The sequence below is a fragment of the Helianthus annuus genome, chromosome 11, assembly GCF_002127325.2.
Source record: "Helianthus annuus cultivar XRQ/B chromosome 11, HanXRQr2.0-SUNRISE, whole genome shotgun sequence".
NCBI lineage: Eukaryota > Viridiplantae > Streptophyta > Magnoliopsida > Asterales > Asteraceae > Helianthus > Helianthus annuus.
This window is the reverse complement of record NC_035443.2, coordinates 7,856,333-7,928,421: the sequence shown is the minus strand read 5'-3', so window position 1 is coordinate 7,928,421 and position 72,089 is coordinate 7,856,333. Positions and strand designations below refer to the sequence as shown.

Genomic DNA, 72,089 nt, shown 5'->3' with positions numbered 1-72,089 from the left:
AATTCGGACCCAAAATGGTCATTTTCGCGAATTCAGCATCTGATAGGGGTTCGCGGCCCGCTTGGGCCTGTCCAGGCGGGTCGCCTGGCCTGCTGGTCAGCCAAACAATTTCCATACTTGGCAGCTTTGGTCCCTGTCCTTGCACGTGATGTTTTGGCTAGTTATTTTGACTCGTAAACCCCCAAACTTGGTTTCTAAGAACCTTGGGACATTTATCAACATGGTAATGTCCTCGGATAACTTTGCGCTCAACCGAAAAGCCATGAAATTCGACGTTGACGCTTTTAACCCCTCAAGTACGGTTTTGGCCATAACTTTCTCATACGATAACGAAACTTCACGAAATTTTTACCACATATTCTAGTGAGTATATTTTAGCATTACAAAGCTTCGGGTCTGCCAAAAGTTCACTCAGAGGTATAAATTCAACATGTTGACACTTTTGGCCCCTATAGTTTGTAATTCCTCACTTTTGTGCATTTTCCGCTTCGTATGATCCATGATCCATCCGTTTAAGGTTATAAACATTATGTAGGGTTATCATAGAGTCTATTTATCCATTGTTGACACTTTGGACCCTTACGTTCCATAGTTTTCACCGTTTGTCAACTTTAGTCCCTCTAAAGTCTGTTTTCACATACCGGAACCTTATGACACGGGTCAATACATTATTGGACGGAAATTTTCGAGGTGTTACATCCTCACCCCCTTAAAAGAAATCTCGACCTCGAGATTTACTGAAACAAATGAGGATATTTCTCTTGCATCGTGGATTCCACTTCCCACGTATATTCGGGACCTCTACGGGCATCCTATTTGACCTTTACAATAGGTATATACTTCCGTCGAAGCTTCTTTACCTGTCGATCCTCGATCGACAATGGTTTTTTCCACGAACTTCAAACTCTCATCTATGTGTATATCCGCATGCGGTATAACCAGTGATTCGTCAGCGAAACACTTCTTCAAATTACAGATGTGGAACACATTATGAATAGCGCTAAGTTCTTCAGGCAAGTTTAACTTATAAGCAACTGACCTGACACGTTCGATAATCTCGAAGGTCCTATATATCTCGGGCTTAGCTTGCCTTTCTTTCCAAATCGCATCACACCCTTCCAGGGCGATACTTTAAGCAATACTTTATCACCTACATCGAAGTGAAAATCTTTGCGCTTAGGATCCGCATAACTTTTCTGCCTATCCCTGGCAGCTTTCAAACGATCGCGTATCTGCACGATCTTGTCCGTCGTCTCAAAAACGATATCTGGTCCTGACAACTGGACATCTCCAACTTCTGCCCAACAAATGGGCGATCTACACTTTCTACCGTATAAGGCCTCAAAAGGCGCAGCCTTTATGCTGGAATGGTAGCTATTGTTGTAGGAGAATTCAATCAGTGGTAGGTTCTTATCCCAACTACCACCCATATCGATCGCACATGCACGAAGCATGTCTTCCAAGGTTTGAATAGTACACTCACTCTGACCATCAGGCTGAGGATGATAAGCCGTACTAAAATTCAAACGAGTGCCCAACGATTGTTGGAAACTCTTCCAAAAATGCGATGTATATCTAGTATCTCTATCGGAGATAATAGATACAGGTATACCATGCAACGCTACAATCTTATCGACGTATAATTGAGCTAACATATCGGAGCTATACGTCTCCTTGATGGGTAGAAAATGAGCTGACTTAGTCAGTCTATCTACTATGAGCCATATGGTATCATTTCCCTTTTTCGTCTTCGGCAACTTGGTGATGAAATCCATTGTCACCATTTCCCGTTTCCACTTGGGAATTTCAGGTTGTTGAAGCAAACCTGACGGCTTCTGATGCTCAGCCTTGACTTGCGCACAAGTCAAACATTTAGCTACATGCTCAGCTACAGACTTTTTCAAACCAATCCACCAGTAGTTTGCTTTCAAATCCTGGTACATCTTATCAGCTCCAGGATGAACGGAATATTTAGAGCTGTGGGCTTCCTGGAGGATAACATCCCGAAGTCCTCCATAAACTGGAACCCATATTCGTCCGTTTAGTCGTAGCATTCCATCTTTGTCGTAGGATAACTGCTCCTCAGTTACTCCTAACTTCTCTGCAGGATAGTTAGCTTCCAACACAGCTTCCTTCTGTGCAGCTAACACCCTTTCGTTCAAATTATTCCTTATTTCAATGCGCTTGGCATTGATTCTGATCGGTTTCACCCTTTCCTTTCTGCTTAAGGCATCGGCAACTACATTTGCCTTGCCTGGATGGTATCTTATCTCACAGTCATAATCATTTAGAGTTTCCATCCATCGCCTTTGTCGCATGTTCAATTCCTTCTGATTGAACAAGTGTTGAAGACTCTTGTGATCCGAATAAATTATACACTTGGTTCCGTACAAGTAATGTCTCCATAGCTTCAAAGCAAACACAACAGCACCCAATTCCAAATCGTGTGTGGTGTAGTTCTTCTCATGCACCTTGAGCTGGCGAGAAGCGTAGGCAATGACTTTGCTTCTCTGCATGAGCACACAGCCCATACCAGTGTGCGATGCATCGCAATACACTATGAAATCTTCTATGCCATCGGGCAATGTCAACACTGGCGCGTTGCTCAACTTCTTCTTCGGGATGTCGAAGGATTCCTGCTGCTTAGGGCCCCAATCAAACTTAATCTTCTTACGAGTCAACGAAGTTAGGGGCGCAGCAATCCTTGAAAAGTTTTCAATGAATCGTCTATAGTATCCTGCCAATCCAAGGAAACTGCGAATCTCGGTAGGAGTCTTCGGCTCCTGCCAGTTCATGACTGCTTCTACTTTAGCGGGATCTACTTGGATACCACGCTCGCTTACCACATGTCCAAGAAACTGGACTTCTCGAAGCCAAAATTCACACTTCGAAAATTTGGCATAAAGTTTCTCCTGTTGCAGAAGTTTGAGAATACAACGAAGGTGTTTCTCATGGTCAGCTTGGCTCTTCGAGTAGATAAGGATGTCGTCAATAAAGATGATAACGAATTTATCTAGATAGGGCTTGCAGACACGATTCATGAGATCCATGAATGCGGCTGGTGCGTTAGTGAGCCCAAACGGCATCACTAGGAACTCGTAATGTCCATAACGAGTCCTAAACGCTGTCTTGTGCACATCTTCGTCTTTGACCTTTAGCTGATGATAACCTGACCTCAGGTCGATCTTGGAGAAATAACTTGCTCCTTGCAACTGATCGAACAGATCGTCGATCCTGGGTAACGGGTACCTATTCTTGATAGTGACCTTGTTAAGCTCACGGTAATCGATGCACAGACGCATCGATCCATCCTTCTTTTTAACGAACAAGATTGGTGCTCCCCAAGGGGACGAGCTAGGTCTAATAAAACCTTTAGCTAACAAATCATCCAACTGTGTCCTCAACTCCTTCATCTCCGTTGGTGCCAATCTGTATGGTGCTCTTGCTACAGGCGCAGCGCCTGGAATGATGTCTATCCGAAACTCCACTTGCCTATCTGGTGGCAAACCGGGTAGTTCTTCAGGGAATACTTCAGGGTATTCTGAGATAACAGGGATATCTTCAATCTTCGGCTTCGGCTCATCAATGGTAACTTGTGCCATATAAATGACACATCCCTTCTGCATGCATCTGGATGCCTTGAGCATGGACACTTGCTCAGGCAATCCATGCTGGGTATCTCCTTGAATAGTGAGTGACTCACCAGACGGAGTCTTCACTACTACTTGCTTTCTGTTGCACACAATCTGGGCTTGGTTTTGCGCTAACCAATCCATGCCTATCACTATATCGAATCCAGCTAGCTTAAAGGGAAGCAAGGATAATGGGAAAAAATGATTCCTAATGGATATAACACATCCATCTAGAACAGTCGAGGCGGTTTCTATGGTTCCATCGGCTAATTCCACCTCATATTTCACACTAAAGGTTTTAACAGGAAGGTTTAACAATTTACAAAACTTATCATCTACAAATGACTTATCAGCTCCTGAATCAAATAGAACTCTAGCAAAAACATCATTTACAAGAAAAGTACCTGTAATGACGTTGTCGTCTAGAACTGCTTCCTTGGCGTCCATTCTGAAGACTCTCGCATTAGTCTTCTTTCCGTCGTCAGCTTTCTTCGCATTCTTTGGGCAATTTGGCCGGATGTGCCCTTTCTCATTGCAACCAAAACAAGTTACGTCCTTAATCTTCTTGCAATCTAAGGCTTTATGGTCTGTGGACTTGCAGATTCCACATCGTTTTTCGTGAGACTGGGATTTCGCTTCCAAACGACATTTCCCTAAATGGTGTCTCTTGCAGGTCTTGCATCTGGGTTTTTCACCCGATTGATGATCTCCCTTCTTAAGTCCCGACCCTTTCTTATGGTCGTTGTTCCCTCTGTGTCGTTTCTCCGATCTTCGTGAGGTGTCATCCTCACGTTTCCTCTTGTTTTCCTCTGAGCTCTTCATAGCTCTCAATCTGACTACATCTTGAGTGAGGGAGAGGGATAGATCAGCTACGGATCTGAATGTCGTAGGCCTTGATGCCTTAACGCTCGCTTTGATCTCTGGTGCCAGACCCCCAATAAATCGAGCAATCCTTCGCGGCTCCGGGGTCACCAAATACAGCACTAATCGAGATAAGGTGTTGAACGTGGTGAGATATGCCTGACAATCGAGGTTCTTCATTACCAGGGATACGAAATCCGACTCAATCCTTTCGACCTCGTGTTGCGGGCAGAAATTCTCTTTGATTAGGGCTACAAACTGATCCCATGTCAAGCTGTACAGAGCGGCCTTACCGGCAGCTTGTAGAAGAGACTTCCACCATGCTAGAGCATCTCCCTTGAATGACTGGGACACGTACTTCACAACGTCCCTATCAGCACACCCGCTGATGTCAACAACTGTATCCATCTCATCAATCCATGTCATGCAGTCAACTGCTCCTTTTTCCCCAGTAAAATCCCTGGGTTTGCATGAAACGAAATACTTGTACGTACAGGACTTGCTGTGCGTATCATGCTTCAGCTTGATTTCTTGCTTAGGAATACTGCTGTGGTTGGAGGAGTGATTATCCCCCTCATCCTTCTTCGGCTCATTCTTCTTAGAAGGTGGCTTACTATGAGCCTTTGAACGAGTCTTGGGCTTGACGTGCGATACGGTTCGGGTTCTACTCCGAGTCCCGCTAGATTCCCTGAATTGCCTATCCATAGCTTTGGCAACAGCGTTTTCAACCAGTGCTTGCAGTTCCGCACCAGTGACGTGAATCTTTGTATCATCTGGGTGTTCTCCAGAATGACTGTTGGTCTCCTTCGATTTGGCCATGTAGCTTTAAGCTACATAAAAGGACAAGGTCTTATTTAGAAACCTAACAGTATTATCGTTCTAGACGATTTATTAACCATGATATTAAGAATCATAATAGTTAATTTATTTAATTTCATTCAGGGCTTTTATTAGCAACTATATTATGGAATGAAATATATATATTGGCACAATAGGCCTAGTCACTTCGGACAACTTCTAAATTATAAATTTAGATTTTTATAGGATTAGCATTGTATAATTAAACAAATAATACTTTATTTGGCAGGGAGTCATAGACCACAACTGCCTTTATGACGTAGAGCAACCTGTCACACCCCGATCTCCACGTGTCACCGGTGGGCCCGGTGTGGGGTACAGTGACGTGGTTGGCATCGTCATAGACAAACAACACAATATAATAATGCACAGCGGAAGCAGAAATAGATTCATTTCAACTTTATTTAAAATGTAATAATAAACATCACAAGTAGTTGAAACGGATCCACAGGCGGATCAATAAAATAAGATAAATTGTTCAACAGTTTATTTGTCGTCCGAGCTTGCGAGACTATAGTGGACGCTCTTAGGGAAACAGCCAGCCTAGTTCGTATAGTACCTGCACTTAACCTTTTGGGAAAAATACGTCAGTTTACACTGGTAAATACAAATCAACTGACTCATTTTGAAAATGATTGAAAATTTATTTAAATGCACAAGGCATAAATATTTTTATTAACTTGGGATAATTATGCAATATAAACTTGTGAACGAATTACATGCTACTCGTACATTTGGTGGCCCGGGATCTGCTGTCCGGGCTAAAGATTAAATGACACACCACATTAAAGAGTTATACACGTCGGGTGTACGCCTACACCCCGTGCTCTGGTCGTGGCCATCTCGTAAGATAATGCCAAGGATATCCGGGACACGGTCAATAACCCCCCAAACCCTTAAAGTAAAACAAAACTGTTTAAACGAGTCGAACAAACTATTCAAGACTGTACACCCCAAGGGCGCAGGATTTGTGCGCTCGATCAAGCGGTATTCTATATACCGTACCCCAAGCCCGTATAGGGAAAATAAGTCAAAATGTATTTACCTGAGCAAGTATGAATCACAATTGGTAAGTGTGGATAGCTTTTACTGGACCTCCTAATCTGGAACAAAGGTTTATAATAACCTATTAGATTCCTAACGGGTCTTTTATTTAAGCCTAAGCTTTGACCGGTTAGTTTTAAGGACGATACGGTACAAGCGCACGATTAAGCGAAAGACCGGATAGAATGTGATTTAGACCCGACAAGTTTGAATACTTGTATAATATGGGTATACTAAATACATTCTGGATTTTGAGATAAAAATGATAACGTTTGACCCGTTTCGGTCAATTTACGCAAACTAGTTACGTAAACCGCACCGAACGCTAAAAGGGCGTTACGGGTAGCCAAAAGAGTCAAATGCAAGTTCCCTGAGATAATATGCTTTAAATATGATATAATATCAGTAAGTTAGGTTCTATTATGCCCCGAATGATTTTAAACTCAATTTACACCTCGTAAGGGCATTTTGGTCATTTAAAAGATTATAAAAGAGTCAAATTGGAAATCTGAGTTACGGGTCTGATTTATACAGTAAATATACTTCATTTGATATATTATAACAGTAGAGTATGACCCGTATACAAAACTTATCATTTAAAATCAAACTATGCACCGTAGGGGTATTTTAGTAATTTCACAAGGGCTAAAAATGCCAAAACTGGAAGTTTGAGTTAAAACATTTATATTTACTGTTATCATTATGAAAATATACTAAATACATCAGTAGGTATGAGTCTTATATGTTTAAAATGAGTATAACGCTTACTATGCGCTAAAAACGCTAAAAATGCGATTTAGAGCCGTTTCCGGGTTTTTAAAGAAAAGCTGAGATTTTTATATTTCCAGAATGCTCAAAATAATTTATTTAACATATAAAATCAGTAGAAAAAGGTTTCGGGTCAAAAGGATGTATAAAACTCATTTTATGGCTTAAACGGTCAAAACCGTCATTAACCGAATCGACTTAGCGACGTATGATCCGATCAGCCAAAAATTAAATAAAAATCATCAAAAATCCCAAAATATTATATAGCATCAGTGGGTAAAAAGTTTTATATCAAAACGTGGCCTGAAATAGGTTATACGCTAAATGCGCCGTTTATGTAACTTTAAGATATAGTTTTACGATATCGGCCATAACTCAAAATCTGGACCACCAACTGATCTCAAATTTTCGGTGCAAGTTTATATATTAGAAATAAAGATTTCTACTCTTTCACTTTTCCAAAAATCACGTTTTATATCAAAAAGGGCAAAATAGTCAACTTTAAGCATAAATCGGAAACATGCAAATGAATCGGCTAAGTATAGACTCGAGATATAAAAATTCCAGAAAGTTTAACCAAAATAAAAGTGGTTCAAAATATGCTCTAATACAGATCTCAAACATGCATGCACGGATCCGAATTGATAGTCTACGAAAAAGTCGTTTTACAAGACTTTCGGTTCCGATTCGTATTTATACTAAAGATTGTCGAGTTTATTATGATAAAACACATTCTTACATATATTATAAGTTATTTTTGATGATCAAACTGATTGCATGTCATCTATATTACCATTTATGCTATATTTCACAAAAACAATTTCTGTTGACTTTTTAAGAACATCTTTGACTCGACAATTAGCATGCTTAGAGTGGGAATCAGAGAATACCCTTTTGAGGGTTTGTTTCCCACATAAATACCAACATATCAGTGGTTTCAATTTGAGAAATGACAGAGCCAAACTCGTTTAATCGAAAAGTCAAATTATAAGAACAACGGTTTGACTTTTAGCAATTAATCTATGCTAGGACGAATTATAACTGATATGAAGGCTTACAAAGGTCCTAATGAAGCTTAGCTAACACTTGGAGTCTGCCTTGATGATCAGAAAGCTCCTGGAGAAGTCTTGAGAGTTCTTGCAAGTTTATGGTTTTCTTTGTTACTAACACAGGTGCTCATGAATGGACAAATGATCTGAATTTAAGAGGAAATCAGATGATATAGAGAGCTCACATTAGCCTAGGCATGCAAGCACTCTTATTGGAGCAAAAGGGAGGTGTTAGCAGCTGTATTGCACTTCAAATTCGGACCCAAAATGGTCATTTTCGCGAATTCAGCATCTGATAGGGGTTCGCGGCCCGCTTGGGCCTGTCCAGGCGGGTCGCCTGGCCTGCTGGTCAGCCAAACAATTTCCATACTTGGCAGCTTTGGTCCCTGTCCTTGCACGTGATGTTTTGGCTAGTTATTTTGACTCGTAAACCCCCAAACTTGGTTTCTAAGAACCTTGGGACATTTATCAACATGGTAATGTCCTCGGATAACTTTGCGCTCAACCGAAAAGCCATGAAATTCGACGTTGACGCTTTTAACCCCTCAAGTACGGTTTTGGCCATAACTTTCTCATACGATAACGAAACTTCACGAAATTTTTACCACATATTCTAGTGAGTATATTTTAGCATTACAAAGCTTCGGGTCTGCCAAAAGTTCACTCAGAGGTATAAATTCAACATGTTGACACTTTTGGCCCCTATAGTTTGTAATTCCTCACTTTTGTGCATTTTCCGCTTCGTATGATCCATGATCCCTCCGTTTAAGGTTATAAACATTATGTAGGGTTATCATAGAGTTTATTTATCCATTGTTGACACTTTGGACCCTTACGTTCCATAGTTTTCACCGTTTGTCAACTTTAGTCCCTCTAAAGTTTGTTTTCACATACCGGAACCTTATGACACGGGTCAATACATTATTGGACGGAAATTTTCGAGGTGTTACAGCTTGCAGCCTTGAAGCGTTTTACCTCCGAGTTGGCTGAAAGGTCTTTACCCTTTTTCAAAACGCTCAAGGGCTGCTCTGATAAGAAGGACTTCAAATGGACCGAGGAGGCTGAAGAAGCCTTCAACCAGATGAAACAACATCTAGCTTCCTTGCCAGACATTGCAACCCCCTAAACGGAAGAATTAATCTCAGTATACCTTTCAGTTGCTGAAGAGGCCATAAGCGCGGTTCTCACCATTGAGCGAGACAAGGTTTAGGTACCAGTTTATTTCTTCAGCAAAACTCTAAAATTGGCTGAAACCAAATATCCTCCCTTGAAAAACTTGCCCTAGCCCTAGGTCAAACAGCTATAAGGCTTCGGAGGTATTTCCAAGCACACCCTATACAAGTGGTCACTGACCAACCCATTAGGAGTGTGCTTGAAAAACCAGAAAATTCGGGACGACTAGCCAAATGGGCAGTGGAACTAGGTGAAAATAACATCACCTATGTCCCAAGAAAAGCTATAAAAGCCCAAGTCTTGGCCGATTTCATTGTAGAAGTCCCAAAGCCAACAATCACTGAAGTGAACACCGCTGCCACTGAACCTTCAAACCTTGAAGCCTGGAAGCTTTTCACCGATGGGGCTTCAAGCATTGAAGGGTCAGGGGCAGGGCTCATTTTGATCAACCCAGAAGGGATGAAATTCACGTATGCTCTCCGTTTTGATTTTCAGACCACCAATAATGAAGCTGAATACGAGGCACTAATCGCCGGCTTAAGACTAGCCAAAGAAATGAATGTCCAAAAGCTTGAAGTGTTCACAGATTCATTGCTGGTCTCAAGTCAAGTAAACGATAGCTATGTTGCAAAAGAACCGAACATGAAAAGATACAGAGAGAAATCCAAAGAGCTGATGAAAACCTTCCAAGAATGCAACATCAAGCAAATTCCCAGGTCCCAAAACAAAAAGGCGGATGCCTTGAGTAAGCTTGCATCTCTCACTTTTGCCCACCTTACCAAGAAGGTGTTGGTAGAAGTGCTAAAGGCCCCGTCAATCGATGAATTGGAAGTTCAAGACGTAGTCACCGAGGAAGAACCAAATTGGATGACTCCAATCAAGAAATTTCTTAAAAATGGTGAATTGCCAAGAGATCAAATAGAAGCCGAAAGGGTCAAGATCAAAGCAAGGCAATATGTTGCTACAAGGTGAAACCCTTTACAAAAAGGGTTATCTTGCACCTCTGCTAAGATGTGTTGGTCCTGAGCAAAGTCAGTATTTGATCAAAGAAATTCACGAAGGTATATGCGGAGCTCATTTTGGTGCCAGGTCGGTGGTTGCAAAACTCATGAACCTCGGGTATTTTTGGCCCTCGATGCATCGGGATACCAGTGAGCAGTTGAGAAAATTTGATGCCTGCCAGATTCATACACCAATCCCAAAAAGTCCTAAGCATGACCTTGTCCCAATAACCTCAGCATGGCCATTCTATAAATGGGGGATGGATATTGTCGGTCCATTTCCCCCAAGTAAAGGCGGAGTAAAGTTCTTACTGGTGGCCATAGATTATTTCACCAAGTGGCCGGAGGTTAAACCTCTTGCAAAGATCACGGGCAAGCAGGTCATCGACTTTGTTTGGGAGAACATTATTTGCCGTTATGGATTGCCGGGAGTAGTTGTCACTGACAATGGAAAGCAATTTGCTGAGAAGCCTTTCAGCGTTTAGTGCCAAGAATACAGGATCAACCAGGTTTTCAGCTCAGTGGCTTACCCACAATCAAACGGTCAGGTTGAAAGGACGAATCGAAGCATAGTGGAAGGTATCAAAACAAGATTGGGAAGGTATGAAAGTAACTGGCTCGAAGAATTGCCAAGTGTTTTATGGGCAATCCGGACAACCGAAAAAACAAGCCATAAAAGAACACCTTATAGCCTAGTATTTGGGTCTGAGGCTGTAATTCCTGCTGAAATAGGAGTTGTAACACAACGGATCGTCAACATAGATCCCGAAACAAACCAAAAAGAGACTATGTTGAACTTACAACTCCTAGAGGAAGCACGAGACCAAGCTGCAATCCAAGAAGCCAAATACAAGCAACAAATGGAAGCCTACTACAACAAGAGAGTCAAGAATGAACGTTTCAAGCCAGGAGACCTGGTCCTTAGAAACAATGAAGCTAGCAAAAAAGAGAATCAAGGAAAGCTTGGCCCAAAATGGGAAGGCCCATACACCATCCTTGAAGCACATAAGGGTGGATCTTACAAGCTAGCAGACCCATAAGGTAAAAGGCTTCCAAGGCACTGGAATGGAAAAACCTTGAAAAGGTTCCATGTCTAAACGAGAAAGATTGGTTTGTATTTCACAATGTTGCATTTCAAGAGTTGAACTATGAAAACCTTTTGTAAAAATGTCTCTTGAATTAATGAAGTTGTTTTATCAAATTTGTCTTTCTATCCTAAAGTCAGGTTGAGAACCTAGCAAAAAACTCCATGGCAAGGGCCATGTAAGGGGTTGAGCTCCCAGGCCATATCGCTCAATAGGTTCAAGGGTTGAATGGACCTATATAAGGGGTGAGTTCCAAGATCAATACAACTCCATGAGACTTATCATCAAAAACAAAGCGGTCTCATAGACAGGTTTGAACACCCTACACCAAATGTTCCTTAAGCCTTAGAAAAATTGCAAACAAACAGGCTTACGAAATCAAATAGAATGATAAAAAGGATAGGTGTTATGTCTTCTTGTTAAAAATACCAAGGCTAAGTGTCTGCAGCACCGAACCCTTTAAGGTATATAAAACATAAAGACAACGCCAAACTTAACAAAGACAAAGATACAAGAAAAAGGAAATAAATCAAAGAGCAATGCAACAACTTGAACAAAAAGTTACAAAAACCTAAAAATACAAACCAAGTCAAGTTATAAAACTAAGAAGCCTTCAAGGCTTCAAACCACATATATGACAACTCGAAACCTTAAAGGCTTCAACCTACCTACAGATAGCCAAAAAGCTTAAAAGCTTAAAACCAACCAAGCTGCCTTAACAAAATAGGCACACGTATAAAAACACAACACAAAGAAAATAGCTAAACATAATGTCATAACAAAGAAAGCCCTGAAAGACTTTCAACCATTCAAACACAAGTTAAAACAAGTCCTAGTGACTTGCAAGCTTAGATATTGTTCAAACGGCCATACAGGCCTAAAAGCACAACCACATAACAGGAACCTTAAGGGTTCCTGCAAACCTAATATTGTTCAAAGTTAAGGTTACAAACCACAAATTGTTTTAAAGCGCTAAGAAAGCTACGAATATCATGCATCAGTAGAAGGCTTAGAAGCACCAGAACTGTTACCTTTGGCCTTCTTAGTCTTCTTAACCTTCTTAGCCTTTGAGCCTTCACCACCAACAGCCGAACCATCCAGGCTTGCATCCTTGGGAGCATTAAGTTCTCTAGAAAAGGTATCTTCACTATCTCCCGAATAGGAACGTTTCCTTGAAAGGGAGTTGAGTACTTCAACACACAACTTTTCATTGAGACCATTAGGCTTTAATCCCTTCAAGATAGAAAGGGGCTTACCATAGCAAGAAGCAACCTGGCTTACATAAGGGTATGTTAGCCTTTCCATCTGCTCTACGGAACCCTTGAAGACATCGGAAGCCTCGAGATGGTACAAAGGAGATTTTTCCAAGGGATGGCCAGATTCATGAAGCTTATAACCTGCAATAAGACCCTGATGTTTACCCAAATTGAGCAGCTTAGTGTAAACCTCACCTAGAGCAGAATTGAACTCTTTGGAGTGAAGAAGATAGGTCACAACTTGGTGAAAGCCTTGCTCAATAAGCCACTAATTGTCTCCAGTAGCTTGGGCAACCAAAGTCTTTAAGCTCTCTTTTTCCTCATCAAAGGCCTTTTGTTGAACAACTAAGGCCTCCCTGTCAGATTTTAGCTTCAATTTATCGGCTTCAAAACTCTTTTTGAGATCACTCATCTCAATTTCATGTCTTCTTATCAGCTCACCCTCCTTCTTAACCCAAGCAAGTTCCTTTTCAGAAAAGCTATCAATCTCTTTCTTCATGGCAGCTATCGAAGCTTTCATCCTTTCCTTCTTCTTGGAGGCTTCCTCATATTCCTGCATACCTTTGGCAAAACGAGTAACACCTTCAGCCAACAGTGCCGAAAGGTTGCAGGAACTCAACATCATCTCGGAAATAAGATGATCAACCTCCATCTCAGATATGGCGCTTCGAACACCGGGAGGAGCAAAATGAGCTAAGGCCTCAGCACAAACAGCCGGGTCTTTGAAAGCATCACCATCCTTGACCCCCCAGTTAGGAACATAAACCTCCTGACCCTCCGAACCTTCGAAGCTCTCAACACTCTTGACTGATGAACCATGAATAACAGGAGTATTACCTTTCTTAATTAACTTTTTCTTCTTGCTTGAAACAATTAACTCTTTCTCCTTACCCTTGCTGACATCCACAGCTTGATCTGCTAATACTTCAATATCATCACTAACATCAATAGGCTCTGAACCAGTGACTGATCAACACCCTTTAGATGACGTTGTGAACGACGAGTGGAACCCTTGGAAGCAGTAGCCTTAGTAAAACCTTTAACATTCGGGACATTCACATACCCAGAACCCTCGAACCTATAATCAGAACCCCTAACAACTGCATCCTCACCAGGGGTAGCACCAACATCATCAAAAGCAATATCGGAAGTGTCATCGCTTTTTATAAAGTCAAGAGCAGACATAACTGCAAAATAAACAAAAAACATATAAGCAAGCAAAGAAACAAGAACACAAGCACATGAGGAAAATAAATGCATACCCTTCCCATCTCTCATGAGCACCGGGTCTCGATCACGTTTTTCCCACAATTTACTAAGACCCAATAATACCAATAAATGCTCAGGAAAGGGACGAAGCCTTGAAGAACACTCCCTAAGAATTTCTAAAAATCGAGTATTTATTTCAGACGCAGAAGGCTCAGGTTCGTTCAAAACGGCATCTGGGTGTCTCCAAACAAGTTTGAAGGGAACGATCTCCTCAGACACCCAGAAAAACCGATCTTTCCAGACCCCAAGTGTAGAAACCATGGACGAAATCAAACAGGTATCAATTTGAGTGGTCTCGAAAGTAAACCAGTCCCCATTCTTGGCAAGCCGGAAGAAACGACGAAACGACAACAGAGTCGGATCATACCCGGAAGCCCGACACAAAATTTCAAAATGCAAAACCCTAGCCATTCCAGGAGGGTGAATTTGACCAAAAGATATGCGATAATATTCCAAAATATTTTAGACAAAGTTTGAAAACAAATGACGAAGATTCGAGAACTCAAAATGTCAACAATATAAAGCGATCGAACCAGGAGGACACTGATCGATAGACTTATCACAAGCCGGTGCAACCGGTTTAAACTTTGTCCCTATTCCCCACTTCATACAAAACAAATCGACTTCCTCTTGAGTCATTGGGGAAACGATTTTGCCAAATCCTTACGAGCACCCATGATATGAATAATTAAAAACAAAGTAAGCAAAGCGAAACTGACCTGATTTGAAAAAGATGAAAACTTGAGAGAAAAAAGGAGCAAATAATGTTCTTCTAGTTAAATATCAGTTAATGAGATAAGAAGAAAATATAATTAGGCAGGGGAAATTAAAACCGCCGCCTGAAAGACTGCCACAAGTCTTGTCAAACTGTTTTGTCAAAATTTAAAAATCACAAAACCGTTTCCAACCCTTCAAGCCTTGAACCCTTAAAGCCTCTAGGCAGTAAAACACATGTATAAAAGTCAGAAGTCTTTGAGCTCATTCCCCAAAAACCTCTGACTTGGGGGGCTGATGACGGGGGTAGCCCAAAACCAAAATAAATGACCTCAATACATGAATGCCCAAAAGGCAAAATGGTTCAAAGGTTAAAAACCTGAGGAACTGAAATAAAGTAACACGGAACAGTAAGCAGTCATGTCCCTGGATTACTTCACCAACTCACCAGCCGCAAAAGTAACGCAGGTCCTCAGAACACACTCTTTTATCCGCGGGGCAAAAGGCTTCAGCCCCCGAAAGGGTAAGTCCCTCACTGCAAGCATGGTCACTAGTCAAATGCCTTCCTGTTTGGGAGATGTCATCTCCTATAAATTAAACACTTCATTTACTAAGCAGACATTCCTGACCAACCCTGATTACTAAGATCTCTGATCATTCATACTGAGTTCTTGCTTCATGCAAGTTACTCCCTTTCACGTCTAACACACACATTCCTTTTGCTAGTTCATCCGAATCTGAACATACTTCAGAGGAGGATCTTTAGCAAACAACAAAAATAAACTAGTGAACCTCTCTCCACGTCTTGCAAACGTGGAGAGACCCCACGACCTGCGTTAGGCAAAGTTGAACTCTTCAACCCTTTTACCTAACCAGGTAAGTTACTACACTTGGTCTATTATTTGTTGCATCAACAATACCGTACATAAATTTTGAAATTACGAGAGAGATTCAACCGATGAAATTGGTGTTTGCTTAACTACACACGTTGCTATATTCAATAACTCCATTATTCGGTGTTAGACCGCTGTCAAAGAGGGGATGTTAAAAACCATGTTAAGTTTTACAAATACGTCGTTTATATTTTAGTTAAAAAACTAACAAATATAAAAGCCTCTGTCCCCTTGTTGATATGGAAACCATAATTCAATAAAACATGATAAAAATATGCCTGATAGTGGTATCGTTTATTTGTTGACTGCCAAAAGTACAAGTCGTTGGCGATTCATAAATGAAAATTAAGATATTAATTAATATTGATATAAAAACTATTGAATTAATCAATTATACACACACCCCACCACCACTATATCAATTTTTTTTAAAAGCTAACTTCATACACCACCATTATAGATACACTACACTATTGAAAAAAAAAAAAAAAAACAAATCCAAATTTTTAATCAATGGTTATTTTATAATTTTTGTGTACTAGTGTCTCCATGTATAGGTTATATGCATAGAAAACTATCAAACATATTTATTCATCAATATTTAAATTTTAGAGTGAATTTCAAGTTTTATCCTTTATCTTTAGGCCACTTTGCAAGTTTTGTCCTTTATGTTTAAATTTGACGAGTTTTGTCCTTTACGTTTAAAAATCAAGCACGTTTTACCCTTTATGTTTAAAAATCAAACACGTTTTGTCCTTTATGTTTAAAAAATCAAGCACGTTTTGTCCTTAAAAATCAAGCATAAATGACAAAACGTGCTTGATTTTTAAACATAAAGGACAAAACTCGTCAAATTTAAACATAAAGGACAAAACTTGCAAAGTGGCCTAAAGATAAAGGACAAAACTTGAAATTCACTCTAAATTTTATATTATTTACGATACATACATGTATCAAAGGGTATATGCGCCCACACCATAATTCATGCACAATATTTATTTATTTACTGTACATACATTTATCAAATTGAGTAATAGTGTGAGGCAGCTGCCCTCACACTCCCTTATTGGACCAATAAGTTTATTATTTTATATCTAATTTAAAATTATGTTTTTGCTCTTTTTAAAATTACCATTTTGCCCTCAGCTCAAAATCAAATTACGCTTTGTCTTCATCTCCAAATTACGATTTTGCCCTCAATTCAAAATTACGATTTTGGCTGGCACTCTCCTATTGGACCAACCAGTTTATTATTTTATATCCATCACGTTTTTGTCCCTCTTTAAAACTATGGTTTTGCCCCAGCTCAAAATAAAATCACGCTTTTGTGCCCAGCTCAAAATTACGATTTTCCCTTCAAAATAAAATTGTGGTTTTCCCGCAGTTCAGAATTATCTTTTCGTCCCCAGTTCAAAATAAAATTTTGTTTTTGCCCCTAGCTAAAAATTATGATTTTGCTCTCTGTTCAAAAATATGATTTTTTTCCCATTTTAAAAATTATGATTTCGCCCTCAGTTCAAAATTACGTTTTTTTCCACATTTCAAAATAAAATTAAATTTTTGCCCCCAACTCAAAATTACGATTTTGCGCTCCTTTCAAAATAAAATTGTGGTTTTGCCTCCAGCTTAAAATTATGATTGTGCCCTTAGTTCAAATTTATATTACGCTGTTACCCCAAGTTCAAAATTATGAATTTGCCCCTGTGAAAATTTACAATTTTACCCCTGGTTCAAATTTAGAGTACTGTCATCACTTTAGCTTTTGACAAATTACGATTTAACCCAGTCAAAAAATACAACTTTCCCTCAGTTAAAAATTACAATATTGCCATTGTTTTAGTTTTTTTTTAGCAAAACTATAAAAGTGTTTTGTTTTAATTGGTTGACTCGATTTAATTGTTTTTCGTGTCAATGAGCTGCCTAACACTCGCTCATTATTCAGCCATCACCCTGCAACGCGAGCGGGGCATCAACTAGTTTACGCAACATATTAAGTGTCGTATATAAATAGTTACACAATACCTATAAACAATTAAGCAACCTAGATTAAACCAATATTTATTAAATTTTAATAAAATGTATTCAACAAAAACATACTCAAGTTAATGGTAGTTAAATTCTTGATTTTATAGTATAACTTTTGTAAAAAAATGATAATAAAACATATAAAAGTTATTTGAGTTTATTGAAACAACTAGTTTTATACCTCACGCGCGTTGCGGCGCGTTAAACCAGTTTTTTCTTGATGCTCTAAACCGAATCATTCTCAATTTGATATCATAACACGATCTAGGAAAAAAATTATATCGAGATGTAGATAAAAATATACTTATCGAAAAAATCGAAAAAAAAACAACTGGTAGTTAACCACGAAATTCGCCATGGAGACATCAACATGGTTCACAGATTTTTACTATTGCCTGAACCTAAACTATTGTTACTTCCTTCAAGCAATCATGCAGTGCAGCAGTGAAATATAAATTAAGCTGCCAACATATTTGTACCCAACGACATCAAACTGTCCAATCATGCTAACTTTAGCACCACCAATAATACCTTCCATTAAATCTTAGGGCAAGTTCTTGCAATGGTACCAAGATTGTTCACCAACTTTGAAAAAGGTAATGCCATGGCAACATTAATGTCGTTGCTTTCACTTTTTTTTTTTGTTATTCGCCAGCCTTCAGGTTCCACCTCCACTATCAATGATGGTCAATGTGTTGTTAGCTTTGTTAGATACAATATGAATAAGCTCTCAAACGAATCTTGTCTAAAGCCTATAAAAAAAGTTAATGTAGCATACTGGTACCTTATCGCTATTTGTCGCTATGCGCCATTAACACTATGCTTGCATCCACTTCATTTCTAGAGATCGTATTAAAAAGGAAATATGCATTAAAAACCTTGATTTAAGAAGTTTTGGTCTGAAACTCAATCCGTTAATAACCCCTGGGACCGTCCATTTGGTCAGTAACGTTAACAATACTTGCACCATTTCACCTTTGACAATTGTATTTAAAAGGATTATGCTTTACGAAACCTAAATGTAAGGATCTTTAGTTTCAAACCCAACCCGACCCGTTAACCCCACTGGCCATTTTTTGCACCTCAACCGAAATGGCCGGTAGTTTGCTTACTAACCTGCTTGCATCCATTTCACCTGTGGCCCACGCGATGCAGTGAGGAAAGTTGACCCATTTTACAAACAACCATATGCAATCTGACCTACAAACTGATAAAAAAAAGGGTAAATTACACTTTTCGTCCTTTATGTTTGTATGAGATTGCAACGGATAGCCTTTAACTTCAATAATTACAGTCACAGTCCTTTATTTGTAAAACCTGTTACACTCCACGTCCTTTAGTACTAACCAGGTTAAAAATTTTAGTTAAGTTTATTTACTTAAGGGTATTTTGGTCAATTCAGGTTTTTATTTAAATATTTAATAAAGTAAACCAAAAACAAGAACACACCAATCTTCTATCATCTTCATAAACAAGAACATTATCATCTTCATAAACAAGAACATCAAGAACACCGATGAATAACATTTATCATCTTCATAAACAAGAACATTTACTTGCAATAATATCTCAAAATATATGTACTTCCAGATCTATAGATCTGGGGATTTCATCTTCAACAAATCAAAAAAATACATCTTCAAAGTAATAAACTCTACAAAAGCAAGAAAAATCCAATTTAAGATTCTTTTCTTATAAAATACAAAAAAAAAAAAAAAAAAACAAGTTCTAAACTTGGGTAAAACACTTTTCCATAACTAGAACGAATTTCAAATCTACAAAATTCCAAGAATAAGAACGGATTTCAGATCTATGTTTCACAAATCAAAAACAAATCTTCAAAAACAAAACCCCACTGTCGCCCTAACACCGCCGTCTACGGTGGCTCCAGCCACCGTTAATCCAACTGATAATGAACATCTTCCTTCGCCTCCATCTACGGTGGCTCCGGCCACCAGTAATCCAACGATTACCTGTTTTCCCACCTTCCAATTTCAATTCAGAGCATAAAAGCTTTCCATTTTCAACCCATTTTGATGCAAAAAAACCCACTTCTCAAAGATAATTTATTTTGGGTATTCATCTTTTTTATGAAATAGTGGGTTATATGGAACATAAGCTTGGTGGATTGAGTGGTGATTGTAGAGAGAGAGAGAGAGTTTTTCTAGATCTCCAAAGTTGAAGAAGAGGATTTTGTAGAGAGAGAGAGGGAGAGAGACTTTTTAGATCTGAATTTGAGAGTTTGAAGGAGATGAATATGATAATAATAATAATAATAATAATAATAATAATAATAATAATAATAATAATAATAATAATAATAATAATAATAATAATAATAAACATTTAAATAAAACATGAATTGACCAAAATACCCTTAAGTGAATAAACTTAACTAAAAATTTTAACATGATTAGTACTAAAGGACGTAAAGTGTAACGGGTTTTGCAAATAAAGGACTGTGACTGTAATTATTAAAGTTAAAGGTTATCCATTGCAATCACATACAAACATAAAGGACGAAAAGTGTAATTTATCCTAAAAAAAATCCTAGCAACAGTTTTGAGTCGGTAACAACTATTATAAGATGCTACATTCTATGAATCATACAATTTGCAGTGTGTTACCCGGTGATGGTTCATATTGTGTGTTATATCAAGCATGATAGCCATAAGCAAAAAGACCAAAAGGCCAACTGCATTGAACACATAATCAGTTGTCCTACAATAAAAAAATATATAACAATACGATCCAGTTAACCATAAATGAAAAATAATTTACATGTAAAATCATTACCATAAATGACTAAATGCAAGACTTACTTTGTTCTTTACATAACGATAAGTAGTTTTCTTGTCATTAGTGAAGTCATGAAGACATCTAAGTATCCTCTCATTTTCTTTGTTCTTTCTCTTGTCACCCCTAGTGGGGGATTTGTTTCCTATGTTCCGCGATGTTTAATGAATCGGTTAGTCGTCGGTGTTGAAGACTTGCAGCGCCGATCTTAAGACAGGCAAAAAAATATATCAGTTTAAAATTTTGAAACAAAAGGTATGCATACAATCTAATTATCTAATCTAACAAAAGTGATGAAAAAGTCAAAGTTCACCCATGTAACTTACTGTGTAGGTGCTCGAAGAGAGTTCCATTTGGAGTATATTCAAAAACCGTAACTTTAATGAAAGGTTTTTGTTCTTTAAATTATCCAATAAGATTTACATATTTCTTGTAATTCACCTTTGACAACATTTCTACCTGAAGAACAACCAGCAGAAGTTCTGCAAAGTTCGAAACCATCTGTTAACAAATAAAGCCTTTTAAATAAATAAAAAACATTTGAAGAATTAAAAACAATACGTAAACCTTAAGTTACCTAGCGAACTGTCATACCACCAGGAAGCAGGAAGCACGACCGGAGTAAGTCGAAAAGGTGAATCTGTGTTGAACATAATTAGTTTACACTCTGGGGATGTAGTTCTTTTAGACGAAACCAATTCGATATCAAGAAATAATCAACGATAGTCGCATTCGACTTTCACAGAATTGACATCATATATAATATTTTAGGATTTCAGGAGTAAAATAAATTACTAAGTAAAAAATATAAAGCTAACTAAAAAAACGAAACACACACAACAATTAAATAGCATAACATGGCCAAAAATATCGATAATAGCATAATTCTGTGTTCTTCTTGTTATAATGTAATGTGCAGAGGTAAACGAAATCCTAGGGTCAAATGTAATAAATTATTTTTTTGGAAATATACTAAATCACGCTAAGCATCCGTTGTAATACAAAGTTTCTAATGAACAAATCTTAAATTTATATCCAGCCCATTTGGTCGTATGGGTTGATGAAGAGGACATTTAAAACCACTTCAAGTTAAACAATTTGACCATATAAACTTTCTCAACTTAATCTTTGAGTTTAAATAGCTTAAATTTTGAAAATAATCTTCTGTTTAAGACCATGAACTTTACTTGCTCTTTTAAAGTAATCAACCCCTAGTTTTAATAGAATAAAGTAGCTTACAAATAGTGATGATAATTTTGATTCTAAAAAAAAAAAAAAAAAAAAAAACCCAAGACTATACCATCAAGGCCTAATTATTAAAAATCAAACCAGTGTTGGTGAAAACTTCCTACTGTTGAGCCCAAAGTTCCAAAGTTCCTCATTTCAGCCTCCAAACTCAACTAACATGAACACAACACCAACACCGCACTCAATTTTCTTAGATACCAAGCAACAGAAGCATTTGTAGGTTAAATTCACTTACCTCACAGAATTTTAACAGAGATATTAGGTTGAGATGATGATTTACTATAGAAAATCACACACCCCGTGATCTGATTCGGTAAAGTTCTTTGCTTGATACCTGATTCAGGAGTATTTCCTGATCAGAATCGAAAACAGCCAGAACAGAGCTTGTCATACGGAATCCAAACCACCGTCACCGTATGAGTTGAAATCACCGCCGCTTTCTTCATCAATCATGGATTTCCCTCACCGGTTTTCCTTTTTCTTCGCCGGAAAGAGGCGGTGGACTTTAACTTCCAATCGACCATAACTTGTGCAGCAGTGGAGACGACCCATATGGTGAGCAGACGGAGACGCGTGGAAAGGTGAAAAACCTAAAAGGGAACACGTGGTGATGACCGGCAGATGTAGAATTGAGAAACCTGGGAACCCTTCTACTGTTCATTTCCCTTCTGTTACTATTACTAGTGTTACTATTACTAAATACTAATACTAATACTAAGAGTTAACTGCCATTTTCGTCCCTGTGGTTTGGTCACTTTGGTCATTTTAGTCCATTTTTCAAAAATGCGCCATTTTCCTCCCCCACGTTCTGGAAAGGTGTCATTTCAGTCCAAAAATCATAACCCAGTTAAGTCAGTTTGTAAATAAGGACTGATTGTGTAAATTTATAACATAAAGGACCATTTAAGTAAAACCTTAACCCTTCTTCAACCCTTTAGAAAACACTGCAACAACAATCTAATACCATCTCCTAATAACACACGCCAACAGGAAGTTGCAACAAACCTTCTTCTCCCCTCTCTCTCTCTTCGATTCAATCAACACAAACTATAATTTGCTTTTAGTTATCTTTCAAGATGCGGATCTTTGTAAAAACTTTAAACCGAAAAGACTATAACTCTCGAGGTTGAGAGTTCTGATACAATGAACGGCCAGAGCCTCGACGGCCGGAGTATCACCGTCAACGAGTCGCAGTAGCGGGGACGGTTGTGGAGGTTGGGTGACGATGGTTGGGGTTGTCGATCGGAGGTGATGTGCTGGATTAATGGCGGAGGTTGATGGTGGAAATGGAAGTGACCGAAGTCGCTGTGTGACGGTGAAGGTGGTGTGGAACGGTGAAGGTGGTGTGGAACGGTGAAGTGGTGGTGGATGGTGTTTATGAAGACGGTCATTGACGAAGATGGTCGGAGATGATGATGGTGGTTATATCAAGTCCGGTATTCCGATGATGAAGAGAATGGTTTGTTGTGGAGAGTGGTGGTTAGATGAACAATAATGAGTTCAAAACCCAGATTTATGGTGATTTTTTAGGAGTTTTGTGTTTGATGATGTTGACTTTGTATTTCTATATGCAATATGAGGATTCAGTGTATAATGTGGTGGAATCCAACAGTTTTTGTTCAAATAATTGCATAGCAATTTGAAATTATCCAACAAAAAAGTTTTGATCAGTGGGGTTTCTGGTTCAAATAATTGCATAGCAATTTGAAAGAGATGAAGACAGTTGCAGGTTCCGGAGATCGGAGATTGGAGGCCGTCGACGGAGATGATTGACGAAAATGAGAGAGTGATGGTTGAGAAGAATGGAGGTTGGAGTGAAGATAAACAGTGAAGATGATCGGAAAGGGTTGTAGGTTTTTGGTGTCCGTCGGAGTTGCAGCTAGTTGTTCGGTGTTTGAAGAAGATGATCGGTGTACGCTGGTCGATGGTAACGATGCAGTCGCCGGAGATGGTGACCGGTGACCGGTGAAAGAACGATGAAGTTGAAGATGTATTATGATATGATGATGATGTCTGATGATTGCGGATGCTCTCAAATGATTGAAATGATGATGATGAAGGTGGTGGTTCCGGCGGCGCGGCGGTGACCACCGGAGCTCCGGTTCCGGCGGCGGCGGTGGTGACTACCGGAGCTCCGGTTCCGTTCCTATGTATACATTATATATATATATATATTATATATTTTATAATTATATTAATATTTATACATTTTACTTAAATGGTCCTTTATGTTACAAATTTACACAATCAATCCTTATTTACAAACTGACTTAACTGGGTTATGATTTTTGGACTGAAATGGCACCTTTCCATAACGTGGGGGAGGAAAATGGCGTATTTTTAAAAAATGGACTGAAATGGCCAAAGTGACCAAACCACAGGGACGAAAATGACAGTTAACTCCTAATACTAATTACTAATAGATATTAAAATAAAATAGATATTAATAATAGATATTAATAATTTTAAAAAGTAATGTACATGAATAAGTAGGGGTGAACATTTTAAACGAACCGACTCGAACTGAAAACAAGAAAATACAATACCCGATTAAACATCCTATAGGCATGGGTAGGTTTCGGTTATATATAATAGGGTTTCTCGGTCTTATTTTCAAAAGAGCTAACTTCAAAAGGAATTTATAAAACAAGTTGTAAAGCCTAATTTTCAAAAGAGCTAACTTCCGTTTTGCTAGCTGTGGTTTTGATCACTTTAACGGTTTTGCCCCAATCATTTAAAAACAGCCATTTATCTTCTTGATGTTTCGATCTTGTCGTCAGTTTGCTCCCCGGCTCTAACTCTATCCATGTTGTATGTTAACTCGAAGGGTATTTTGGTAATTTGGATACTTGGATCTTGTATGTTAACTTTAAATTACAAAAATACCCTTTCAGTTAACATACAATATGGATGGAGAGCCGGGGAGCAAACTGGCGATAAGATTGAAACATTAAGGAGAAATATGACTCTTTTTAAATTATTAGGGCAAAACCGTTAAAGTGACAAAATCACATAAAACAAAATGAAAGTTAACTCTTTTCAAAATGAAAATAAAATAAATAAAATCGCAAGGAAAATATAATTAAAAAAAATAAAGTCGGTTTTTAAAATACATATATATCAAAACCTGCAGGCTAAAGAAAACCTGGGTCATGTGTATTTGTCCGTCATAAACTCGGTTTTTCTTCTCCTCTTGTTTTGATCAGCAAGTGGATGGGTGTAATGAAAACACATCAGTTGGTCTCATGGATACCTAGAAGCCATTAGTGCATCCTGGTCCACGTCAAGAAACATGATAGAGACCTTGAAGTTAATGTAACCTGGTCTGCTTCAAAAACTACGAGGTGTGGCTTAGTAGTCCCATAAAACATGAGTTCTACAACCGGCGATTCGGTTCGGTTTCTTAATCCATACATTTTTAGTAACTCGTTTTGATGTTTAACTTTACAAAACTGAATTTATTTAGAACTATAAGCACATCGTTAAGACAACAAGAATATGGCAAGTGAGAAGGTCCAGGATCCACTCCAACTGATAGCTTCCTAGTCGGAATCTGCAATCAAAGAACACCGAATTAACAAGGTAAGTATTTATAAGACTTAAATACCTATACCAGTACAGGTAAGTAAGGTCGTCTTAACAGTGGATATGTGGTTAGTTTTTAACTAGATTATCTAATTAATTAATTAAGAAAAGAGTTATCAGATTAAAAAGAAGTAATCCCACCCAAAATCTCGATTACAAGTTTAACACAAAAACTCGTTTACTGATTCAAACACCACTTAGACATTGCCTTGGAATTAATGACTTTGATTAATAGTTAGGGACCGTTTTTTAAATAAACTATAACAACCTAACAATCCGTTACACTATACCAACTATACCCACCGATTTACCAACCCGCTAACGATGTAAGGAAATCGCCAATACGCTTGATAAAAGACAGTTAGTTGAAATATAATAAGCGTTTACCAAGAAATCAACACAAGTGGTCAAGAGTAATAGTTACAAGAATCAGAAAAACAACAGAGGTTAATGTGAAAATCCAGAAATTAATCATCCGAGGAAAGTCACAAGAGAAAACATAAAGGTAACGTCCTCCAAGTTTCAGATTCTAGGTTTACACAAAAGTCAATTTAATCATTAGTTGGACACCATAGACATGGTGTTGAAAAATCGGTTAATTTAAATGGTAATAAAAAATAGGTCTTTGTCATCATATCTTTAACAGTTCAATTACCATATTTACTATTGTGAGTCAACCTACTCTATGTCAACCAATGAGCTACTAGGTTTTGTCATCAACCAAACAAGTTGTAAAGTAAGAACTCAAAACACATGCAAATAGTTTAAATAAACCAACAAATCAAATTTTTTATACAACGTTATCAATGTAAAAAAATCAAAATATGAATAAAACTGAGAAAAGTGTCAAACCCTAGGAACCGTCACCCTGAAAAAAACCACCTAGTCGCTCATGCTTGCACCGTGTACAGCCGCCAGTGCGTCCCACTCTTCAGCTGTCGAACTCCTCTCTTTTGCAATCTCCTTGCGTTCAAAAACAACCCTCTACAAATAATTGTCTGTGCGTTATATAATATGTCAAAACAATATGTCAAAACAATATAAATTGAGTTAATTTATTTGTTAACCATAAATACAATCAATAATCTAAACTCTCATGATTTGTCACTCATCGTTCATTAGTGCTTTTGATCAAGAATTTTCATTTAAGACAACCTTTATTGCAATCATTAATTTTCTATTTGAAAATTATCTTTTTAGCCAATAGGTGGAGAGTTCAAATGAGAAGAAATTTTTTGTAAGAATAAAAGAGAATAAATTTCAACCAATAAGAACTCTTCATTTTATTTCATTTAATTTTTGCATTTAATATTGGTGTAAGGGTATATTGGTAAACTTAAATAGATCATTAATTGGTAGTCTTTCTTTTTAATAACTAACTATATTAAATTTGTAACTTATTTTAAAAAATATATTTTTCCAAAGAACACAAAGAAAATTAATTTAAAGTGTACGATGAATTACGAGGTGTGTAGTATAAATTTAATATGTGTAGGATAAATTTCAAAACGTGTACGATAAATTTTGATACGTGTAGGCAAAAAAATTAATGTGGAGGATGATAGTCTTTATGACTAATTAATTAGTCAAAAAACAATCATAAATGAGATGAAAAAAAAACTATTTAATGTTTTACAATTATACTCTTTGTTCTTTTTCTTCTCAAATTAATTTTCTTCTCAAATGAACCTTTCCCTAGCCAATAATCTCTTGCAATCTATAAAAAACAATAACAACTCAATATAATATGTATTACAATAACAATCAATGTATTTTATAAATAATTTGTACAAACAAGTGCACCTAAAATGCATTGATCACTTACCGCGAGAGATGGCCTCTCGCGTTTGGACTCCGACGTGAGAATAAGTCATTTGATCTCTAAGAGTTAAGCGTAAATGATAGAGGATAGTTTTAGAGAGAGAGAGAGAGGGAGAGAGAGAAAGAGAGAGTAGTGAGAACATACCTTTATAGCTTTATAGCCGAGAGAAGACTCCCTTTTATAGGTAGAAAAGTTTGCCATGGGAAGCCCTCACCAGCTCATACCTTCTAAATGTGATAAAGCTTATCCCCTTGTGATGTTGCTTGCGCGGATGACCTTACCTCTTTTTGAAATGTCAGATTGTATGTCTCAATACTTACTCTATGCACTTTTGGGCAAGGTCACATCACTTTGACCTTGCAGGTTTAAGACCCGACGTATGTACAGTAACATGAGCATCCAGCTTCCGGCTCCTAGCTTCCAACTTCTAGCTTCTAGTCACTAGTGTAACTTTGTTTAACTTCTTATTTTAGATTTACTGAATAGGGAGCTTCTAAGCAGCCACGTCATCAGGCCCTCAGTCATAAGTGTCTATGTTGTAAACGTAGGTAATTGTGACTTGAATAAGTCATTGTTGTTTTTTGGGGACTTAGCTATGTTGCAGTATGTGCCTTAGCTATACGTACGTTTTTACATTAGTATGTATGTGACTCATATGAGGGAGCTACAAGTCCCTTTTTCTTAGCTACTTGCTTTGACGTACATTTTGTTATCAGTTTTTTTGTTGTGTAAAATCGTTTAAGGAATATGCGGGGAAGCTGGAAGCTATGATTTCAACGTTTTGCCTTGGGGCTAGGAGCTTATTGGTAGAATAGGTTTTTGAAACGTTTTATTTCTTGGCTTTCTTGTCCCTGCTTTCACCCACTTGTCCACTTGCCTATGGAAGTGGTACAAGGCGACCATGACGTGATTGATGGGACAACGTCGCAGGGAAGGCATTATTGCCCTAGGCTTCCAGCTGGTGGCAGTTTCGATCTGGGCCCTCCCCCTGTCCATGGTTATAGTGATTCAAATTTTGAATTCAAGGCTCTTTTTTATAACCGTGTAACCGCCTCTATTCTTTTCACCCTTTTTTTCTTTTGCACTTACTTCCAAAACACATTGGGTTTTTTCGGTGATCTATTTTTCCCAACGGTACGAAATATGCAATCACGCATAATGAGGCCATTAGGCTTGAGGCATTTCAAAATGGGCATTAATTCTAGAAGTGTCCCAATAAACGATTAGGTACTCTTGTGGACGATACCCTGATGGCCTATGATGATTATCAAGAGTTTGGGGAATGGAAAGAATTGGTTGTCACTGATGAGGTTATCGGTCCAACCCGTTGTGAAGCACTGGTTATCCAATGTGTGCGTAGCCCTCTCTTGAGGTTACCGCTAATGATGATGCGTGGAGGCGAAAAAAGTTTTTCCGGAGTGCACTTCGAAGGGTAACGTATGCAATGTGATCATAGATGATGGTAGTTGTGAGAATGTGGTGTCGCTTGCGATGGTCGAGAAATTAGAGTGAAAGGTGGTAGATTCGTATCAACTCGCCACTAGGGTTGGAAACCTGGTTGATTGATTAAAAAGGATGAGATTAAGCATTCCGAAAAACTGCGTGATCAACAGTTTTAATAATATAAATAACATATGGAAAAAGTGTATGATCACTTGACCTCGATACCCAAGAGGTAGGTTTGCACATTCCCAACAATAACAAGCTATCAACACTATAACATTTTATTAAAACTATACATTTAAGACCATGTGTAGTGGTCTAGCCTCAAGGCATGGGCCCCACACACCACGTTGGAGCCACGTCAGAAGCGTCCCATCAAATCGAAGCCACCACGTCCCAAGCCCTACGCCCCTTCATGTGTGGTTCAAACCACGCCTTCCGTACCGGAGCGACGTTCACGCCTATTTCCCGCCAAAGCGGTGCCACAAGCGTGCTAACTCGGATTCCTTCACGCCCCTAGCGTTAATTCTTAGGCTGGAGGGTGTGGTATAAAGCCCCTAAGGGCTTATCACGCCACGTCAGATCCACCTAGGGGTGTAAACGAGCCGAGCCGAGCCCAAGCCCGACTAGGCTCGAGCTCGGCTCGTTATGTTTTTATGAAGCTCGAGCTCGAGCTCGGCTCGGTTCGAGCCTATTTCTCTGAGCTCGAGCTCGACTCGTGAGTAAAATCCAAAGCTCGAGCTCAGCTCGACTCGGCTCGAGCTATTTCGAGAACAAGCTCAAATGAGCTAAAAGCTTTGTAACATCCGTCAAAATGGGTTTCCAAAATCCGACCCGTTTTAAAATTCGGATCCTAACCCTATTCGAAAGTCGGGAATTCGTACGCTAATTCGGTAAATTACCCAAAATTTGGTTAAAACAAATAATTATAAAATTTATTAATATTAATTAAATAAATTAATATTTTAATTAATTAAATAAATTAAATAATTATAAAATTTACTTTTTGGTTAAAAAGGTTAGTTTAGATTAACTTGGTTAGTTAAACCTTAAATAAGATAACTAACTAAGTTAAAAGTCTCACAGTTTACTAGGGTGAATAATAACTAAGTTAGTGTAACTTAGTTAGTCCTGTTAGCAGACTTAATAAACCTCAGGGACTAAACTGTAAATTTGTCGCAAAAAAAATAGTGAAAAGGGGGTCTCCTGGGTGAGAACCGACCCTTGTGCGGTTCGAACACGGGTCCTTCACTTCACAAACAAACGCATCAACGAGACGGGCTACCGTCATCGCTGGAAGAATTATGGAATTAAATTTGTTATATGCACTATTTCGAATTCAAACTGAATTCAGTTTGAGCGCCAAAAATGGCTGAAACCGTGTTCCTTGTTTCCTTTTTCCGCTGCCGACTAAAACTCCGGCAATCAATCAACGATTAATTGCCCAGTTACCATAAACCACCCTGTTACCATAAAACTTCGACCCAAAACAACCTATAAATACCGGACATCCCCTCCGAGAACCGCACACACCCATATCCTTATCACACCCTCACCGGAAAACCTCCACTCCTCACACACCTGCAACTCCTCTCTCTCTCTTTCGGCATTCACCGGAGACGAAGCCCCTCCACCGGAACTCATCAGTTGACTGCCGGAAGACAGCCCCCTGCAACTCTCTCCGGTAATTCCCGCTCTGTTTCTGATTTACTATTTCCGGCCAACTGTGTTCTAATCTGTTGACCCGATTAATGTGTTATTATTATTAATACAAAATCAGTTATTATTTATATAATTAATTAAAAATTCAGTAATTATCTATTATACTAAAGCAAAATAAGGGTTGACCATTTGACCATTATGTGGCATATCTCTTTGGCCAGAGAATTGGGAATTTTGGGCGGCATTTTCCTTCTTCTTACCTACGCTCTTCTTCAATTTGGAAACCTAATCAATTCTCTCAATCAGTTACGCTCTTCTTCAATTTGAAAATCATTCTCCAGGCAAATTGATTTCTCTTTAAATCTCAAAACCTAATCAAATTGACATTGCTGAGATGCCAGGAAATTGAGAATTGAACGGCAATACTTTTCTCCTCTTTTTCTTTCACGCTAATCGTGTTCCTTCATCATCTACGATCCTAATCTCTGTCGTTCTTATTCATAAAACAAACAGGTTAGCGATCTTTCAATTTTTTTGTGTTCTTCAGTTATTGAATCTATTTAATTTCTTATCTTATGATCGTCTTTTCAAATCGAGGGCTAAGTGGTAGGTAATTTCACTATTAATTGCAAAACAGAGGGCATCTAGGGTTTTGCAAATTGAGTAGTGATTTGGGGGTTTATTCAGAATGTCCTTCCATCTCTCTTTTGTCAACCAAAACTATCGTCACTAATCTTGATTACATGTGTTTCGTCGAAGGCTCAGTTACATGGTGGTGAGACGGTGCATATGGTGGTGGTTATGATGAAGAAGGTTGATACCGTGGAAGCCTTAACGGTGATTATAGATGTGGTGGTTTTTAATCATCATATTTTGATTAATAGGATGCGGGTTGTTTAGGTTTAGCGGTTGAAATCATCAGTATGTTGAATCAAGAAGCGAACATCAACAATCATCATCATGTAAGTGAAGATTTGATTGAATCTGTATTGTTGTTGATTGTTTGCTTGAAATTATTTAATGAATGATCATTGTTTGCATGTGATGGATTTCGTCTTTATTTGCATGTGTGGATCTGTGAGATTCATTTTTCAAATATCGACGATCTGTTGATGCTTTTGGTTACTGGAACGACTTTTGAAGAGGTAATTTTCATTTAATAATCCATTGTAGATATTATATTATTGTAGATTGTATATGTAGATTAATTGTATGTCTTGAATCAGTTTGTATTGTTTATGGTTTTCCATCAGATCTGGGAACCTAATGTTTGACGTTTGTTTGTTATTTGAAATCCCCAATATGATGTTGTTTGTTTAAATCTTTAAGTATAATTTGGGAATTTTAAATAATTCTTAAACCCTAATTGGGGGGTTTCTATAAATCTGTATGCTTCTATTTAATTTACTGCTTCTTTTCGTGTTCTAAAAATTGATTTGTAGGTTTATTGTAAATGTGAGCTTATGTGACCGACGATACGACATGTATTCTTATGTGCAAAAGTAGTGGTAGAGGAGACTTTCAGATGAATATTTTACTTGCTGAATGAGTCTATGGGTGTGGAATAACTTAGGTGTGTACTTTTTTCATGGAGTATGTAGCATCGAGGACCAACTATTCTCTCCTCCATAGGTGAAATTTCAAAATTTTTGCGCTAATTCATGCTGAAATGAAACATTAATTCGTGTTTAATTATTTATTCTGGTTTTTATAAATCAATTCTCTGTATTTTTTTTCATTTTTGCGAAGATTTGTTGTATAAAGATTAAAGAGCTATGGAAGACATGTATAGGGGCCACTGGTGGATGTTCTAAGAGATAAAGAGAGTTTTCTAGCTTTCCTTAAAGCCTCCTGGTACATCTGATTCCTCAAACATTTGATTTATAATTGTTGGGTTTTTATTTGTGGTTCAGAACAAAACCTTAATTAGGTTGTTCACTTTGTATTTTCTATTCAGATTCAGTAGAACATCTTTCTTTAATAAAAATCAATCTGCTGAAATTTGTAATTCATGCCGGCTAACTGTTTGTGTAAATGTCCCATTAAGTAATTTTTCATATGCCCAACATTTTGAAAAGCATGGTGAGAATTTTGGATAGATTACATGGTTTACAGTTGTTTATTTTAAAAGGTTGATATGAAACAATACGTATAGGTAGTTTTCGTAAGCAATAATAAGGCTATGTCACTCTAAAATGACCTTTCCCTTCCATGAATCTACTTATCCAATCCAATGTAGAGGTGGAATTTTAATCCAAATACTTATGAATGGGTTAAATTGTTTTTTTTTTTAACTCAAGCAGGTCAATTAAGAAGATTTAGCTTAAAACACATGGGTCAAACTGAATAAGTGGGAAAATGGATGAAAGTCATGCGAAGTATATTTTCTCTGCACGGAATATCCTAAATCATTTTGTTTAAAGATGAAGATAGGTAATTAAAAGGGGCTCTGTATTTGTAACTAATGTTAAATGAGTGGATATACTTGGTAGGGATTTCTTTACACTTGAAAACATTAACCCTGCTGCTAATAAAACTATTTTCTTTTATTCTTTTTTTGCTTGGCACAGATGGAGAAAGTTAAAGTTTGGTTAGGACATAATACGACCAAAAGTCAACATCTTTGATGTGATTACATATATATGGGACCTGAAGCAATAGATATTATGTTGGCTTCTATGTTGGCATAAACATCACAACACAATTAAAAACACCAGGTGTGTTTCATCTATTTTACTCCAATCATAATTTATATTTAATAAATAAATATCATTTTAGAAAGGGGTTGACTAGCATTTGTATCAAATGAGGATCTTGATGGACTTGAGCGATCTAAGGGGAGGCATGGCTGGGTTTTGTGGGATAGTACTAACTTCTATCGTGATAGTATTTATGCTAATCAATTTTCTATGTGGCAAACTGCAAAAAATAGAAACACGCTAATACGCTATACACTATTCCTGATTTTAGCAACTTTTTTTTTAATTATGCACATAATAGAAATCGACTTGCATTTTATTGTCGATTTTAGCAACTTACGCTTTGTTTTCTACTGTAGCAATTAATGACAGGTCAAAATTTGTTGATCGGTATTTGTTACAAATTCCACATTTGAGATTTAATAATCTATCCAATTATAAACAAAAGAAAAATCTCACCTGCTGTTGATTTTGGCATGTCTATCTTCTTTATGCTAGGTAAATTATGTTTAAGATAGCTAGAAACTGAGGTAAAGGCCTACTATTTGCTATTGGGTTTTTGTGTGTGCATTTGAAAGTGATCACATGATAACTGATAATTCAGAAAGGATAATTTGCTCTAATAAGTTTGTGTTTTATGTTGTTTTCAAGCATCAAACCGTTGTACAATAGGTTTTTTGGCTTGTGCTTATAGGTAAATTTCATATATAAACCTTATTTATAGCTATATTTTGGATAAGAGTTGCTAAAAACCTATAGGATATGTATGAAAAGTTATATAAGCACTTTGCGCCTCGGGTACGAAAAGTCCGCCACTTTTGCGCTTTGCCCTTCGCGCCTTGGTTTTAGAGGTCGTCGCTTTTGTGTGCCTTTCGCTATTTAAACCAAGGCGAATTGTATATGAACATCTCACATGTATTTACTTGGATTAAAACAACCTATATGATTTTCTTACATGATGTCATTCATAATTTTGTGTTCTAAGTTGAATAATTTTAGTACCGGCATTTAATTTATGTAGTTAATAACCGAATCAAATAGTTATATGAAAAGTGAAGAGATTAAACATATGGATTAGGAATTTTGATAAAAACTTATGCTCTCAATGATCTTTCTAGCATCCATGGAACTCTAAAATTGAAGGTACATAATAAAAAGGTTATCTAGGCTGGCCAGGGCTAGGGGTGGAGAGCCTAAGTGAAGAAAGTTATATTAGTATAGTTATGTAAGTTTGTGGTGTAAAATTGAAAGTATTTTTGTTTATCAATGCTTATCTTAGTTTACTTATACTTAACTCAGAAGTGAAATTGGTACCTCCTACGGTTCATAGAAGCATTTAATAAGGCACCAATATTTTTTTATTACCAAGTGGTTTGTGACGTAATGTCAATACTTGATTTCATGACCACGATGGCATTTTATATATGTGGAGGCATTTAATAAGGCACCAATAAGTTTTTTTACCAAGTGGTTTGTGACGTAATGTTAATACTGGATTTCATGACCACCAGTTGGCATTTTATATATGTGGAGGGAAATATCAGTATCTTTTAGACACAATGGACATCAATCCCGATCCCTTAGACTTGATATTGATGATTTTATTAATGAGTTTAGAGACCGATTTTAGTTATCCTAGATTGTTCCAACCGAGTATAAATACATATCGAAAGAAGTCTTACCCACAAATCAATTCTCTGTTACCGAGTACTTCTCCCCGATGAATGAATATGACAGGACATGGCCAGGTTTGTTACTGAAATAAATTATTGTTTATTATTATTTTATTAATAGTTAATACCAGGATTAATATTCTGTTTTTATGTGAGGGTTTACCTAATTTTTTTACATGATTCAGCGGTTTACTTTTTATATTATCTTCCACCTATTACTGTTACCATCAAAGAAGAGCGACAGAGTTTTCTCCACTTCATAACTCGGTTATGTGCGGTGCTATGTGGTACATTTGCTTTGACAGGTTTGTCCTAACTCTTCTGCTAGAGCTTTAGAACCTCTAATTAACATTATAGGTAAATGGACTATAAAACTAGGGGAGGCAAATTGAGTGTGTTTAGGTCAAGATAAGTAATTTATATTATGGTTGAAAACGGGTTGGGTTGGGCGCTAATACTTTCTGTTCATTTTTATATCTTTAATAAATATTTATGCTCATTTTATTGGACTAGCTGTACTCCACAGTACTTAAATGTAACTTAGACTCTATATATACACAAAATTAATAAACCCTATTATTCATGTATGCAAATAAATTAGTTATACGACTCTCTAAATACGAGTACTAAAACTATGTTAAAGTAACGCCATTTAGGAGGTTTTGTGCATTTGAATACTTTCTGGATGACTTTTGACCCGCTCGACCCGCTATTTTATAGTTAGATCTTGGCTTGACCCGAATCAATGCATTTGTGTACAAATGGGTCGGAAAGCCACCTCTGTATAGGACGATTTAGGTCAAGACTAGGAAATATATGTTCAAATATATCCTTAATTTTTTTGCGAAACAATCTTTCAATAGTTTGAGCTTTTGTTAAATGGTATGTTGTGAATTGAACCAACACCAGATATAGGAGAATTTATAAGTTAATGAAAGAGTTTGGCTTACTCACATGATAGAATTGTTTGGACTTCAAATTTATGTCTAAAACATCCAACATCATCAGTAATCTCTAATGAAAATAATTGGTTAATTTGTAATTTTATCTTGAAAATTGATTAAGAAAGGGTAAATTACAAGGTATATACTTATATGGTACATGAGTTTGACACTCAAAATTGGAGACAAAACACCTTATTTGGTGGTGTGTTTTCTTTGTAATCATGGTACGGTGATATTATGATTCAAAGTATAATCGTATATGGAATAACTTTGTTTTTTTTGTCTTCCAATGTATGTGTTTTTACATAATATTAAATTTGAACATAAATAATTGGTTTTTTGTTGAATCCGCGTTTAATGAGGGCATTGAGGATGCTTTTCATAAATAATTAAGTACCGTTATACTTTTTTTTTTTGAACAGAAAGCTTCACTAAAACACAAAAACAAACAGGCCAGCCCTTAAAAGGAGGACTGCCGCCAAAACCAATTACAACATGTACAGAGGGTTAGACACCCATTTTTTCCAATCCAAACTACCAAACTTAGACATGTTTTTTAGCCATAAAAAAGACCAAGACTTAACCAACGCCACTGCTTTAATCGTAAAAAGAAGTGTGGAATGTGAATCTAAAATAAAAACTGTACTTAATGGTAAAAAGAAGTGTGGATTGTTAATCGAAAATAAAAAATAATGGTAAAAAGAAGCCATGTCAATAGGAACAAAAGCATGTTTTTTATGGCCATTTGTGAAGATGAATGCAACAATGACCATCGGAGAAAGACTACTTCTGTTGGATTACCTCTTTTTGAAAATAGCAATTGTATTGAAAATAGCAATTGTATGCTTAGAATTGTGTGATGCTTTGTAAACAAAAACATTTGTTGTTACTTTGATGATTTTATTCATTTTTTTAGTATTCAACTGCTATCACAAATTGGATATGGAACACATGGTGGATTTTCGGTTTTGAGAAGACATTTTTTTTTACTTGAGAGGATTGCTTTCTTTCCTGAGTTAGTTTAAGTTTTAAAGCGTGAGCATGGGTTTGATTGGCTCGGTTTTTAGAAATCGTATTTATATTCGAACAATTAAGAGAGACGTTTGTTCGAACAAAAGGCAATCATTAATATTCGAACAAACCTGTTTTTAGAAATCGTATTTATATTCGAACAATCGATTGGGCAATAACTAAAAGTATAATTGGGCACTAAAAGTATAATTGGGCACCATTAATATTCGAACAAACCTGTAATAAAGTATTTATACGTATTAAAGTATAAATTTTTTGTTGTTTAGCCACCCGTGTATTACACGGGGACTTAGACTAGTTGTTATAAATATACAAACTATAGTTATTACATTTATATATTCAGTATTTATTTTATTAATTTAATCGCTATAAAATATATATATATATATATATATATATATATATATATATATATATATATATATATATATATAATAAAATAAACCACTTTGGAGACACATGTCACTCACTGGATCCATCTATTTTTTAGCCTATTAAAATTAAATAATTATTTATGAGATATACGTAGAGATATACTATTTAATATATATAATTATGAGATATACGTAGAGATATAGTATAGATTAAAAACTTATTTAGAAAATATACTATTAATATTAAATTATTATTTTTATAATATATTTCCTTAGATATAGGAATAGGTTACATTATAGTTTTATTATATCGTAGAGAGATTTTATTTTAATATTTACGTTTATACTTTTACATCCAAATTTAGGTAACATATTTAAATTGTCTATGACTCTTTATAATCAGTAATATGTTTTAAATATATTTAACTTTTTATAATCAGTAAATGTTTTAAATATATTTATTTTAAATAAAATATTATATATTTTTTAAATATGTTTTATAAAAATAAGAATATGACTTAAGATGTAATTTTAAGGAGAGAAAAATTATTATTATTTAATAGGAGAGAAAATGCAGGAAATCAAAATCTAAAATTAATCAGAACTCAACTCGTGTATTACACGAGGTTTTTTAAAGATATAAGTTTTTATTATTTACTATATAAAATTACATTTATTCAACCCATGTAACACACGGGGTTTTTTAATATACAACTTTTTTCTATCATTTACTATACAAAATTACATTTATCCAACCCGTGCAATACATGAGGTATTTAAAAATATAATTTTTTATTATTTGATATATAAATTCAACCCGTGTAATACACGGGGGTTTTTAAAGATATAACTTTTTTTATAAATTACTATACAAAATTACATTTATACAACCTGTGTAATACATGAGTTTTTAAAAATATAACTTTTTTTATTATTTGATATATAAAATTAGATTTATTCAACCCGTACAATACACGAGGTTTTATAAATATATAAATAATTTATTATTTATTATTTTTTTCATTATTTGATGTATAAAATTATATTTATTCAACCTGTACAACAATACAAGGGGTTTTTAAAGATATAACTTTTTATTTTTTAGTATATAAAATTATATGTATTCAATCCATGTAATAAACAAAGTTTTTAAAGATATATTATTTTATTATTTAGTATATAAATTCACATTTATTCAGCCTGTGTAATACACAGGGTTCTAATCTAGTCAGTATATATTTAATTCAGAATTTATATTTAATCCGGTAATTAAATAAAATTCAGTATAATCCGGTATTATTATTATTATTAATATTACTAATATAATATTTCGGATATAATTATTCTGTTATTAATAATATTATTGTTAATAATATTACTTATTATTAATAAATAAAAATCAGTTATTATTAATACCAAAATAAATCCATTTATTATTATTGTTATTACTATTATTATTATTAATATAAATTCGGATATTTCAGTATTAATATTATCATTATTAATAATATAAATCCAATTATTAATAATATAAATTGTTATTAGATTATATAAAATCATTAAATATTAATATTAAGGTTATCATTTTATACGATTATTAATATTAATATTAATATAATTATTATTATCTTTTTATTTCTATTATTATTAGTATTAATATTATTAAAATTTATAAATCATGATTATCATTATAAATACTACTATTATTCATATTATTATTACCATTATTACAACAAGTAATATTAAAATACAATTATTTAACAAATTAATATTCTAAACATTATTATTAATTCCCATTAATTCCTAACATCATTTTAAGCATTTTATCAACATTTCTTAACGTATACTTAAAATCAAATAGGGTAAGCTCTTGCGCTCGTTTGCAAATCTCTTGGACAACTTTTACTCTCTTCTTTTAACAATAAATACGCAACGCAATCTAAGGTGAGTATACATGACCCATTTTCGTTTTACACTTTTTGGGTGCAATATGTATTACTTATCAAACTACACCATCACATCAAACATTTTATGCACACTCTATCCATACTCTATGTGATACATTTTAATCATGTTAGACATGTTATGCAATTGTAAACACTCATGACTATGTGTTCATTAACTTTGCAAGCCTCCCCTAACAATGGTAGCGCTATAGGTTGAGAAACGCCCCTCTCGTTATATTAACGGGTATTGTTAGGTTAAACTATGTTAAAACCACCCATACTCTTTTGGGTAGGCACGTTAATTGCGTTAAACTTTGGTTTGGATACGTAGAGTAACATCGTTTCGAGTATACTGTCAATATGATATTGTTTTTCACATTTGGATATGAGCAACATTTTAAACACGTATTATGCTATGTATGAAAACTTGTATACTCGCAACATGCTTTTGTTGATTGTACTTTAATACATATTGCAGGTTGATGTTCAAGAAATAAAGAAATCAAGCTAGGATGGAACTAGAAACCCATTTTAGCATAGTATTTTATTATGTTTGAATTATGATGTACTTGAAAACAATGTATTCCCATTTGATATTTATGAAATGAATTTATTTCATATTGTCACCATAGTGTTATGTTGTTTTGAGCAATTTGTACGTCTCATCCCGATGTTTCTGCCATCGGTTGGGGTGTGACAAGCTTGGCTCGAGCTCGTTTCAACAGCGATTAAACGAGCCAAAGCTCGGCTCGAGCTCGGCTCACCAATGTTATCATCATCATTGTTTTATATATATAACTAAAATTTTGTTTAGGCTCATTTGGGCTCGCGAGCCTAAACGAGCTTTGTATTTCGAGCTCGGGCTCGATAACTAAACGAGCTCTATTTCAGGCTCGAGCTCGGGCTCAGGCTCGTTAAGGCTCGACTCGTTCGAGCTTTTAGCCGAGCCGGTCACCAGTAGCTCTCGAGCTTTCAGGCTTGTTTACACCCCTAGATCCACCTAGGCGCCACATCATATGGGGGCTTTAAAGTTACTCCCTTTAACTTGCATGCAATGGTTTAAAGCCCCCTATTAGACAAATTAAAAAAAAAATTATTGGTTGAAAAGAGGTGGGCCCCTCAATTTTGCTCGTTAATTTGCTAGCGGAAGGACCATGACCCCCCCCCCCCTAATTGCGGCGATGTGGACGATGGCGCCCTAGGACGCTATAGTGGCTGAGGTGGCGAAGTGACGTTAAGCCACACCCCTCGCTTTATAGATGGTCTAAAAGGTAGACTATAATCACCAATCCTATAGCTTTATAGATGGTCTAAAAGGTAGTTTAAAATGTAATCTTTTGTTTGTAGTTTTTTTGTCGGCCCGGCTTGGGTCGGTGTTTTTGAAGTTTACCTTAAAAAAATAGCTTTTTCCTTTTTTTTATTAACATTTAATGATGATATCTACTATTCAACTAGAAAATCAATTAGGATTTACGTCTGTAGGCTTTTTTTGCTGAGTGCCATAGGTAAATGTCAAGTGGTTTGCAATTCATAATTCAAACAAAAATTAAATGAATGAAGTAGGTGTCGAATCCCCAAATCCCTGAAGTGGTTCAAAGGGTTTGGCGGTACTAACCTTAGATTCGGTGAGCTCTGGTTCAGGTTCTTCCTCTCGTCGTCACGGTGACGGTTCCTCTTGAGGGATGTCGGGTCTTGGGCTGCAGCCACAGGTAGATCTAGTTAGAGGGCCCGAGGGGGTTCACCCCGTGGGCACTCCGACGCTCAAGTCAGTATCATGTATGGTAAAGATAGTTATAAGTGCAAGTAAAATGTATAATCTAGAGAGGGAGCAGATGTATTATGTGAGAAGGAAGAGAAGTAACCTTCTTTTTTGTAGGGAAAGTGTAATCTGGCTCTTAAGGAAGGTGAGCTTCCTTTTTATAATAAGACACTTGGGCCATAACCCTAATGGGCTGGTCCAAGAGTGGGCTTATCAGGTCATGGCCCACTTAAACCAACTAAACATACCGAGAAAGACACAAGTGGGCTCGAGCCCAGCCACCAATCTAGGGCGATGAGCCCGGACGAGGAGCCCAAGCGGTTGTTATCCGCCCTTCAGCCGTTCCCTCTATCCGTCGGGTAAGCATAGCCTAAGGCACGTCATGCCAAACCAATCTACTTTATTGTCCTTGGGGTGACCTTGCATTTAGTACTTAAAATAGCCAGGTGACCCCTTAAGTAGGGTAGCCCAATACCTTACTTCAATTTATGCCTCCTTGAAGGCATTTTTTCCAATGCACTTGTTCGATAGTGCTTTTTTGTAGCATTTATGCTATTTAGATCATCTTTGCATATACTTTTTAGATGCATTTCAATCAAAATACTCGTTCGAGAGTAATTTCCTAAAGGGCATCGACCGGGATGCCTTATTTACCGTGTTGTACTCTTTGTACTGTGTTCCTCTAGTGAGGGTTTTTGTATTGCTTGAGCTGTTAAAACTTATGAGTTTTCTTTGTACCCTGTTTAAGCCGTTAAGACTTTCTATGGGTCGCTTTGTAACTTTTTGAGTTGTTAAAGCTTTGTATGGACCCGTTTTGTGACTCGTTTGAAACTTTGTATAAGTTTGCTTCGTAGCTTGCTTGAGTTGTTAAAACTTTCCTATGAGTTTGCCTTGTAACGTGTCTGGGTTGCTTGAGTTGTTAAAACTTTCTATAGTTTGCTTTGTTGCTGGTTTAAGTTGTTAAAGCTTTGTACAAGTTTGCTTTGTCACTCGTTTGAGTTGTTAAAGCTTTATATAAGTTTGCTTTGTCACTCGTTTGAGTTGTTAAAGCTTTATATAAGTTTGCTTCGTAACTTGCTTGAGTTGTTAAAGCTTTGTACAAGTTTGCTTTGTAACCTGCTTGGGTTGTTAAAGCTTTGTACAAGTTTTCTTCGTAACCTGCTTGGGTTGTTAAAGCTTTCTATAGTTTGCTTTGTAACTTGCTCAAGTTGTAAAGGCTTTTCCTAGGCCCGCTTTGTAACTTGTTTTAAGTTGTAAAGCTTCTGTTGGGCCTGTTGTCCAATGGCGTTTGGGCCACTTGGACTTTTATATGCCTGCTTCGGCGTTTTTTGGACGTAGTCGACTTAGTCCTAGCCCCACGGCCGGGCTTTGCCTTGTTTTGATTAAGGTGGCATGTCTGTATGCCTATGTACATGTTCATTTTATTGTAGGATCGTTCGGCACGTCTGCCTAGATGATCCTGTTTGACCCGTTAGCAAGGTCCTCAAACCGTTCAGGTTTTTGTTCTTCAAGAAGGGGTGGCATCTTCTCCTTTTGGAGGGGTTTTATGAGGCCTTTAAAAACACTTGTTATGTAAAGGGAAACTTCCTATGTGAGTCCTTGTTAAGGGCTCTTTCCTCCCCTGAGGGGTGTTGTAATTCTATAAAAATGGGTGCCCATGGAATGTGCAACCCTCACCTCTTGGAGAGACTTCTTCAAACGTATGTGACCCAGAGATGGGGCTCCTCTTCTTTGGAGAGATACTTTCTAAAACACAGACCTGTGGCAGAGATATTTTCTTTTCAAGGAAGGGATACTTCAGATTCGAAGTCCCTTGTCAAGGGGGCTCTCCCCCCCCTTTTTTAAATAAGTTGTTCGGGTGCGATCTCAATAATGATTTTTCTCAGATATCAAATCCCAGGGACTGGAGTACTTTCCCGTCCTTAGAAGGAACTTTACCAATATTTGATCCCGTAGCTGGGTACACTTCTGTTTGTTGAATAGACTTCTGCAATACTTAATCCCATGGGAGGGGATACCCTCCTTTTCCTTGGGAGAAACTTGTTCCTGTTCGTTGAAGAGACTTGCGAGACCCCTAATCACATAGGGGGGGCATCCTCATTTTTTCGGGGGCGGCTCCTCCAAGACTTAATCCTCAGAGATACTGATCCCCATCGTGAAACTCCCACTTTAATTACCTCCCACACTCTTCTTGTATTTTCATTCAATTCAACTTTTGATTAATGACCGAACGACCCCTGTACTTCCTCATTTCATATTCTTGGAAGGAATTTCTTCAAGGCTGATTCTCGAGTGAGGGATATGTTCCTTCCTTTTCTTGGAAGGAGCTTCTTTAAAATTGGATCCCGCTGAAGGGATATGTTCTTTCCTATTCTTGGAAGGAGTTTCTTCAAGACTTAGTCCCTAGGTAGGGGTATGTTCCTGTTTACGAAAGGGACTTCTAAAATACTTGATCCCAGATAATGGGATATTCTTCATATTCTTGGAAGGAACTTTTCCTGGAAGTAATTCCATGGAAAGTATATGTTCCTGTTCTTGCAAGCGACTGCTGAGGTACCTTATCCAGAAGAGAAGGGATTTTCTTGTTGATGGAAGGGACTTCCAAAATGCTTTAGCCTTTAGGAGGGAATATCGTTTTGTTTTGGCAGATAAGGGTTTCTTGAGCACGACAGTCTGTAGGAGGATTTCACTTTTCCCTTAAAGCGAAAATGCTTTTATTAAGGTTTTCCTTTCTTTCTTTTTCCCTGTAGAATCTCTCGTATTGTCCTGCTCAGGTTCTTTCCTTCTTCAAGAGAGGGACTAATAATGCAGCTCCAGGGTTCTTCCTTTTTCAAGGAAGGACCGTCCAGGGTTTCCTCGAGGACTAACAACGTAGTCCAAGGAGTCTTCTGTCTTTAAGGAGAGCATCTGGATTCTCCTTAAGGACTAATAACATAGTCCGACGATTCTTTCCCCTTCAGGAGGGGAGTCAACTGCGTAGCCCAGACTCCTCGTTTCTTCAAATGGAGGATTGATAACGTGATCCTCTGATTCTTTTTTCTTCAGGGAAGGAGCTAAGTACACAACCCAGGCTTTTCTTTTCTTCCAGTGGAGGAATTAGTAAGGCAGTCCATGCCCATTCCTCCTCCCTCCTTTTTTTTTGTTTTTGAGATCTTCGAACATGAGAACTTATGCAGGGGCTTAATCCTTTTCGGAGGAGGTAATACAAAAATAAAGATCCTTTCGAGAAGTTGTGACAACCCGAACTTTCAGGATTAGTGCCGTTTAGTCTCGTGATCTTAACTTCTCTCAGTATTTCTCTCCAACGTTTCTCGTTATGTTAAATTTGTTAAAAGTAAAGGTAATCGGGTACGACTGAGTGCGTACATGAGTTGTTTTAGTGTCTAGTAGTTAGCTTGGGCCACAAATATCATTTAACCATCTCGACCCACATACCCGGAGCCCAACCCGGACTCATACACACACATTTAGCTATCACAATCATGCATGGGCTATGTAAAGCCCAAACAAGGCTTAGAAGTTGGGTCGGCTATTGTGGATTCGTATATTCACGCACACACAAGGGGGATTAGATGCGGTTTTCATAATAACGTATTCACAAAGCTTCTAGCAAACCCTAATCACCTCTTTTTCTCCTCCCTTGAATCGTTGGCAACTATTGGGCCGAAGCTTCCTTAATCTCTCGGTCAGTGTTAACATACTTGTTCTATTTCTTGATTACTTTTCTCTACTATGTGCAACTTGCTGAATGATTAACAATGATGTATGAATAATTAGGGGGCATGATATTAAGAATGATGATAGTATATATTAAAAACGATAAACTCATTATTGAATTTTGGGGAATCGTTTGGCTGTTGATCTACTGGAATGTTGTGTGATAATATGGATTGTATCGCAATGAACGTAGAAGATTGTGTATGATGAGTAGTGATTGATGAATTAGGGTTACGTAAATGATTAAATATGAATTGTAAATATGAATTGTAAGGAACTGGTCTATTAAATATGAATTGTAAATGATTGAAGTTTGAATATGAATCCTGACAAAGGTTAGTTTCTGCAAGTGTGGTTGTTTGTGATTTGACTCAATCTGCCGTGCATGTGCCTCTTGAAGTATGTGTAGGATAATGATGTGTGAGTATTCTGAAACCCTTGTATGTCGGCCGCCCTTCAAAACCAAGCCCCCCATGTCCACCACTTGTATTGGCGGCCCAATCAAAAGTTCCACATATGTGCGTGTATTTGCTGATGTTATCGGCCCACTTTTGGGTCTTAAGGTGGCGGCTGTGATGATAATAATCATCATCATTCATTTGACTGTGAGTTGTTTCTTTATTATGTCAATACATGACATCAAGTGTTGACCCTACATGTGCATGTCATTATTGTTGCATGAGAATAAAGTGTAGACTGCATTAATTAAACACATCAGAAGTCATGTGATTCATAGTACCCAATCCATGTGATTAAGTTGAGTGGTCCAATGAAGCTTTATCATTAATTAATGTTTGTCAGCTATCTTTATTAAAGATAGCATATATCCACGAAAAGTGATAGTGTAGTCGGATTTCATATGTTGGATTCTTGGGCCGCACGAGGATTAAAGGTCCACGACTAAACAATTATGCAGTGTATGATTTGTATGGTGTTAAATGAAACTAGATTCGGTGTTACGATGTTAACAATGTATTAACTTGGATATAATATTAGGGTGATGAACTCGTTTGACCTGATGGGCATTAATGACTGTGTAGTATGTATTTTGTATATGGTTGAATCGTTGTGGCTTGTAATGATTGCTAGATGTTCATGTAAGGGTATATGAGATTAACTTAGTTGTGCTGTATATTTGTGATGGTTAGTGATATTATTAATTAATGAACTATGGTATCATGTAAATGAACTGGTATGAGGCCCACACATCTGTCATATGATGTATTTGTATGATATGGAATATTGGATTTCATGATCAACTGTTACAACTTGTACGATGATGTGTGTATATTACTCGTATATTATGTGTCACAATTTGCATTCCGTGTTAACGAAACTGATTGTCATCATTGGAACCATATTAGGGTTTGGGGTGTCCAACGATAATACAAGTAACTAAGTCTAACCGAGCAAACCAAAGGTGAGTTCATTGCATTTTCTCAAGCATGCGTCCCGGTGGTTTGGGACAACTGGTAAACATTTGGAAGGGAAACATTGGGTAAATAACTTAATCGGTTTTGGTTATTGCCTGGAGGGCAATGGAGGTATTTAGTTGATAGCGCTATTAGGTGGGAAACCTCACACCGGGCCGTAAGGACGGGCGTGAACTAATTATCTGGGTATGGCTATGGTTGTTAGAGGCACACTCCTCGGATACATATGGGCACTCTCCCTAGGGTATCTAACGAAGGCAACATAGCAAACGGTCGTTAAGGGGTACCCACTCCCCGGATACTTATGGGCACACTCCCTAGGGTATCTAACATGAGCAACATCAAAACGTCAAACATCATAATAACAAGCAACATATCATTTTGTAAACTGTTTTACTAACATGATCGGTAACACAACTTGGTAAACAAACACAAACCTTGAACTCACCAGCGTAGTCTGACACACTTGTTTACATGCTTGTAGGTAATTACTGAAGGAACTTGGGAACTTGCTGTCTGATGCTGCTGGAGTGGTTATGGTCATGATAAACATTTATATTGATTGGGTTTCGATACATTTATACACTTATACATTTATGCTTCCGCTTAATACTTTGGTTTTGGTTTGACTTTTCAAACGATACATTTCTTTCAATTGGGTATTTTAATACATTATAACTTGTGTTTGATATGATTGGTGGCTCTTTGTTGGATCGTTGCACCTCCAATAGGGACATACCCTAGGTGGTAATCTGGGGGTGTGACAGTTTGGTATCAGAGCCACTGGTTATAGAGAACTTGGTTTTAAAACGTTTTTATAAAACCAGACTATAACCGAACAGTTTTGACAACAAAGAATATGACCATGACACTCAGCTCCAGATTGCAAGGTTCGTCTCTCGTATACTCATTGTACTACGTAACTAGTGGACACTTACATATGATATTGCATGCTGGTGCACGTTAAACACGATAGTATGAACTTACGTATCCCTTGCACATGTTATATGACTGATAGGGTGGTATTTCCCTAAACATTCGTGACTTATGTTATGTAATGCTCTTTGTTTGCTATTCGAGTTTGGGGGAAACATTCGACATGAGTTAGGAGGAACTGAGATGAGCATGCAAATCACAATATTATTGTGGGTGCACACATAATAATAATGTGGGGTGCATGCGAGTCCCAGTGAGGCTTAACAAGTGAAGAAGGGGTTCCGCTCTGTTAATTGATGTTATGTTAGAACTCAGCAGTCTATAGGAGTCATAGTAGTGATTGTCTCCAACTGAATATGATCTTTTCACTCCTTTCTAAATCCTTACGGATCTCGATACTAATGAGTATCACCTGATCACGCATCCGAACGCCTATCGAATTGTGTAGAATGTTAGGTGCTAGTACGAACGACCCTGAGTTGGATGGCTCAGCGTCAAATGATTAGACTATACTTTTCTCACTTATCTTTGTTTGCTGGAACTTAGCATGTTAACGCCTTAGATCCCGAAGTGCGATTACTTCTGCAGCACTCTCACGACACACCGTCCATTACTCAGTCAACCTGCAAGAACGATGGACAAGAAGGTAAACGTAGTACCTTACCGACTTCAGCATTTGAACGACCCTAGTTACCGGCATCGAGCAACAGCGATTTGACTCTAATCGAATCCTCAACCCCAGACAACGACTCTTGGGAGTTGACTTTTACGAATCAATCGGGACAAAATCGATGACAATTGACTGTAGAGCAGACTGTGTAACCGCCCGCACTATGAGTAGTGCCTTAGAACATGGCACGGAGTGTGAAAAGATGGACCTTGATGGTGAAAGGACGTGGGACACCGTTACAGGAAACATTATTAGAGGCAACAGTCGTGGCAACATCAAGGTACTCATGATCGTAGCTTACAGTATGGAAACGAAGGCGACCTCGACAAGGATCGACAACCAAGGGAACGACGGCAGAAGTGGAAATTCTCGTGACGAAAACAACACTAGAAATGAAGCTCGTGGGAGGACATTTAGTATTGTCATAGGCTATACTGGGCGTAATAGCAACACGATAGCTTGGACGGGTAGCTATTCGCTTTGTCTCTGTTCTGTTTAACCCTAATGCTTCTTGAAACCGAACCTGTTGCGGGGTCGGCTGATGCAAGTCAATTGAAGCCCTATATGTTCGCTGGGATGCAAGCTCGACCTTGGGGGAACAGGTGTTCGACATCGACCTTCCTTCCACTACCCCTGATGGTTACAATGCAGTAGTTAGCGTGGATTGGTTATTCAAAAATCGCGCACACATACCTTGTGAGGAGGAAATTTTGTGTGGAGAATCGTTCGAAAACAACAGAGTGTCGCAAAGGTTAGCGCCATATCAGCTATGAAGGCCTAGCAGTGTCTACGGAGGGATCACCCTGCTACGCTAGCAACCGATACTGATGTTGAGGCTAAGGAAAAGAGGATCAAGGACCCATCAATTGTTTGCGATTCCTCTCAGTGCGCTACCCGAGGAGCTTTCAGATTTACATCCACCACCGCTAGGCAGAAACTTAGTTTGATCTCACGAAAGGAGCAGCCATGATTGCTCGTGCTACATACCGTCTTGCACCAGGAGGGTTGCAAGGACTATCTGCGGGAACCGTTGGACATGAGTTTTGTCGAACTTAGTTTCCGTGTTGGGAAGCCCCATTTTCATCCGTGAAGATAAGCCTTTTTGTGCGGGTACTGACTATCGAGAACTCATCAAGGCGACAGTTGGGAACTGTTTACCTCGACCGCGTATTGACAACCTGCCAACTAGTAGCAAGGGACGAACTTTCGTTCGAGGATTGATATACGAGCGAACTTTTAGCAGACGAAAGTCAAGAAGAAGAATCAGCAACTAGAAACACACATATGGAAATGAGAACAGACTGCCATGGACTCTGTCACTAGTCTGCCTACAACTCGAAACAGAAACGATATCACCTGAGTGATCGTTGATTGTCTCACGATACCAACACACTTTCTTGCAATCAAGTAAACTGGCGTGTCTTCACAGTTGTGAATGTTCCTCTGAGAGAGGCGGCTTGTTACCTCTAAATTTGATATATGCATGATTTATGTCAGGCAATACGCAACACCCTTGGCTCACGTCTAGACATGAGCATTACTTAGGACAAACGGTCAAAGTACATGAACCATCCTGACACTCGAAGACATGCTGCGAGCATGTGTGTGATTGACTCAGTGGAATTATGAAGGACACATATCTTTGGCTGAGCTCTAACGTAGAGGTTACCATTCTAGTATTCAGACAACTCTGTTTGAGGCATTGCATGGACAGTAACGTTAATCTCCTTGTTGAATTGAGGCGGGTGACAACCAAATCACAGGTCCGGAACCTGTACTCGAAACTCTTGGGAAGATTCCTTGGGTCGGAAATCGTTTGGCAGCAACACGTGACCGTCAGGGAAGCTGATAAACTTGGGAAACGCTGGAAGATCGTTGTAGGAAATCGTATCGTGTTGAAAGTCTCACCTTGAGAGGGTGTGGGAGGCTTGGAAAGCGTGGCGAGCTTAACTGATGTCTGATGAAGCACGTGCGACACCTTTACAGGAGAAATTGATCGAACACGTGGACCTGGAAGTCAAGATTCGATTAATATAGTCGTACCGCGATTTTGAGAGTTCGTTAGAACTCAAGAGGTAGACCGGAGTTCACGTAGGAACGCAATGATCGGAGTAAGCTCTAGTGTCCTCGGTTGTTCAAGCGGTTGAAGTAACTTCTGATGTCACTGGCGAATTTCGGGACGAAATTCCCTTTCAAGTTGGGGATGATGTGGTACTCCTGGAAAAATCCACAGTCATCCTGATCTATCACCCCACTATTTGTGGTTTACTTATCAAATTTCGGGACGAAATTTCTTTCAAGTTGGGGATGATGTGACAACCCGAACTTTCAGGATTAGTGCCGTTTAGTCTCGTGATCTTAACTTCTCTCAGTATTTCTCTCCAACGTTTCTCGTTATGTTAAATTTGTTAAAAGTAAAGGTAATCGGGTACGACTGAGTGCGTACATGAGTTGTTTTAGTGTCTAGTAGTTAGCTTGGGCCACAAATATCATTTAACCATCTCGACCCACATACCCGGAGCCCAACCCGGACTCATACACACACATTTAGCTATCACAATCATGCATGGGCTATGTAAAGCCCAAACAAGGCTTAGAAGTTGGGTCGGCTATTGTGGATTCGTATATTCACGCACACACAAGGGGGATTAGATGCGGTTTTCATAATAACGTATTCACAAAGCTTCTAGCAAACCCTAATCACCTCTTTTTCTCCTCCCTTGAATCGTTGGCAACTATTGGGCCGAAGCTTCCTTAATCTCTCGGTCAGTGTTAACATACTTGTTCTATTTCTTGATTACTTTTCTCTACTATGTGCAACTTGCTGAATGATTAACAATGATGTATGAATAATTAGGGGGCATGATATTAAGAATGATGATAGTATATATTAAAAACGATAAACTCATTATTGAATTTTGGGGAATCGTTTGGCTGTTGATCTACTGGAATGTTGTGTGATAATATGGATTGTATCGCAATGAACGTAGAAGATTGTGTATGATGAGTAGTGATCGATGAATTAGGGTTACGTAAATGATTAAATATGAATTGTAAATATGAATTGTAAGGAACTGGTCTATTAAATATGAATTGTAAATGATTGAAGTTTGAATATGAATCCTGACAAAGGTTAGTTTCTGCAAGTGTGGTTGTTTGTGATTTGACTCAATCTGCCGTGCATGTGCCTCTTGAAGTATGTGTAGGATAATGATGTGTGAGTATTCTGAAACCCTTGTATGTCGGCCGCCCTTCAAAACCAAGCCCCCCATGTCCACCACTTGTATTGGCGGCCCAATCAAAAGTTCCACATATGTGCGTGTATTTGCTGATGTTATCGGCCCACTTTTGGGTCTTAAGGTGGCGGCTGTGATGATAATAATCATCATCATTCATTTGACTGTGAGTTGTTTCTTTATTATGTCAATACATGACATCAAGTGTTGACCCTACATGTGCATGTCATTATTGTTGCATGAGAATAAAGTGTAGACTGCATTAATTAAACACATCAGAAGTCATGTGATTCATAGTACCCAATCCATGTGATTAAGTTAAGTGGTCCAATGAAGCTTTATCATTAATTAATGTTTGTCAGCTATCTTTATTAAAGATAGCATATATCCACGAAAAGTGATAGTGTAGTCGGATTTCATATGTTGGATTCTTGGGCCGCACGAGGATTAAAGGTCCACGACTAAACAATTATGCAGTGTATGATTTGTATGGTGTTAAATGAAACTAGATTCGGTGTTACGATGTTAACAATGTATTAACTTGGATATAATATTAGGGTGATGAACTCGTTTGACCTGATGGGCATTAATGACTGTGTAGTATGTATTTTGTATATGGTTGAATCGTTGTGGCTTGTAATGATTGCTAGATGTTCATGTAAGGGTATATGAGATTAACTTAGTTGTGCTGTATATTTGTGATGGTTAGTGATATTATTAATTAATGAACTATGGTATCATGTAAATGAACTGGTATGAGGCCCACACATCTGTCATATGATGTATTTGTATGATATGGAATATTGGATTTCATGATCAATTGTTACAACTTGTACGATGATGTGTGTATATTACTCGTATATTATGTGTCACAATTTGCATTCCGTGTTAACGAAACTGATTGTCATCATTGGAACCATATTAGGGTTTGGGGTGTCCAACGATAATACAAGTAACTAAGTCTAACCGAGCAAACCAAAGGTGAGTTCATTGCATTTTCTCAAGCATGCGTCCCGGTGGTTTGGGACAACTGGTAAACATTTGGAAGGGAAACATTGGGTAAATAACTTAATCGGTTTTGGTTATTGCCTGGAGGGCAATGGAGGTATTTAGTTGATAGCGCTATTAGGTGGGAAACCTCACACCGGGCCGTAAGGACGGGCGTGAACTAATTATCTGGGTATGGCTATGGTTGTTAGAGGCACACTCCTCGGATACATATGGGCACTCTCCCTAGGGTATCTAACGAAGGCAACATAGCAAACGGTCGTTAAGGGGTACCCACTCCCCGGATACTTATGGGCACACTCCCTAGGGTATCTAACATGAGCAACATCAAAACGTCAAACATCATAATAACAAGCAACATATCATTTTGTAAACTGTTTTACTAACATGATCGGTAACACAACTTGGTAAACAAACACAAACCTTGAACTCACCAGCGTAGTCTGACACACTTGTTTACATGCTTGTAGGTAATTACTGAAGGAACTTGGGAACTTGCTGTCTGATGCTGCTGGAGTGGTTATGGTCATGATAAACATTTATATTGATTGGGTTTCGATACATTTATACACTTATACATTTATGCTTCCGCTTAATACTTTGGTTTTGGTTTGACTTTTCAAACGATACATTTCTTTCAATTGGGTATTTTAATACATTATAACTTGTGTTTGATATGATTGGTGGCTCTTTGTTGGATCGTTGCACCTCCAATAGGGACATACCCTAGGTGGTAATCTGGGGTGTGACAGAAGTCTTCAATATAGGATCCCGTGGTGTTATACCATGCTAGCTCCCCAGTTCAGTGTTGCACAAAGGTATTTCTTGCTTTTACTAATGTTGTGTCACTTTCCACCTACCCGAAGCTATATCCTTGTTTAAGGATGTTTAAGGTGATCGCTATTTTTCAATGTCTTTTCAAAGATCATGCCTTGTTTCTCTGGTACATATCATCCAGTCCAATATTAGCCTTTGTCGACCTATCCCGTAGGTCGTGACTAATAGCTTTTTGTGTTGCTCATGTTCATGCTTCGATACTTGCCACGAAAACACTTTCAAAGAGGTAAGTCATACCAAAGATCAGTTTACTTATGTATTAAACATGTTGTGTTGTGTGTATAAGTGCTTGTGCTTGTGCCTTTTTGTGAAGACGTGATGCCATCATATCATTAAGGGGGTAGCCTACGTACCCTAACAACGTTGTAATGGGAACAATAAATCTGTGTCTAGAAGTGGTGTACGATGCAAGACTTCGGAGAAAGGCCTTGCGTAAATGTTTTGTGTTAAGGTCTAGAAAAGGACCTGGCGGAAGGGCTTGAGGCAAGACCTTGTGAAGAGACCTGAGGAAGGGGCTAATGGAAGGGACCCCGTGAAAGGACCTGGAGAAGGACCGTGTAGAAAGGACCTGAGGAAGGACAGGTGGAAGGGCCTGAGGAAGGACCCTGCTAAAGGACCTGAGGAAAGGCCAGGTGGAAGGGCCTGAGGAAGGACCCGGGGAAGGACCCTGTGGAAGGACCTGGGGAAAGACCAGGTGGAAGGGCCTGAGGAAGGACCCGGGGAAGGACCCTGTGGAAGGACATGGGAAAGGTCCGGAGGAAGGACCAGGTGAAAGGGCCTGAGGGAGGACCCGGGGAAGGACCCTGTGGAAGGACCTGGGAAAGGTCCTGAGGAAGGACCGGGTGGAAGGGCCTGAGGGAGGACCCGGGGAAGGACCCTGTGGAAGGACCTGGGAAAGGTCTTGAGGAAGGACCAAGTGAAAGGGCCTGAGGGAGGGCCCGGGGAAGGACCATGTGGAAGGACCTTATACTAGTAAAATATTATTATTTTTCCATAAGAAAGTCAAACTGACTTTCTTTTCATAGGGAAACTTTACCATATTGGTGAGAGTGAGGCATCACATGTTTCTAAGAAAAAAGGTCACATCCTGTCAAAAGAGTGTATTTTCCACAAAAAGAGGGTTGTGCCATGTGCAATATGACTTGTACCTTTTCCTTTTTTTTATAAATAAAAATTCAAGTATTACTTGCAAGTGAAGGTTATGAAAAGTTCATATTTTCATTTTCCTCATAATATACATATCAGTATATTTTATTATATTGAATGTTTAGAAGTGTTAGCATGTGCTTGTACTTTTGAGATACATGTTGGTGCTCAACCATATTCCTAACTGAGAAAGTTATACTTAAACCATATTCCTGTTCCTTTACCTTTCTCTTTTTTAGTTGTCAGGATAGCAAAAGTCAAATGAATCTAAGGTAATTAATACCTTTCTTATCAAGTGTATATTTTAATTTGTATAAAAAATTAAAAGTGTTGTTGACAGCTCATGTCAACAAAGTCACGTGCTCTATGACAGAAAAGCTTGTTAGATAAGCTTGTTGACTTCTTTTCCAAAAGATACACCTTTATTTTATTTATTTATTGTTTTTCTTTTCTTCCTTTCTGACAAAGAAATTGACTAAGTTGGTAAGTAAATACCCATCATACAATACAATGTTATACATTAGTTAAACCATATTATCATCCAAAAGATAGAGTAAATAACCCAGTCTTCTTTGGGTAGTGCTTCATGAGCAGAGCTCATTTTTCTGCATGATCTTGGTTCCACAATTTTACTTGTTCGTAAAAATGTAGAGTTTTGGTAAGAACAAGTCGTAAAGCTTTTTTCGTAAAATAAAGATCCAAAAATTTATTTCGAGATGTGTTTGTACATTTTTGATGGGCACCAACTGTTTGTAATTTATGCGGTAGTTCATGTACCGTATATTTAATGCACTAAGCAAAAGGTTATTACAAACCTTCATATGTATTTGACTTTTCAACCTTGTGAAGTACAAGACACCACATCTGCACTTGTGAAAACCAATACGTATCCTTCTTTTAATGGTATATCCTTTGTCTCGACACGTGTGCTATACCATTTAATCATTTTTTTATGTTGAGCAAGTCAAATAGCCCTACTTTTTGATGGTAGTCAATCAACTGAAACGCAAGGCTTTTCAGTTCACTTTTACCATTTGAAGGATTAAAAACAAGATGTTATGCTCGGGGCATATTTATACCTACATGGACTACAGATCTCAGTTCTGAGTGTGTAAGCATAGTTTTTTTTAAGGTATGGTGATTGCACATAATTTTCTAGATATTCAAGGGTTATCTATATTGAGCATGTTATGAGATGAGGAGATGAAACCTGTTGACCGGAGATGGATGCAGATCTGGGAAGCGTGTCGAGCACACAAGAATCACAGATCCGACCGTTCATATGAAGAGACCCAGACACGCTTGTACTCGGTCCCACGGATGGCGCCAATGTCGAATCCCCAAATCCCTGAAGTGGTTCAAAGGGTTTGGCAGTACTAACCTTAGATTCGGTGAGCTCCGGTTCAGGTTCTTCCTCTCGTCGTCACGGTGACGGTTCCTCTTGAGGGATGTCGGGTCTTGGGCTGCAGCCACAGGTAGATCTAGTTAGAGGGCCCGAGGGGGTTCACCCCGTGGGCATTCCGACGCTCAAGTCAGTATCATGTATGGTAAAGATAGTTATAAGTGCAAGTAAAATGTATAATCTAGAGAGGGAGCAGATGTATTATGTGAGAAGGAAGAGAAGTAACCTTCTTTTTTGTAGGGAAAGTGTAATCTGGCTCTTAAGGAAGGTGAGCTTCCTTTTTATAATAAGACACTTGGGCCATAACCCTAATGGGCTGGTCCAAGAGTGGGCTTATCAGGTCATGGCCCACTTAAACCAACTAAACATACCGAGAAAGACACAAGTGGGCTCGAGCCCAGCCACCAATCTAGGGCGATGAGCCCGGACGAGGAGCCCAAGCGGGGATCCTCGTCGTCAGTAGGCATTTTGAATTTGGTGTCATATTGATATTTAAAAGTAATGAAAATGAGATAAACATGGTTATTTTGAAACAATATCTGGCTAATTTGAATCTGTGGTGTATTACTCTTGTCGTGTATTTGAGATTGCCACATATACAAAAGTACATATATGTTTTTGACGTGTTTTGGTAACACCACATAACCCTTTTTGATGGGTTTATGTGACAAGTAAAAAAAAAAATGTAAGAAAAGGGGTTATAGAATGGGGTTGTGTGATAAATGACAAAAAAAAGTGTAAGAAATGAAATTATATAACTTGAGTGTGTAGTGGGGTTAGACTGTGGGGTATGAGGCGTGGGTTGGGGCGGTGGTTTGGCTTTAACGTTGCCTACACCACACCAGACAAACGTTGGGCATGACATTGCCCCTTGGGAATGGGGATTGAGCTTGCGTGGGCTTGGGGGGGGGGGGATGTAACACCCATTCTTATAATTCAAGGTTTAACGTATATTTTATGAAAACAATCATGTAATTAAGATTTCATATACATCGGAAATAGGAATTTATTAAAACCTTTGCAAATCATAGTTATTCAACATAACGTGATCGCATTCGTCGATTAAAATTTACGACGGGCAATGTGCGGAAGCATGTATCTTTATAGTGTTCGGTTCTCCGATGAGCTTGATCGTCTTCCGACATCCAAAATGTACCTACATTTCATAAACATGAAATGCTTTAGTCATACGGGGTTTAAAACGTGTCAAAACGAGTCCGGGAAATGAAACTTATTAAAATACATTATGTTACAGGGTCTACCGTAAATTACGGTGGCTACCGTAATTTACGGTAGCCCCTGAATGTTGATTCTTCCCACCGTAAAGCAGGGGGTTTATGGCATAAAGACTTATAGGCTACCGTAAGTTACAGTAGCTACCGTAACTTACGGTGGCCTCTGCAGGATTTTCCAAGTTTGCCGTTTTCTAAATCGGAAACCTTCATAACTTTTAATCCGCTTGTCCGTTTGACCTACCATCCGGATTAAAAAATTTAAGACTTTTAAGTCTTCGGCTTATTACCCTTTTACCAAACTTTGACCCGTTCGTGATTTTATCAAACAAACAAGTTGTTTGATTCTAAATTCTCATCATTTCCATGTTGTTATCATATTAGATTCAAATCACGGGTTTATATACATTCTTAAACCCGTTTTTACTTAGATGTTTAATTGACCCGTTAAGGGCATTTAAGCACTTTTACGCATAATTCACACTCGTTTATTCCTAGCACCTTATTTCCACATTATTTATCAAATGATCTTCCATCACAACTATATTTGTGATGGATTTAATGTGGCGATCTATATAATCCGAGTTTTATCCCTCGGATTATCATTTTACGATAAAGACTCATATAGAGTCTTTTGACCAAGGATTTACATCTTTCGCTTTTATACTTATTCTAAGTATTGGCCTGATTATAAAACTCGTTTTCAAGCGACTTCTAAGGGTTGCTTGCTTAATTTCACTTACAAGGGCGTTTTGGTCATTTTTAACCCTTCTTTTACGATGAAGGGCTTGCTTAAGCTATGCACGCCCAAAATCTCATTTTTAACCAGATCTTGTTTTCAAAACACTCTGTCTATAATTTAAATCCTTCAGTTTACCTTTTAAGGTAACCGAATGTCCCTTTTACTTTGCCTAACTCTCATAGAACTTCAAGTTCTAAATGATGAGTTGATCTATTATACATACCTGGCTTGGATCAACTTATTAACCCGGTTTTATTACCTTGCTTTGTAATCGCTAATTAAGAAGATGCGAGTACCCATTGGATATCTATTCATGTAAGCATATAACTCGACAAAAATCATTAGTCGATATTGTCAAAAGGTGATGTCTACACCTTTTGACCCGTTTGGCCGAATTGACCGTTTATCTTTGCGAGATGATATTTATTATCATCTCATCTACATGACTCGTTCCGTTCAACACCGTACGGTCATTTTACTTATAATTCGTTTATTACCACTTTCGACTCTTTATGTCTTACGCGGAAAAGCGTCTTTTTTTAAAAAAACTATCGGTTATTGTCAACGTGTGACTAAATTACTGTTTTGCCCTTATTATTTGTTTTGGCTTACCATAATAGATAACCATTAAAAGTTCATTTTTCCTTTCGTCATAGTATGACCGAATTATCGATTTACTTCTTTTTAACCATTATTATGGTTTCTTTCATCTTTGATTATCTTGTTCTGTACGACTACACGACGGAACATCATATTTTAATTGTTTAGTTATCTCATTCGTAATTTATATGATAAGAGAATATTCCACAATTTAAGACTAGTGTAAGCTATACTTACCTTGCATCCGAATTACGCTTTTCCTTCATTCTTGATTCGTTTGACCCGCTTCCTTCCCCAAGCTTTCACCTAGCTTGCAAGCGTCAAACTATCATTGTAATTGTAAGATGGTTAGGTTAGTCATAATCATTTACAACTAAACCATCCTACGCTTTTATGTCGAATTTATCATTCGATCATACACTTGGTCGGTTTGACTTTTTAAAGTCAATTGACTTATCGACTTATTCAATGCACATTTGTTTTATTGACTTTCACTTAGGCATTTCGTCCGAACCCTTAACGAACTTCAAATTTTACCCACTAACTACTAGGTAACATGATTTCAAGCATCTATATCACGATCTTAACATTAATTCTTTTATATCATACTAAACCCATTTCATGAGAAGTATGATCTTGTACCCAATTTCATGGTTTAATCAAACACTTTCTATTTGTTATCATGCATGTTGATTCTAAGCATAGCTATATCATAAATTTTATCATAACATTAAAACCCACTTATCTAAGTGTGTTAACTCATCAAGTTCTTCAATTCATAGCATGTTATGTACGATTTTCACTTAGGGTTTCGTTCCTAAGCAAGTATACATCACTAATCTAGCCATAGCTTCTCTAATCCATGCCTAATTTGCGATTAGGATGATTATCCAATTTTTACAACTTCACCAAACATCAAGATTTTACATACCTTATGATCCCCTAGCTTGGGTGATCATTAATCCATGTTCAATTGTGAATTTAGACTCCATTTGGGCCTTCAATTTGATGGATTTGTGAGAGTTTAGGGTTTCACCCTCTTGGTCGCCCCTGATGATCGATCCACACACATACCTTGTGTGCGTGGTGTATATTTTTTTTTATTAAATATAACTTGTTTCCTCTTTAACGGTTTTGGTCCCTCAAGTTTTATTTTAAATTATTAGGAACTAGAAGTCCATATTTTATTTACTTATTTACACCTCATTAACTAGGTTAATTACTCCTAGTTAACTTAATGAGTTCGGGAAGCTATAGCCCGTTATATTTTAAGTCTCGTTAGCTCGGGCCTTCTTATAAACTTACTTCCTTAAAAGCTTTTATTCACATTGTATTTAATATTAGGATTATTTGTTCAAATCCTAATATTTATCGGGTTACTTTCACCACTAGCGGTACTTTACCCGTCTCTTAGTATTAACGGGGTTTGATTACCAAACCCGTTTTCGGGGTGTTACAGGGGAGGGGGGATTGCCAAACCAAAAAAAAAAAAAAAATCCACATGGCTGACCACACCACACCATGCCCCTAGTTTTTGAGTATTACCTTGTGGATCCCACCTCACCATGTGTCGAGCAATGCCCCCAACCCAAGCCCCTCCACACCCCATAGTCTTATACCCCTTCAATTATAAATATGTATGTATGTATGTATGTATGTATTTATGTATGTATGTATGTATGTATGTATGTATGTATGTATGTATGTATGTATGTATGTATGTATGTATGTATGTATGTATGTATGTATGTATGTATGTATGTATGTATGTATGTATGTATGTATGTATGTATGTATGTATGTATGTATGTATGTATGTATGTATGTATGTATGTATGTATGTATGTATGTATGTATGTATGTATGTATGTATGTATGTATGTATGTATGTATGTATGTATGTATGTATGTATGTATGTATGTATGTATGTATGTATGTATGTATGTATGTATGTATGTATGTATGTATGTATGTTTGTATGTATGTATATATGTGTGTGTGAGAGAGAGAAACTAATGGTGGCGCCGTTATAATTTTCGCCGGGGAACCGAGTTGGAGAGATATGGCGCCCCTCGGGGCGGTGTTTGCAGGCGTGTGTGGGCTCGGCGTTATATGACATCCGACTACGGAGGGACTAACGACTGGTGTGCCGTGACGGACCTAAAATTAATTATGATTTCTTCAGTTGGTTAGAGTTTGGCAAAACGAAATTGGTTTTCCTTTGGAAGAATCCTAAGTTCAATTTTTCATCATCCTTTAAACCCATATTTATCATCAACGGTACAAACTTCTGTCCTCCAAACACAATACCATCCTAATACTAAACTTTGCTTTTAAACTCATATTTCTCATTCTTGCACTTTAGGTATTGTGTTGCAACTTGCAAGTAGGATAGATTCACAACAAACTGAAGTATAGCTCTTGTTTGCAGCATTAGAACTGTAATTTTAGGGGGGGGGGTGGGAAGAACCAATCTAAGTTTCTACAAATAAGAATGATCAAATCTAACTAAAACACACCATGAATCATAAGTTTCTACAAATAAGAATGATCAAATCTACTTAAAACACACCATGAATCAAGAATGTAAATTTATTGAATATTATAATTGTTAGGATCGGACACTCTCACACACGAACTCACACCACACACACTCTGCTCTCACACAATCTGCCACAATCAAGAACATAAAGGATTTACGTGGTAAGGTCTAAACTGACCTACGTCCATGGGTAACTAGGAGTTTATAATACTTGGAGAGGTACAAGGAATTACAATACATATGAATCTCTTATATAGAGATTGAAGAAAGAGAAAGAAGTTTAAAATAAAACAAGATCAGTGAATAATGGCCTCTGCCCCTTATCCTCTTATCCTGAAATCAGAGAAGTTTTTCTTGTCCACTTGATCAAGTGTCTTCATACTCAACAATCTCCCACTTGAAGCCACGGGATAATCTTCACCTGTGTTTCAACTGTGCATCTGCATTTCTGTAAAAACCTTTTGATCTTAGCTCCTTCCTAGTTACCCGGCCTTCTCTTCAATTATCCTGAAGGCCCGTTGAAGCTTCCGTTAGCTTCAACACATCAGTCATGGCTAAGTCTGCCCCTGACCCATTCTTTGTTCCTATCGGCTCCCGCTGACATGAACTGCCCGATCCTTGAACAACCTGAGAACAAACATTCTCCGAATAAAGCAGATTATCAACTGGAGAGACTTTGACAGCTGGAATACTGGTCCTCTTAACCCACTGTCGTCTGGTCACTCTGACTGAAGCACGTCTCGTGCTCCCACTGCCACTAATGCCCCTGACTGGTTTTACTAAACCTTTTCCAGCACGTTCATCCTGAATCTGACATGTGGCTCTGGGTTTGCCATCTGCAAAACAAACCTTCTTCTGCCCACGAGATTCTGTGAACCGGATCTTGGTCTTCTTCTAAACTGGGACGGTTATTCCCTCAGATGGTAAACTGACCATATACAGTGAACCCCGTTTCTTTCCTCGAGCTACGACTAGATTTCCTTTTAGAACCTTCCACTGCCCGTTCCTGAACTTAACCTCATGCCCCTGTTCGTCCAACTGCCCAACAGAAATTAACTGTTTCTTTAAGCTTGGAATCACCCTGACATCCTTCAAAGTCCATGAACCGACTGGAGTCTTCAGATCTAAGTCACCCATGCTCGTCACATCAAGAACCTCATCGTTCGCCACTCTTACCTTACCAAAATCACCTTCTTTCAGATTTCGCAGTGCTTCACTGCTGTGGGTAGCGTGAAATGAAGCATCCGAATCCATAACCCAGGAATCCACACTGTTCTCCACACTACAGATCAAAACATCATCATCTGAGTGGGCTACTGCAGCGTTAACTTCTTTCTTTTCATTTAGACATTGATTCCTAAAATGTCCTACCTCTTTGCAATTCCAACAGGTTACATCACCTCGAGCCCTAGACTGACTCCTATTTCTGTTCCTGCTCTGACTATCTCTGTTATTCTTCCTTCCTCTGCCAACTTTCAGTAATTCACTCGACGATCCACTCGAACTTCTCCTTCTGACGTCCTCACTCGGAATAAGATCACGAATCCCTTCAAAAGTAAATCCGCTGGTACCTGATGAACTGGAAATCGTTGTAACAGTTCTGGATCAACTGTCTGGCAAAGAAGATAACAGTAGCAAAGCTTGAACTTCATCTTTGAATTTGATGCCCACTGACGCAAGTCTGGCCAAATTGAATTCAACTTGTTGATGTGCTCTGTGACCGAACTGCCTTCCCTCATCGTAGTATTCACCAACTCTCGAATCAGAAAGACCTTATTAGCTGCCGAAGGCTTCTCGTACATGTTAAATAGGGCTAACATCATGCCACTAGTTGTGGTTTCCTTCATGATATTGAATGCCACAGTCTTTGATAATGCCAATTTAACAACTGCCCTGGCTTTCCTGTCTTTTGATTCCCAATCTGCTGGTTCCACCCTTTCTGGTCTAACTCCTGATAACACAATATCGAGATCTTTTTGAACCAATAATACCTCAATTTGCATCTTCCACCAGCTAAAATCTGTACCGTTAAACTTGTCGATTTGCACCTTCCCGTCTTCTTCCATGATAATTCAAACACGACTAAACGAAACTAAAATCGAAAAATAAACCGAAAATCAAACTGAAACAACCGAAACAAGCACTGGTCTACTGTTATGTTTCTTCGATCTTCAACGAAACGATACTCTGAAAATTTGCTGGTTTAACTGGTCAAAAACTGATCTTGAAATTTTAAACCTTCTGCCTAATGCCCCAAAAAAAATTAGTTCTTTGAAAAAATAAAAGTTTGACTACTACTGACAAAGGATTAAATGAAAAGAACTAAACCTAATTTTTGTTTAAAGTTGATGGGCCTTTGATAAAATTGAGAAACTCAATTTTCCACCACGTATGTTTCTTTTCTTCTTCCCCAATTCCACAAGAACAAAAAAAAGAATCTGCTATCTCTTTTCTTCTTCTTCTTCCTGCGATGAACAGGAGACTGGGTTCAATCAGAACCCTAGTTCGATCTCACTGGTTCAGCTTCTTCTTCTCTCTTGTTCGTGTGTCAAACAAGAGCCAAACTGGGTTCAATCGGAACCCTAGACAGCGGCGGCGGCGGCTGGTAGCGGAAGATGACCGACGGTTCTGCCGGCGGTTCTGATGGCAGTGGAGGCGTTTCTGATGGTGGTGGAGGCGATTCTGATGGCGGTGGAGGCTATTCTGATGGTGGTGGCCGTGATTCTGACGGAATCCGGCGGTGTGGGCGGCAGCGGCTTCGAACAGAAAATGGCTGACGTGAACAATCCGGTAGAAACTGATGCAAATCAGAACCTTAGTTCAGATTTCTGCACCTTCAGGTATCTTCTTCTTCTACACCTTCGTTTCTGTTCATTTTGTTCGGTTCAACAACACGAGCCTGAGCTCTGATACCAGTTGTTAGGATCAGACACTCTCACACACGAACTCACACCACACACACTCTGCTCTCACACAATCTGCCACAAGCAAGAACACAAAGGATTTACGTGGTTTGGTCTAAACTGACCTACATCCACGGGTAATTAGGAGTTTATAATACTTGGAGAGGTACAAGGAATTACAATACATATGAATCTCTTATATAGAGATTGAAGAAAAAGAAAGAAGTTTAAAATAAAACAAGATCAGTGAATAATAATAATGGCCTCTGCCCCTTATCCTCTTATCCTGACATCAGAGAAGTTTTTCTTGTCCACTTGATCAAGTGTCTTCATACTCAACAATAATATTGGCTAAAGGGTGTAGGGTCATGGTTGGGACATGATTCGTCACGTATAAAAATAAATGAATGGAAGGCTATACCACTCTCTTCCCTAATCTATCATGGTTGATTAAACCATGGCAACCATGGTTATCCTTTCCATTTTTCGATTAATCATTTCCTTATTCTTTAGATGAAGAAAAATTAAAATAAATAAAAGGATAGTGGTTTAGGTCATGACCACACCCTTAGGGTAGTGGATTAGAGGTGGTTGACATGTCACTGACATGGAGGGTAATGGTGGTCATGAGGATCATGACCACACCCTATAGTTGTCTTCTAAGGCTACATATGGTGACCATCCTCCCTTGGAGGATGATCCGTCACCTAGGCGCCACATCATAGTTCTCTTGAGGATGGTCCATCCCACAAAAACAATGGAAAGGGGAGGATAATCCTACCCACTAGTTTATTATTATTATTTTTAAATCGTCCACTTTTTTTTTAATATTTAACAAATAAAATAGGAAAATACTTTCATTAATATTAAAAGAACATTACATAAATTAAAAAAAACATAAACTTAAAGAAAATCCTAATAACTTAAAAAAACATAAACTTCAAAAAATCATCTACTTTGATGCTTCTTCATGATGTCTTCTTGCAATTTTTTTAAAGTCGAGCGTTTTGGTTCAGGATAATTATCAACATCCATCATCAATATATTCCACTCTTTGAGCCGAACCTTATCATCGGCCAATCGTAACTTTTCTCCCGCCACGCGTGCCTTTTCTTCGACCGCCCGTTCCTTCGCCTTCGTCTTTTGGGCCGTCACCTCCATGTAAGTTTTAAATTGCGTCATAAACTCCTCCATCTTCGGATCGACCTTTTGCTTTTCTTTCTTTGAGGCCGCCTCCTTCTTTGATTTGTCCTGACCCAGGGGACGTTACGCTTCCCTTACGGCGTACTCTTCTTCATCGAACTCGGCGTCATTGTTTAAATTTATGTGACATCTCGCGTCCGAGCCGCCGACGCTATAACTACCGGTCTCTCTGACGTTTTTTGACGTTTTGTCATCTCCACCTCGTTCGGAACCCGCGCCCACTTTGGGGCCGTTCGCATAACTTCCCAAGCCCGAACATGTGCGAACGTGGATTTATGGTTCGTCTTGTAAACATCCAATGCCTTTTTGAAGACATCCTCGTCGCTCATCCCACTACGACGCCCACTTGTATAGATTTTTTTATATTCCTCCGAAAACTTGTTGACGAACCCACTCATCTTTCCCATTTAGAAGATACCGAGTCGACATCTCGATACGGTCCTTGTTCCATTAGCTCAAGAAACTTCGCCAAAACCGATTTCCAAAACCCCTCACCCGTTTGATTGTTACCTATATTCAACAAAAAAATATGTTACAAAAAAATAAAAAAATAATACTACAAAGTATATACCTAAAAAAATTACAAGTTATTTTTAGGTACCTTTAATAGGGTGTGTAGATGAGCCTATATAAGCCTTCGCTAAGGCTTCTTCCTCGAGTTGCGTCCATTGTTTCGGCTTCGGTTTGGAAGGTTGGCTTTGGTCACCAGCAACTTGCTTGCCTTTTTTCGTTTGTTTGTTTGCGGTTGGGTCTTGGGAACAACTTCAACAACGTATTCGTCGGGTTCGGTTCGAATGGGTTGCGATGGTTGTTCACAGTGGTGGACCCATGAATTTTTCCATGGGGGTGCGGAACATTTTTAAAAATTTTAGGCCCCTAGGTATATAAGTAAAAAAATCGGTTCGTATCAGGTCGGTTTGGGTCAGCTCGGGTCATGTAAAAAAATGGAAATCGCGCCATAACGTCCCTACTCATGGTTCCTATAACAAACAAATTGATCGATAAGTTTATCGCTCCATAAAATAATGTTTCAATTTTAATTTTCAATCCTAGAAATCGTGTGTAATCACCCTAAAAATCATCTAAACAACATAATCACCCTAAAAATCCTCTAAACATCCATAAACAACGTCAAAACACATGAAATTTCAAACCTATATTAGAATTTTGTTACCCTTTGGTGTCGGACGGTGGTGGTTCGTGGCTGCTGATGACGTGCCGTTGTGGTTGCTGTTATGTTCGATGATCGCTGGCAGGAGACGATCCAAGAGAGTGGGGCGGAAGAAATTCTAAGGGACTATTGGGCTTATTTTAATTATTATAGTTTGAACTTAGGTTGAGTTTGGTTAATGGGCTAGTAATTAGTGGGCTAATTATTTTTAATGAAATAGTGGGTTAAGGTATTGGGTATTTGGGTTAAGTTGGGTAGTATAAGTTTATATAATTTAGGTAGTTTTTTTAATTAGAGTTTACTAAAAAAAATTAAAATATAAATCAATAACATTTTTTACCTAAGGTGTGTGGATGAAAATTTCCAAGGGGTGCGGATGAAAAAATTCAAGGGGTGCGGACGAAAAAATCCAAGGGGTGCGGATGAGATTTTCAACGGAAAATAGAACTAAATTTTTTTTTTCCCGGGGGTGCACCCGCCCACCTTGGGTTAGGGGTAACTCCGCCCCTGGTTGTTTGGGTTGAACGGGTTGCACGGCTTGACTTTGTTGCGTACTCGCAAAAACATTCGGTGAGTTTTGGAAAGCGGCAAAAGCGGTTGCGGAAAATTGACCGAAAGGGTTCCGTTCCATCCTGGGATAGTACCCCGGCACCGAAAACTCATTCGGGTTGTTGGAGTTGTTCGGGTTGTTCGGGACGTTCGGGTTGAAGGGATCCATGGTAGAATAATGTTTTATAAAAAGGGAAGAAGGTTTAAAAAAAATTAGAGAGAGAAATGAGGTTGTAGTGGGTGAAAAGTGGTGTAAAAGTGGTGAATATATATAAATTTTGGTTGGATTGTAGGGTATTTTATAAACATAGCCATTTGTTTTTAAAATTGGAAATCAATATATATATATATATAGGGTGGAGTTATTGTAAAAAAGACCAAAAGTGTGAGAAAGGTAAGAAAGAATCTCAACCATTAGATCTAAATTAATTGAAAAGGGGAAGATTGTAAATGCATTAACAAATTCAAATATGGTAATCCTTGATTTAAGGATTTGGAGAGAGAAAATCCTTGATTTAAGGAATATAACCGTCCATAACATCATTCATTTTAATTTTTTTTGCATCATTCACAGAATCATAGCCATGTTCATGACATGGTGTTTTAAAAAATTCATAGTTCAGTGCATGGTGTTTTTACGAAAATAATATAACACCATTCAGAAAACAAAAATATAACACCATTCAGTACACAAAATAACACCATTCAGTACAAGATATAACACCATTCAGTAAACAAAAAAATAACACCATTCAGAAACAAGATAACACCATACAGAAACAAAATAACACCATTCAGAAACAAAATAACACCATTCAGAAACAAAAAAAAACCATCCAGTAAACAAAAAATAACATCATTCAATAAACAATATAACACCATTCAGTCAATAATATAACTCCATTCAGTAAATAAATATAACACCATTCAGAAAAAGAAAATAACACCATTCAGAAACAAAATAACACCATTCAGAAACAAAATAACACCATTCAGAAAAAGAAAATAACACCATTCAGAAAAAGAAAAAGAAAAAGAAAATAAACACCATGACTGAAAGAAAAATAACACCTCTGTATCATCTTCTCCACTTCCGGCACCGTTCCATGGGGACGGAGACGACGAAGACGTGGGGGGAGGGGGGATGACGTTTGGGTCGGCGTCGGGTGAAATGGAAGGGGACGTTCCCCATACTGCATGACCTAAAAAGAACTTTTGATGGGAAGGCTAAATTCCTGCAGGGGTGTTAGCACCACGATACTTTTGGGTGGATTCAAGAAATAATATATTTTTTTAGACGAGAACACTTAAAGTTCTTTCTAAATTATATCAAATAAGTCTTAATCTAATCTTTGAAACTGTACCAAAGACCTCTTGTTAAAAGGCAAAAGCATTTATCAAATGAGCTAGTTCTACATTGGCATGAGAAGATAAAATGATAGCGCTAAATGTACCCGTTTTTTTAATATGAGTGTACGTACCACGTCCCTAAGTTTCATGTTAAGTAGCGTTATTTCCCCCGCACTACGCGACGGAAAATCGATTGACATACGATATCGGCACTCGCTATAGTAATCGAAAAGGAAAACCGAAAAAAATAAAGTTTTAGGCATGTCTTCTTCTTTATCGTGGTGTTCGTTATCTTCGGATGAAAACGATTTATTTTTTGCGAACGCCGTAATGCAGGCAGCACAGCACAGCACAGATGATCATGGAGGAAGAGGAAGAAACGTCGTCACAACCGCGAACTAGGGCAGCCGCCTTAAATCGAGACCGAGAAGATTATCTCTATTTTTCGGAGAAAAAAATATATTTAATTTTTTTAGTATTAATAATGTATTTGATTTATTTTTTGGTGTTAATATTTAGGTGCTCATGATAGTTTAGTTGCCCAACCTACGAACTTGTGTACATGAAAAGTATGCTTTTAGAGTTTCTATTTATAGATCCTTTTGTAGTCTCCTAGCTATCCTCCTCACTCAAAATAACAATTATAACATTTCTTTCAATACATATATGAATTCGAAAAGTATGACATTGTTTCAAAAGCTCGTGGATGTTGAAACAATCCGAGAGACCCAACGAGCAAAAGGTCTAGCCACCATTCTTGCCATTGGCACTGCAACTCCTTTCAGTTGTGTTAATCAAGCTGATTATGCCGACTATTATTTCCGCGTTACAAATAGCGAGCATATGATTGATCTTAAGGAGAAGTTTAAACGCATATGTAAGCATATATAGAATTTTTTAAAAGAAATAGATAAGATTTAAATACATGTTGTAGTTTTTTGTGAAACATATATGAAAATGGAGTTGACTAAATAATTTAATTTTCTTTCTAGATTCTCATTTAACATCTAAATTAGTTTTTTTCTCTGTAAACATGTAATATTTAAAAAATCTAAGTACATCATTTTGTGTTATTTTACTTTCATCTACATTGTGATATAAATGTGTTGTATTTGTTCTCTTAATATTAAACTTGTAGGTGACAAGACAATGATCAAGAAGCGATTCATGATTCTCTCGGAAGAGTTTCTAAAGGAAAATCCCAACATGTGCGAGTACATGAGTCCGTCTTTGAATACTCGTCAAGACTTGTTGATCACTGCCGTCCCGAAGCTCGGCGGGGAAGCTGCTATCAAAGCCATCAAGGAGTGGGGAGTCTCAAAATCGAAGATCACTCATCTCATCTTTTGCACCACCTCGGGACTCGACATGCCTGGTGCTGACTTGCAACTTACCAAGCTACTTGGTCTTTCCCCTTTGGTTAAACGACTCATGATATATCAACAGGTAGTGGTGTGCATGGAACTTGTTTCATGTTTGAATGTTTGTTATTGGTTATCAATATAGGCCAAAAAAATTATGCTCAAAGATAGTTTGAGCCATTTTTTAGGCCCAAATATTACAAGCCAAAATATAAAACTGAAAACGAACCCATTTTTAGGCCGGCCCATTCAAGAAAACAAAAAGTGAAACTGAATGGTTTCTTTTTAACTAACCAGAACCGATCCATACACACCACCACCTGTTGGTATATCATGAGTTGATTAACCAAAGGGCAAAGACCAAGTAGCTTGGTAAGTTGCAAGTCAGCACCAGGCATGTCGATTCCCGAGGTGGTGCAAAAGATGAGATGAGTGATCTTAGATTTTGAGACTCCCCACTCCTTGACGGCTTTGATAGCAGCTTCCTCGCCGAGCTTTGGGACGGCAGTGATCAACAAGTCTTGACGAGTATTCAAAGACGGACTCATGTACTCGCACATGTTGGGATTTTCCTTTAGAAACTCTTGTTTTAGAGAATCATGAATCGCTTCTTGATCATTGTCTTGTCACCTACAAGTTTAATATTAAGAGAACAAATACAACACATTTATACCACAATGTAGATGAAAGTAAAATAAAACAAAATGATGTACTTAGATTTTTTAAATATTACATGTTAACAGAGAAAAACTAATTTAAAGATGTTAAATGAGAATCTAGAAAGAAAATTAAATTATTTAGGCAACTCCATTTTCATATATGTTTCACAAAAACTACATGTATTTTAAATCTTATCTATTTCTTTTAAAAAATTCTATATATGCTTACATATGCATTTAAACTTCTCCTTAAGATCAATCATATGCTCGCTATTTGTAACGAGGAAATAATAGTCGGCATAATCACCTTGATTAACACAATTGAAAGGAGTTGCAGTGCCAATGGCAAGAATGGTGGCTAGACCTTGTGCTCGTTGGGTCTCTCGGATTGTTTCAACATCCACGAGCTCTATCAGCTAAAAATAGCAACTATAAGGCTCGAGCCCCATCAATGGCGCTCCACCTGAACCCTTCTTCCTTCTCGTTAAAAAAAATAGTATTGGTTGAAATATATGTGGGCCCCACCTGAACCCTTCTTCCTTCTCATTACCATGATGGAGCCCCATCAATGGCGCCCCCTCTTGAATTGCATGGTGTGGATGTATAACGCCTTGGGGCGCTGTAGACGATGATGTGGCGAGGGTGACGCCCCCACATCATCCGGCCTAATTAAAACCATTAATAAATAAGGACTCTAGGAGCGTCCTTACATGAATATAACATATTTCAACATTGGTAGTCTATAGTGTTTACTTCTACATTTTTGTATCTACAACATTTTATAAATATTATGAATGATGATCAATTATAAAAATTATAAAGTACAAAATTTTACATGCTAATTTTTTTTTTTTTTGAAAGGCAAATTTCATTAACACACAAACACAACCGGGCAATCTCCAAGACGGAGACCCCCTACAGCCAAAACGTTTACATTACATCAAAATCGAAACTTTGCCAATCCTTCCACCCCATAACACCCTTTTTACTTCTACTAGAAAACCAAATATAACCCAAAGCTTTTATATCTGCTACAAGTTGAACCACATTCCGGTTATCATCTTGAAATATCTTTTCATTTCTAGCCTTCCAAATCCGCCAACAAAAGTAATGACCATAATCCCATGCAATACCAACTTCTTTCTCGCCGGCCAAGAAGAATCCAAGTAAACCTGCATAATATCTTGTCTCGGAAAGAAAAAGAACGGAGGCAATTTCATCCAGCTAGCTATACCATACCAAACACCATTCGCCAATCCACACCCGGTGAATAAATGATCCACACTCTCTTCCTGATCCTCACAGAAATTACACAATAGATTTCCACAATCAATATTCCGCCTTTGTAACGCTTTCTTTGTAGGGATCCTGTCAAGTAACATTCTCCACATAAAAATATTACATTTAAGCGGGATCCATTTGCACCATTTGTAGATCGTATCCGACTGAGAAAAGCGATCACTATCCAACCATTTCTTCACTTCTTGGACAGAGAAACCATCTTGCGAGCCATTATCCCAAAACCATGTATCATTTGCTTCACCCAAACTTTGAGCCGCCACTAAATCACAGCAAGCTTGTAGTTGTTGAACCTCTAAATCCGATTGAGGACTTCTCCTCCACTGCCAAACCACATTCATTCCACTCTCTCCACCCCTAATTCGTTCACTAATTTTACAAAACTTTGCACTCTCCAAACGAAATAGATCCGGAAAAAGACTCTTTAGCGGAGTACTATCAACCCATGGGTCGATCCAAAACATAATTATCCAAACCATTCCCAACCCGTCCCCTGATCAAATTTAGGCTGCTTCGATCTCCAACTTTCAGCCGTAACCCACAAGTAACTATCTTAGACCATGTACCATTAATTCTAGAATTATGCGGATATGCATCCCACTTACGTTGCGACCCATGAATAGCTTCCACCACTCTTCTCCGTAAAGCGTTTCTTTCGTGACGATACCTCCATAACCACTTAACCAAAAAGGCTTTGTTACAATCTCCTAACTTGCGAATTCCCAACCCACCATATTTAACCGGCTTTGTAACTACATCCCAACCCACCCAATGTAACTTTCTCACGTCAACATTACCTCCCCATAGGAATTTTTTGATTAACCCTTCCAACACATTTATCACCCCAACAGGAGCCTTGAAAAGAGAGAAATAATACGAAGGGAGACTAACCAGAACAGATTTAATAAGAGTCAATCTACCTCCAATCGACAACACCTTTGACTTCCACCGTGTCAATCTACTCTTAAACACATTTACCACCGGCTCCCAACTACTAACTCTATTCAAGTTTGCCCCAACCTTTATCCCAAGATAAGTAAAAGGAGCTACCCCCGCTTGGCAACCCAACTCACTCGCCTTCAGACCCACCTCTTCTACACTTTTACCCACACCGTATAGAGTAGACTTTTGGATGTTAATCCGTAAGCCCGAACACATATGAAAAATACGGAGTATACGCCTCAAACACACCAAATTGCTATCTGACCACTCCCCCATCACCATAGCATCATCAGCATATAATAAATGAGATACCACAATACCACCGCTATCGAACCCAATACCACGGAATACTCCGACATCACAAGCTTTTTTTTATTAGCCCCGAAAAAGCCTCCATCACCATAATAAATAAAAACGGAGATAGCGGGTCACCCTGACGAATGCCCTTCCCACAAGTAAATTCAAAAGTCGGAGACCCATTCACCAAAACCGACGACCGAGCCGACTTGAGAATTCCATCTATCCAAAGACACCATATC

At 37.9% G+C, this 72,089-nt stretch overlaps 2 protein-coding genes and 2 long non-coding RNA genes across 9 annotated transcripts; 1 reads left to right on the top strand and 3 right to left on the bottom strand.

Moving 5' to 3' along the window:
* Nucleotides 1–17,917: 17,917 nt before the first annotated feature.
* Nucleotides 17,918–22,349, bottom strand: LOC110889409. Of its 6 annotated transcripts, XR_004871957.1 has the most exons (9): nt 21,908–22,349; nt 21,725–21,824; nt 21,002–21,064; nt 20,751–20,906; nt 20,451–20,631; nt 20,256–20,349; nt 18,745–18,835; nt 18,413–18,468; nt 17,918–18,302 (listed from the first exon to the last, which is right to left on the bottom strand). It is a non-coding gene; the product is annotated as an uncharacterized LOC110889409 (long non-coding RNA). The 6 variants fall into 6 exon arrangements; XR_002563582.2 differs by having other exon boundaries at nt 20,751–20,925; nt 21,725–22,349; XR_002563581.2 differs by having other exon boundaries at nt 21,725–22,349.
* A 2,648-nt stretch (nt 22,350–24,997) lies between these two features.
* LOC110889410 lies at nt 24,998–55,533 on the bottom strand. The gene is made up of 3 exons (XR_004871956.1): nt 40,468–55,533; nt 26,110–26,241; nt 24,998–25,225 (listed from the first exon to the last, which is right to left on the bottom strand). It is a non-coding gene; the product is annotated as an uncharacterized LOC110889410 (long non-coding RNA).
* Nucleotides 55,534–67,923: 12,390 nt separating this feature from the next.
* On the top strand, nt 67,924–68,908 carry LOC110889414 (chalcone synthase 3). The gene is made up of 2 exons (XM_022136930.1): nt 67,924–68,166; nt 68,428–68,908. Exons 1-2 carry the CDS (start codon nt 67,956–67,958, stop codon nt 68,793–68,795), a joined length of 579 nt encoding a protein of 192 aa, XP_021992622.1. The 5' UTR covers nt 67,924–67,955; the 3' UTR covers nt 68,796–68,908.
* A 2,138-nt stretch (nt 68,909–71,046) lies between these two features.
* Nucleotides 71,047–71,826, bottom strand: LOC110887668. The gene has a single exon (XM_022135245.1). It carries the CDS (start codon nt 71,824–71,826, stop codon nt 71,047–71,049), a length of 780 nt encoding a protein of 259 aa, XP_021990937.1.
* Between the last annotated feature and the right edge of the window lie 263 nt (nt 71,827–72,089).

Bases quoted from the DNA above. Each gene is read 5' to 3' on its own strand.
- LOC110889414 (XM_022136930.1), top strand. From the start codon at position 67,956: ATGAATTCGAAAAGTATGACATTGTTTCAAAAGCTCGTGGATGTTGAA. The intron at 68,167-68,427 runs GTAAGCATATAT...TTAAACTTGTAG, and splicing joins GGAGAAGTTTAAACGCATAT to GTGACAAGACAATGATCAAG.
- LOC110887668 (XM_022135245.1), bottom strand. From the start codon at position 71,826: ATGGGGGAGTGGTCAGATAGCAATTTGGTGTGTTTGAGGCGTATACTC.